We start from the raw sequence: 69,921 nt of genomic DNA, 5'->3' as shown, positions 1-69,921 counted from the left end.
CACACCATTTGGGTCTTCTTTTCAGGCTGGTTCTGCCCCCTCAACAAGGGACGGGCAGGTCCTCCCAGCACCCCAGCCTTTGTCATTGCTGAGCCCACATGTGGAGGTGCCGCAGTTGACAAAGTGTAGGATAGGGACGGCAGGAGGCGAGGTCGTTCATTGCCTGGCTGACCAACTGGCTGATTGCAAATACTGGCCACTCATTGTCTTGGCCTCATTTGGGGGAGGGGTTGTTTTGTTTTCTAACTAGCTTCACTAAAGATTCAGATTCCTGCTCACACACCCCCAGCCGATGCCCAAACAGAACAGCCAGCAGGCTGTGGAGAGGCCATGAGCCAGGTAAGGAGGAGGACAGGGGCCCCTTCCCCTCCAAAACCCTTATTCTGAGCATGAGGCCACAAAACAAACGAGGGGCTGCCATGTGGCCCACCAGCAGCCTTTCCGAAGGGGCCCCAGAAACATTGTGAAATGCAGAGAGCATCTTTCCTGTAAGTGCAAGGCCGCCGTTGGAGGCGGCCGACTGTGCAGGCACGGGTGTGGAAAGCCACCGCACGTTGTGCCTCCAACTGGAGCTTGTCACAACCTTAAAAACAGTCCAGAAACGGCTGGTTCCCCGCTTTAGGGAGCAGTAGCTCAGAGGCGGGAGGGGGTGCACAGGTGGAAGGGATCTGACGTGAGGGTCAGGGGGGAGAGCAGCTGCAGAAGGTGGAGCGCATGGATTCCCAAAGTCCACGTTACACTCCCTTTCCACACCTCCTACCTGCTGAATTTCCTTTTCTCCCCGAGAAATCGGTGACCTGCTTGAAAACGGCTCTGTATTTCTTTCTGCACATCTCCATGTCTCCAGTCTCTGGAGTCTTAAGAGCGGCAAAGCACTCTGCAGGTGCAGCTGGGGAATCTGGAGTCCTTCCTGTATGACCCCTACTTTGTACACATTGGGCTGCCTTTTCTAATTCCTAGGAGACCATACGTTTGTAATGTTTTCTGAAGATTTCCAAGTGTGGGGAAGGGGCAAGGCGTTAGTTTTGTTCTGGAACTCCTTTCTGCTTCCAACTAATGTTCTCTGTGAAAATCCAAGTAGTAATAATTTAATTCCCATTTGATCTTGAGCCAAGGCCCCCTTCCTCCCTCGGGGTGGGTGTTGGACCTACGTTTCAATGCACAAGGTCCTTGTTAACATCTGCTCCCAAAGTGGCTCCGATCCTGCCGTTCTAGACAACAGGGGCAGGCTCCTGCTCTGTTTGGGCACACGGACGGGTCCCAGGGGCACTACAGGCAGCAGGTATTTGAGAAGTCAGATGGGGACTCCATAGAGAAAGCTCGAGACCGCCAGCCTCTCTTCTCCTGCCTGGAAGAGTAAGCCGCTGTGAAGAACTGACGTACGTGTATATTTGTGATTGTTGTTGAGTAAACCTCCAGACTTTCTTTAACGTGGTCTCTGGTTTGTTCCCGTCACGCGCCGTTCTCCATTCCGTCATTCCCACTCGGTGCCCAGGCTCTCTGCTGGGTACCAAACAAACTCCCAATAGCCATCCTTCCAGAGAGGAAGGCAGGCTTAAAACAACTAACCAAGACGCTTTCGGGTGTGAATCCTCTCTGGATGTGAAGCAAGGTATTTTAGAGACTGGAGTGGCATACTTCTTCAGAAACAGATTTAGAAAACTTGGCAATTTGGTCAACATTAGGAAGGGTGGGCAGGGAATGCCCCTCTGCAAGGGCTGAAAAATGTGAGGGCATGTGAGCTGAGAGGCAATATGGTGGGCGGGGGCAGTTCTAGGCAGAGAACAGTGAATGCAAAGGCCCTGAGGCAGCAAGGCCTTCCCACACTGGAAGCTCACAGAAGTTAGGCAGCTCTGACAGAGTACAGCCAGTGTGGAGGGGTTTGGGGGGACAATGGGAATAAGCTGAGCTCGTTTCTAATGTGCACCCCCCTGCCACAAGTCCCTGTTTACCAAAACATTTTGATGCCTTTGAGCATTAGATTTGAGTAATAACACATGGTGGGAAGAGCCCTGGCTAGCCTACCTCTGCAACAGACTCCATGAGACCTTATGCAAAATCTGCCCCCTTTCAGGACTCAGTCTTCCTCAGTAAAAAAAAAAAAAAATGAGAAGTGTTTGCATGATGCTTCCAGCTCCACCAAGTTCCCGTGGTTTAATCTTGGTGTGGGGCTGCCGGCGACCAGGAGCAGAAGCTGCCTGCTGTGCTGTCACTCAGGGCCCACCAGAGGGTGCTGTGGACCACAGTCTGGAGAAGGCCTCAAGACAGGAAAGGGGAGTGTTTGCGGGCCACTGTGGCCGGTTAGAGCCCTGAGAGGGTCTATATCTCTTTGTAGCTTCCGTTGTTTTCTGAAAAATCTTTTACCACCCACCGACGAGTTAGTTTTCTTCTAAAGAGTTGTAATGGTTTCTTTTAAAAGCTTAAACCCTCACTAGAAAAAGGAGAGAGAACATTCCAGATGTTGGGAGACAGCAGGTGGGAAGATGCTGGGGAGGGAGGTGGCAGGTATGAAGGTCCGTGAGGCTGGAGCCGAGCTGGCAAGAAAGACAGGAAGCAGGAAGTGGGCAGCACCCAGACCCTGTCTGGTGGTGGTAAGGAGTCTCTGATCTTTGTTCTAAAAGCAGTAGGAGCTATTAAAGGGTTTGTTGGTTTTTAAATATGCTGTGTATGTGTGGTTTTTTAAGAGAGGGAGAGCGAGATCGATGTGAGAGAAATCTCGATCAATTGCCTCTCACACTACACTCTCCGACTGGAGACTGAACCGGCACCCCCAGCATGTGCCCTGACCAAGAATCAAACCTGCGACCCTTCACCTTGCAGGATGAGGCCCAACCAACTGAGCCACACACGGTCAGGGCCATTAAAGGGCTTTCAACTGGGCAGAGTAAAAGCACATGCCCTCAGCTGATTCTAGAGCTGGAAATGCCCTGCTCGAGGAGCTGGGCACGAAAGCACTCAGGGCCTACAGGGTGAGAAACAAATCCAAGGCAGCTGGCCCATGGGGCCTCCTCAAATCCCTGACGGCTGGGAAGAAAGGCCCGAGGACAGGGTGAGACCCCATTTCTCGTCCTCCCAGAGCTACAGCTGAGAGTAGCAGTTAGGCACCCATAGCACCCTGCTGCTCACAGAGGAGGAGCTCTGGTGTGCTTATTCAGAAACGGACTTTGAGAAGTGGCAATTTGCTCAAAGTTTTGAAATCTCTTTCTCTGTACTTAGTTGCAGTGAGGACTTTGAAGCTCCTAGCAAGAGCTCAATAAGTAGTTAATGAATGGACAGACACAATAATACCGTCTCAGATTTCACTTTAGGCCTTTTCTCCCTCCACTCCCAGCCCCCAGATCCTCTCTAGATAGAGAGCCCGCCCACGTTTGTTCTATGTGCCCTTGAGAAAGTCCCTTCCTGTCCCCAGGCCTCAAATTCTCCATAGGACAATGGGAAAAGGGAAGCAAATTAGATCAAGGTCAGCCCAGCCTACTCAGTGCTACAAATCTTGCGTCTCTGGCAGTGGCTCTGATCTTGTTAGGGATTATTTCTCAAGTTCATCCAGGGGATGGGAGTGGGACCTTCAGGCCTTTTGCTGAATTGGGTCCAGGATTCAGCATCCAAAATGTCCTTCCTGCTCGTGGCTCTGCTGACCTCTGGCCTCAGGCAGCTGCCTCCTGTTTTGTTCCCACAGGAGGCCTGGGCTGCCTGACCTGGCAGTACCTGGGCTCCACAATGGTGCCCCAGGGCAGCCTGCAGTTCTTACCCTCAAGACTGGCCTGACTCATCCGGGGCTGGTGGGGTGGCGGCCCGGGTGCACTCACATACTGACATGCCAGTGCCAGCAAAACCAAAGACCACTCCGGGAACCCTTAGAAAAGGCAGGTTTCTTGGCAACTTGACAGCTTTTGTTCATGAGCTACTTTGAATTGCAGTGTCTGATCTCCTGCCAGCTCCTGCCTGAGGATGGGGAGAAGGGGGTGGCGGAGCTGCCTTCGCTGGAGCTGAGAGCTAAGTGCCTGCACCGTTGTTCTGTACTGAGTACAGGTCAGTAACTTGTAAACACTGAACTCGGGGCCAACGGTGCCATAACCGGAGACTCGATGAAACCTGCCCAGCATGTGTGTCTTCTCCATGAGTCACACCTTAGTGCTGATGAGCATGCGGCGGCACCTCAGCCCTGCACGTGAGGGGCCCCTGAAACCAAAATCACCAGCCGAAAGCACAAGAATGTGAAAAACATGGCACCAGACAGACCACAACAAGGATGTGTGTTTACAGCACGAGAGCGGAATGGGCCTCGGCTGGCAGCATGCGTTTTCGGTGACTCGGACACTGCCCCACACTGCACATCTCGGACATGCGTGTGTCGGCAAGTGACATCGCAGGTGCCACCAGGATCCGTTTTGAGGCTACAAATACACTGCCTTTTCCTAACCCAGCTCACAAAAGACTGATAAATAAATGAAAAGGGGTTCATTTTTTCACGGGCATGAGAATTTTCCAGTGACCCACATAATGATGTGTGGGCTCCGAGTACCCGTTGAATTGTAACTGGGAAGCTTGCGTGGTGATTTAGCATTAGAGGGGTTTTGCCTTCCTGTGACAGTCGGCACAGGCCCCTACTGCCACACAGAACTGGCTTCTGAAAATGAGCCTAATGTCAAAAGAAAAGTCAAACAAATCTCCTGTCAACAGGGCACATCTATCCCTAGGGAATAGAAAGTGGTATATAGCATTTTCAATTACAACTGCATTTTGATACAATCTTTGATGATATAGTTCTTTCCTATTGTATCTTCAATGTGATTTTCCTTCACTGATCAAAAAACAGGCTTATGAACATCAAATGGAGGCTAAAGATTCTTTCTTCAAATCTAGTGATTTCTCCTTACATCAATTATAAAGAGTTAAGGATACACATACTTCCTTTATTGAGATATAATTCACCTATTTAGAGGGTATAGTGTTCTTAGTATATTCACAAGGCTGTACAACCATCACCACTTCCTAATTCCAGAACGTTTTTTAAAGATTTTATTTCTTTATCTTTAGAGGGGAAGGGAAGGAGAGAGGGAGAGAAATATCAATCTATGGTTGCCTCTTGTATGTCCCCTGATGGGAACTGGCCGGCAACCCAGGCATGTGCCCTGACTAGGAATTGAACCGTGGTTGTTTGGTTCCCAGGCCCGTGCTCAATCCACTGAGCTACACCAGCCAGGGACTAATTCCATAACATTTTTATTGCCCCAGAAAGAAACCTGCACTTCAGCATCACTAAAAGCATCACTCCCACCACCGTGCCCCATTCCTCAGCCGCCGGTCACTGCCAGTCAGTTCACTATGGATTCGCCCCTTCTGGACAGTTCACACAATATGTGGTCTTTGGTTCTGGCGTTCACTTAGCATATTTTCAAGATTCACGCATATCATTGCAGGTGTTGGCACTTCATTCCTTCCTCCTGCACGATACTATTCCATTGTCTTCATGTACCACGTTTTGTTTATCTGCTCAACAGCTGGTAGACGTTTGGGTTATGGAACTTTTGGCTACTATAAATGCTTCTGCTACTATGGGCGCTCACTTGCAGGTTTTTGTTGGAGGCGTTTCCATTTCCCTTGGGCAGATGCCGAATTGCTAGGTCATATGGCAACTCTGTTTCACATTTTGAGAAACTGCTAAGACTGTTTTCCAAAATGGCTACACCATTTTTGCACTCCCGGTGGCACTGTGCGGGTTTCATTTTTCCTGCACATTCTCCCCAATACTTGCTGTTCCCTAACCTGTTGACTACGGCCATCCTAGTAGGTGCCATCCTAGTAGGTGCGAAGTAATAGCTCATTGTGGTTTTGATTTACATTTCCCTGATGACTAGTGATGTTGAACATCTTTTCACATGCCAATTGGCCATTTGCATATCTTCTTTAGAGAAATGTCCATGAAGTCCCTTGCCCACTTTTTCATCGACTTATCATTTTACTATCAAAGTATAAGAGTTCCATTATATATCCTGAATACAAGTCCCTTATCAGGTATGATTTGCAAACATTTTTTCCCATTCCGTAGTTTCAATCTCTTGATATACACATACTTCTTATCACTACTATTGGTACTTTCATTTTTTTAATCACACAACTTTATAAGGTTAAGATGCAATAAAACAATCAATTTATCACTGCTGTGAAGACAAAAATAGAGATTGCCTGTGTGGAAATTGAACAACTGGCAGAAAAACAGTGCCATCCCATGACCTCAAGATATGAGGTCTTCCTCCCTAGATACGCAGAAATCTGAACTTGGGTACAGTGGCAACTGTGGGGTGTCAGCAAGTAAAGGATGGAACAACTGCACGCAGGACACGGTGCTAAGTGCTTTACATGACCACGTTTGATGCTTGCAATAGCCCTACAAGGGAAGTACTATTATCATCCCATTTTGAAGATGAAGAAAACTGAGGCTCACATAGTTTAAGAATGTTGTCAATGGTCCCACAGCTAGTAAAGAGGCAGAGACGGGATTCAAACCAAGTGCTTCAGAGTCAGAGCCTTTGCTCTTATCCACAATGCCAATAACTACAACACCTCTCAGGTGCCAGGTGCGGCCAGGCCCAGGCCCAGAGGAAGCATCCCCAGCTCCTCAGTGACATGAGGAAAAGAAGTGCAATGCGGCCTTTTCATAAAACTAAATGCATTCCACTTACATGACTGTCTTGGTTCTGAGGTTCTTCCTGCTTTTGGCATTCCATGTTTCCTACTTAATAACAGCACCAAAAGATGGCATTTTTCTCATTACTACAAAGGCAATGTAGGCATATAGTAAAATACCCAAATAGGAAGAAAGGTTATAAAATTCAGGTTCTTCGTGCCTTTCCTCCCTTGACCTGCCCTCTCCTCCAGAGGCAACCACAGCTACTAATGTTTAATGTGTGTATGAAATGTTTAAGAAACACAAGTGGAATTTACACTCTACATGCTGCTTTGTATCTTTTTTTAACTTAATAAATATCTTGGGATAATTGGGTATATTTAAGTTAATTACTGGGGCAGTGGCAGCAGTGGGGGCGGGGGGGGGGGGGGGACGGGACTCTACTGAGTCTCTACTCAGAGAGCTACCAGAACCGGAGAACTAGTGGGTGTGCCCTGGACCGGCGCCTGTATTCATGGACCTCATATTGTAATGGGAGAGGCAGTCACTCAGCAACAATAAAACAAAATAATTGCATATTGTGATGAGTGCTGATTTTTTTTTTTTAAAGACGCTTATAGAGATAGTGAGGGGCAGCGGGGGTGGGGGAGACTCTCTGGGGAGGTGATATTTAAATTAAGACTTAGCCCTGGCTGGTTTGGCTCAGTGGATGGAGGGCTGGCCTGCAAACCAAAGGGTCCCTGTTGAATTCCCCAATCAGGGCACCAGCCTGGGTTGAGGGCCAGGTCCCCAGTAGGGGGCGCGCGAGAGGCAGCCATGCTTGATGTTTCTCTCCCTTTCTCCTCTCCCTCCCCTCTTTAAAAATAAGTAAATAAATAAAAACTTTTTTAAAAAGTTTTTTTAAAACTCAGCCATAGGAAGAACAGGAAGAACTGCATTTCAAGTAGAAGAAACTGCAAACACGAAGACCTCAAGGAAGGGAGGCACTTGGCTCATTTGAGGAACTCCAGGAAGAATGAGGGCGGTGAGGAGAAGGCAGAGGCGCTGTCAGAACGCCCTGGGAAACTGCCGAGGGGCCCCCGGCGGGGGGGAGGGCGGGGGGGGGGGGCTGCTCTGGGGGGTGTAGACGCTCCCTAACGAGTGCTTTAGGGACCCGCCCAGAGGCCAGTGCAGCACTCAGGACAAAAGAATGTGGTCTGGGCTGGGCTGCTGACTGATGACTCTAAGAGAGAAGACGATCTATTGGAAGTAGAAGAAAGTGCTTCAGTGATGATGGGTCAGCCCGGAGTGGGGTGAGAGGCAGGGAGAGTCCAGGTGGTGCCGGTTGCGCAATTTGTGGGTGCAGCTGTCAGAGAAGATTTTCACTTGCTCACCTGGTCAGCCATGCCTCTGGCCAGGTGAAGAGCTAGCTGAATGCTGCTCTCTGGAGAACAGAGGAGCGAGCGATCTCAGCTACAATGTCAAGTTAGGAGTTATAGACCTGCAATTTCAAATATCTGGGGGTAGGTTTGTGTGTGGAAAAGAATGTTACAGTTACTGACTTAATATGCCCATTTTAAAACCTAGCTTTTAAAAAAAGCTTTAAGTTCAACTTATAAATCGTATTATTCCATAAATCTAGTAATTGTTCATATAAAAACATTTACTTTTACTTGTTCTTTGATTACAGTTGAATTAATTCTTAAGTTTACTAGAATTAAATGTTTAAGATCCAGTTTTCAAACATTTAAGACTTACACACCTTAACCAAATTTCCTTAGACATTTGAGACCACAGTAAGAAAAGTTAATGTCCCTGATTTTCTCAAACACTTTAAATGCCTGATAGGGCAGACTTACAAATCTAAAAAGCAACAACTTTCTAAGCACTGTAAGCAGCTATTTTACATCAATTATCTAGACTTATAAACGTAGCAAATCATATTCTCTTGGCCATTTCAATAATCTTAAATCCAACACAAAGCAGAATAAAAGCCACAAAAGCTTCCTTCCTGTATTCATTTCTTCTTTATCTGAATATTTATATTTTCTTTCTGGAGTTACAGATTTACTCTGTAACCACAAAGGGATCAGATTTTTTCCCAAATATTACTATTTGGAACCAATCTACTTAATAATCTGAGGACAATTTAGGATAAAATATTCCTTGAAGACTACAAAATTGCAGGTAAAGGATAGCAAAAAAGCATGTGTCCCTGCGCCCTCCAAACCATATAAAGGCTGGGAGTATCCGACTGGGTCCAGTTAGGAGAAACCACATAATAATTTGGACGAGGAAAGATTAATATAGAGCCATTCTAACTGTAACAGGAGGCTGTCGTAAGAAGTGAAGACAACTCTAAAGAATACTGGCATAGCATAGAGAAGCCAGGACCCTCAAGGCTGAGATAGAGCGAGCACCAGAGGAACGGTCCCCACCCCCTCCCCCATCTGCCCCAGGAGTGTGTTATCAAAGGAAACTAAGGCTAGAAGCAGCAGGCAGCGCAGCTGTCTGGCGCTGGGTACCAATGCTGTTTGAAAAAATATCTAAATGCAAAACTAACGTGGAAAATGTAGACCTCTTACCCATTCCAGTCAACTTTGGAACCAAGATCACACACTGACTTGTACAGATCCCCAGCTGTTTTCTGTGTATATGTCTGAGCTTCCCTGCTAGAAACTATCCTCTTCAAGGACAAGGATGGTTTCATCCTCCTCCTGTGGCCAGCCCTGGAATGAATATGCACAGTATGGTCAATGATTTACTTTTCTGAGGAAAAGGATCTCTGAGGAAGGAGTGCTGTTAAACTGTGGCTTTTTCCCCATTAATTTTATTCTATTTTTCCTGCTATAAAAGCAATAAATATTTATTGGGGGCAATGCAAACACAGAACAAAAGGAAAAAAATTATCAACTCTATTTCTACTACCCAGAAATAATTTCTCTTAGTACTTTGATATATTTCTTATGTACAAAGTTTTTTTTATTTTTTAAAACATAGATGTACATATATCATACCTCATAAGCAATTTTATATCCTGCATTTTTGACAACAGAAAGCATTTCTCCAAATCGTCGACTCTTTGTTGAAGAGTCAGTGCTGAATCATTATACATAGAAAATGTTTACACTGATGTGGAAACTGCCACAAATGTTGAAAACACCTTAAGTGACTGCAGAATATCTCATTTTGAAGATGTTAGGTAGTTTACTTAACCACTTCCCTTGAGGAGGTTTTAGGTTATTTTTCCTATTATAAATAATCCCTTTGGGGTTTAAAATTTTCTCTGGTAGGCCAGTTTCCTAAAATGGCTGTCCCCACGTGAAATTGCTCCTCGATGGCACAAATACATTTAGGGTCACTGAGGAAAATTTAAAGTCACAGGGCATCTGCATCCAAACAGAGACTAGCAGCTTTCCCTTATTCAACACGACAGAACCAGAAGCCTCCCCAATGCCAACTAGTACCTAACATAATAGGTGCATGTGCTCACCTAACACTCTCTGATCCCTCTAAGTTCTCCCCCCCCCACCGAAAAAAAAAAAAAAAAAAAAGATACCCAGCCTTAAATGATTGCAAGACAATATGGCCCTGGCAAGTCCCTTTGGGCCTTCAGCCCTCACTTGTCCCCAGGCCGCCCAATGAAGAGGTGGCCTGACTGCAGAATTTCTCTATCAGCCCTTCTGCCTGTGTGTGACACCCTAGGCACCAAACCCCAAGCTCCGGGGCTTGGCAGGGCGCGGTCACCTTGCAGGCAGACCGAGAGGCTTAAAGCAATAGAAGCTGCAGCTTGCAGAGCTCCAGGGAGGTCCCAAGACATCGGCAAGCCCTCAGCCACGCCGAGATCAGCCCTTGGTCCTCCACCGCCCACGTTTTCTCCATCTGCTCCGCGGTCCGTCCTCTTCCCTGCGGCCCACTTAGTCCAACCTCCAGACTTTATCCCGACTTACGATTCTTCTCAGTAGAGGGGTCACCCAAGCCCCTGGGGGTCGCCTTCCTCCCACCCCTTCTCTGTCCGCGCGGACCAAGCCAATCCCGGTCGCCACAGACTGGGGTCTCCGCCACCCTCGAGCACAACTACCTTGCAAGACCCGCCATCAGACACTCATCATCTCCTCTACACGTCTTTCCATGTATCCCTACGAGTTTGTCCTCAATCTTTCTCACCACGACTGCCTTTCAGTCCTGTTTCACCCACCCTGCCTCCCACCGGTCTGCGGGTCCTCTGGCCCTAGTCTTTCCGTTTCACCCAGTCGGTCCTTCTCTTCACCGCACCTCGATCTCCTTTAGGTGCCCCTCATAGGCCCCTCCCCATGTCAGTTCTCTGCGCCCCCGCCCCCGTCTGTACTTCTGTCCGTCCCCTAAAGTGATCTTCTGTTCCTGGAGTCTGGCCTTCCACCCAGCTTGGTCTCTGGTCACCCTCTGTTCCTGGGCCACGACAGTCTGCGGCCCCGTTCCCCTCCCTCAGCCTGGGAACTCTTCCCTCTCCCACTTTCTCTACTTTGAATCCATCCCAGCAGAGTCCAGGAAGTAGCCAGGCACCTGGGACTGGCGGCTATAGGGCCCAATGAGAAGCGCCAGCGGCGGCGGCGGCCCCGCCCAGACAGCAAATCTTACCAATGGCCGGGTGGAGGCGGGACTTCCGCTGTAGAGGGGAGGGCGGGGGCAGTGAACTGTTGTGGTGCGGAGCATTGGGCTGGTGGCGGCCGGGTGGCCCAGGGGCTGCCGCTGGACTCGGGGCGCAACCGAGTGGCTGCAGGGGTGGGGCGGACCCGAGGCCCTGCGGGGCTCGGGCGCCACGGGTTCGAGGCCGGGCCCCGCGTGCGGGAGGCCGCGCCACCCCCGGGGAGCTGCCCGGCGGTGAGTTTGCCCAGCAGCCGAAAGAAGGCGGGAGCCGGCGGGGGCCCTCCAAACCTTCTGGCAACCCGGGCCCGGAGTCTCCGGGGAGCTGCCGCTTCCTGGGACGCCCTCCCGGACGTCCCCGCTGAAGGGTAACGGTTCTGGGCCCCCGGCAAAAGGAGCTTCAGGTGACCCCCGGCGGGGCCCTGCGAGCCACGGGAGCCAACCTCGGGGCCTGGAGCCGGGGAGGAAGGGGGCTTTCCGGAGACGCGCGGCCGAGGTCCGAGGAGCCGTAGCACGGCGGAACAGAGCCGGTCCCTCCGGGCCCGGGGCAGGGCGGCGCAGCGCGTGCTCTGGAGACAGACTCCGGGACCCTCGGGCGCGGGGGCCTCGGCGACTGCCCCGCGGGGATCGCGGCCGCGGAGTGGCCTACAGGGGAGCCCGCCCCCGAGAGGCCGGCCCGGGACGGGGAGATGAACGGCTTTAGCACCGAGGAGGACAGCCGGGAAGGGCCCCCCGCCGCCCCCGCCGCCGCCCCGGGCTATGGCCAGAGCTGCTGCCTCATCGAGGACGGCGAGCGCTGCGTCCGGCCGGCGGGCAACGCCTCCTTCAGCAAGAGGGTGCAGAAGAGCATCTCGCAGAAGAAACTCAAGCTGGACATCGACAAGAGCGTGAGTCTCCCCGTCCCCGACCGGGTCCCCGCGCCGGCCGCTGCGGGTCTCTGCTCGCCCAACTACGGGCGGGACTCCGGGGCCCTCCGCGCCCTGGGCCTCGCTGCCCTTTATCTGAAAACCGAGGAGTTGGACTCGCGATTTCAAAGGCCGCTTCAGCGCGAACCTGCTCGCTCTAGAATTCTGCCCAAATCCGGGAGGTTGGGGCGGGGGTGCTCCTAGGACCCTTCCTGCCGGGGAAGATTGACAAGTTTTTAGCTCGTTTTATTGGTTTAGATATCGAGCAGGGAGAGGAGGGTTCATTGCGTTGACCCACAGAGGAACAAGTATTGGGGAGGTGGTGAGAAAGGGAGCCGGCTCTTCTCCAACTTCTCAGAGCCCTGCTATTCCTTCGGAAAAGGAAAGGTGGCAGTTACTTCCCTTCCTGCCGCGGCCTCAGCTTCTGCAAAGGGCCACCGAGCTCACTGCTTCGCAGGCAGCTGTACGGAAATGGGGTTTTCAAGCATGTGGCAGAAATAGGGCCAAGACCAGGTCTCGAGAGCTGGCTCTTGCTGTCCAAGTGATTGCAAGGAAGAAAATCCATTTTCTTTGGGGTAACTTCTTTAGAAATGGCCAGTAGGAGGGGTTTACGTTCGAGTAGACTTGCCCTGTGTTTTGTGCCTAACTATAGGAAAACTTTTCCTGTGTGATCTCACCTCTTCTAGGTAATAATTCTATAGAGATACCTCTGGTCTACTGACTAGGGACTTTTTAGTTTTGATTAGGAATTGGAAATGAGTTACGGGGGTATTTAATACTCGGGGAGACTGACATTCACTTTTAGTGAAATTTCTCCACTGTTAGTGGAAATCAAAGAGTGCTTGTTAAACTGAAAGGGCTCCCGCTTTTCCATTTCTGATTTTATGGTTGAAACTTAGGCCCAGAGACAGGCGGTGACGGTGCCAAAGTCACACACCACCCAACAGGCTGGTTAATTTCTTAAACCCATTATCTGATTTATTTTCAAGCCCCATGCATAAGTCTTTAATAAATAAAAAATTGCCCCAGGGCTTTCTTCCAGGCTCTTCCCTCCCACCCCAATTGTTTAAGTTAATTATAATACTACATCTACGACTCTCTTTTAAAATGGTTGGGGGTGAGTTAATGGCTTTCTTATTACAAACCTCTACGAATGAATGAATGAATGAAATTCATCTGAGCACAAACAACTGGCTAGACACTAAGGTGGCTCAGGTGTCACTGGTTTAAGTGAAACGCTTAATACTAAGATAATAGTGAACTCAGCCTACCTTCTGTATAGGTTGATGGGAGCCTTTACTTAAGTAGCTTACAATGATAATATTTTTCAGTACTTAAAATAAAGGAAGAAGTTTACCATTCTTTTCAGCCCTTGGATGCTGTCACAGCTGAGTGATTGTGCTGTGGCAGTTGGGGTTCCGCCGACCCGGTGATCCCACTGGAGACCCTGCGCTGTGCCACGATGACTGTTTCACACACACGCTGCCTGGAAGAGACCAGCCTGAGACAGGCCCTGGAGTTCTCACCAGGCAGTGCTTCTGGAGGAGTAGGATTTCGAGGTGGAATCGCTCACAATTTGTGTCAAGGCAGTGTTGTAGAGTCATTATTTCTGAAGGGGATTCTATTTCATTCTCACAGGCTTGGGCAGGAATTCAGTTCTAAGGAACTGCTGTGTTACAAGAATTTTTCACCCCCCTCCCTCCACGCTGCCCCCATCAAAAGCCACTGAGCTCTGAAATTTCTGAAAACCAGTGCATGCTTGAAAATGGTTAAGTAAAAATCATGACTTCTTAGTGCATAAAAAGAGTCTAGCAGAGAGCCTTTTTAAACAATAGCATGAAATATCCCACTTGGGCAGTTTAGCTCATTTCGTACAGGCATTGGCAGTGTTCTATGATTTATCAAGATTATAACATTCCTTCAAAGAGCCCTCCAATGGACATATTTCAGCTTTCTTTTTTTTTTCTGGGAAAAGTGGACATTGAGAATAGTGTAAGAAAAATGTTGGGATAGGAAAGGACACGTGCTGGGGTTCAAAAGTCCTGAGTGACCTTGGCCAGGTCATTTCCCTGCTCTGGGTGGCTTCAGTTTATCCCTCTAGAAAATGAGATTGGGGCCAATGAGATTTGGGCAGGTGGTTGCTAAGTTTTCATCCATCTAGCATTCCATGATTCTGGAGTCTTAACCCGAAATCTCCCAGCCCCAGCTTTAGGAACTCACCTCTTCTGCCTCTTCTCCTACCAAGTTTGTCACTCTGTGAATTGGGGGAGCAGCTTACTGGGTTGACAAGTGGGACTGGCTGACACGAGGGCCAGCTTCCTCGCAGGGAAGTGGAGTGTGCTGCTAGCGTGCCGCTCCCCTGATAAAAGGATGTCCGGCAGTGTATGCATCAGACAGGTGGGACTCTGGGACAGTGACCCATGCTGGGCCTGACAGTCCTTTGACAGAGTTGCATCTGGCAAAGCTGTCCCAGTTTGTAACCATATGGAAATGATGACTTTTACTGGCCTAAACTGCTTTTAGATGTAAGGGATGCTTATGTTGATGCCACAGCATTTATTGAGCACCTGCTGTCTGCAAGGCACTATCATAGTATAAAAACTACTCCTGACTCACTCACTACTCGAACCACATGAAAGTGATAGTTCATCTGAATAAAAAGGAGTTTTCATTATTTTCTCCATGAAAGGCCTGAATTAATGGATGCTGGTTTTCTGTCAGCTTATTTTTTTCTTTAAGAATTTAAGGAATAAACTCAAATTCGGAAGCCTCTCAAGAACAGTTGTGCAACAGCTGTTTCAGTGTCAACAGCCTCAGGCCATTTACATAGGCGTTCAGTTTCTCTGTTAGGTTCCTTGAATGGCTCCTCTAGTCAGCCCTGGTACCAACACTCCTAAACAAAAACCTGTTCTTTACATCTCAGCTGCTATTGCCACCTTCACTTACTGTTCTGCCTCCAACCTGTATTAGAAAATCAGCAGGACTTCCACTAAGATGGAGGTGTAGGTGGAAGCACTGTGCCTTCTCACACAACCAAGTTTAAAAACAACAAAGTTTTAGCAACAAAAACGTAGCCAAACCACAGAAAATTGAACTACATGGAAGTCTGACAGCAATGAACCCTTCAGCCAAACCCGTAAGAGGGGCAGAGCCAGCAGCAGAGCGGGGTTGGGCAGGAAAGATCCACCAGACTGACCTGGGCACACGACCCAGGCACACCAGCAGCCATGGACGGATCCCAGGTGTGGAGAAGCGGGTGGACCCACTGAGGGTGCAAGGCAGTGAACTCACTGAGGGCTGACCAAAGTCACATATTTGCATGCAGATAAACCGGTGAAGGAGCGAAGCAGTGAGACAGACCATGCAGGCCCCAGTGGCAGAAAGTGGCAGAGGGGACCACCATTGTCCCTCTCTGCCCCTGCCCCCACATACAGTGTCACAAACCAGCAACCTGGGTGGCCTCTTTCTGACCCGCCCCCACATAAGCGTCACAAACCAGCAATTCAAAATCAAATTCAAGGAGTTCATCATCACCAAGCCCTTATTATATGAAATGTAAATGGACTTACCTAAGCAAAAGAAGATAAAAAAGATGAACAGTGAAAGGACAGCAAACTCACAGTTATTAACAACCACACCTAAAACAAAAGCAAATTAAGAGGACAGCTAGATCACAAGTGAACCATAGAAATGAAGATCACATGGAGGGTTAGCAACAGGGGAGTGGGAGGAGGAGAAGGGGGGGAGAAGGTACAGAAAAAAACTAGCATAGACGGTAGGTAGAAAATAGATAGGGGGGCAAGAATAGTATGGAAAATATAGAATCTAAAGAACTTGAGACACGTGTTCATGAACTAAAGGGGGGAGGGCTGTGCAGGGTGGAGGGGAATGAAGGGGGGAAATAGATCTGTAATGGCATAATCAATAAAATATATTTAAAAAAGAAAAAGAAAATCAGCAGTAGTGTGCCGCTGCTTCTCTGCGGTTCCACCTTGTGAGAATGTCCGCTTCTGTCTCCACGTCTCTCTGTGGGGCAGATGCGAGGCGGTGCACTAATTAGACGTGGATGCTCAGAAACCAAGTCTTTCAGAGAAGGGTCATCCTCCTACAGTACCTGTTACCAGCGTCAAAACCGGGTGCCCTGTATATCAATCAGTCCCTTTCCTGCTCTCGTCTAAGCTCATGACTCCGGCAGGTCTCCAATGTCACGTCACTCCCAGCCTCAAAAACCTTGGGGGACTATGTCTTGTCTGGAGGAAAGCAAAGCTCTTCCCATGTGCAGCTCAAGCCCTAAATTTCTCCTCATGCTCTTACACGGGCAGTCGCCTCTGCCCAGCACCGTCTGCCCGGGGTGTCCTCACTCACGCCTTCTGCGCCTGCGTCTGAGGCTCCAAGTCGCAGCTCTTCTTTCTACACAGAAGGCTTCCCCTCCACCCTGACTGTCTGCCTGCCGCTCTCTCGCGCCGAATCTGGACTGTTGTTTTTCCACGAGGACTTGGTTTATACCCCACTCCCAGCGTGATGGCAGTGTCTCTCTGTGGGTTTCTTGTCCACAAACCAGTGGTAAACTTCTGGGAACCATGGCCCGTACTTTGCTGCTCCTTCTCTCCCTCCAATGCCTTGAAGAGGAAAGTAGCCCACTAACTGGACAGATGCTGTGTCCCTGGAATTGGCAAGTCTGACTTTAATTTGCTTCCCCTCAGGTAAGGCACCTGTACATCTGTGATTTCCACAAGAATTTCATCCAGAGCGTACGGAATAAAAGGAAGAGGAAGACGAGTGACGATGGCGGAGATTCTCCTGAGCACGACACTGACATTCCTGAGGTAAGGGCCACAGAAGGCCACCTGCGAACGCTGGAAGAGGGGCTCTAATCTGGTCCTTCCCTCTGGCCTGGCCTTCTCTTCATGCCAAGAGGAAATTTCAGTCCCTTTGTTTTCCGTGGTGTGTTTGAACAGTGCATCATAGAATCAGAGTAATATAGAATTTGAGATCTAAAAGCCTAGAAATTGATGACTCTACTGCCCCATCGTTTTACATATGGGTGCTGGGACCCGAGTCACACGTATGGTTTGGGGCCCCAGTGCCTTTTCTTCCAGAAACCCCGACAGATGTGAAATACAACCACGGGGTCCAGTGTGTTAAAACTTTGTTTTTGCCTTTACAGTTGGAGACTGAGTTGGTATGGTTTGGGGGAAGTCACTTCCCTCTTGTTTTCTCATCTGCAACTTGAAGGTATAAGTTGTCAGTTCATACCAGCTCTGATTTTCTATCACTCTGATTCCTGTTCCAGGCTTGTTCCAAGTCCATTATACTGGACCCCAGGGGCTCTCACCCCTGGCAGTCGTGACATTGATGGCCAGATAATTCTTCGTTGTGGGGCTGTCCTGCGAACTGTAGGATGTTGCCAGCATCCTTGTATTCTTCCCACTGGGTGCCAGTCATACCACTCCCTGAGTCATGATCTTCAAACAATGTCTGCAGACACTGTTGGGTGTCCTGGGGTTGGGGGGGTGACAAAACCCTCCCACATTGAGAACCACTGCACCAGAGCAGGAGACCGAGGCTTCTCACACCAGAAGGCCACCTATCCTTCAGAGAGCCTGTGTCTATTAAGCAAGGCTACAGGAAGGAGCACTGGATTTTTTTCTATTTAAATTGTTTTCATTTAAGACTCAGCAAAGAAGAACCGTTTATAGTGTACACTGAATATTTGATGCATGGACATTTCATAAGGCAACTGCCTGTTAGCACTCAGGGAAAATGACTTTAGGAAGAGAGAGAGTAGGCGGGCCTTTGTCTGCAGATGAGGGAACCTTTGGAAATGCAGCCCTTTCCCCCCAGCCTGCCCTGTGCCCCTTTTTAAGCATTGGTTTAATGTATCTTTCAATTGCCTTTAGCATTATTATATTTTATAAAGAAATGGATTATTAAATTTCTAAATGCTTTTCCAAAAAATAAAAGGTTTGAGGAATGTTTTGAAAAGAAGGAAGGACTTTGGTCCCTCATATTGATCATTCATTTTGTTTTTAAGTGCTCTCCACCTGCCTGAAGCAAGAACATCTCTTTTAGAGGCAGGTAAAGGCAGCCCAACTTTCCGGGCCTTCAATGTTTCATGACTGTGCAGCTTTCCTCTCTTCCTGTGTTAGAAGAAAAAGGGGGGGTCCTTTCCCCTCTCTTATCCAGCCACCTGCAGAGACCCTGACCCTAACCTGCCGACTTGTACACTCGCCACAGTAGCTTTCGAGCTTTCTCTGGAGGGTTGTTAAGGATTCTAATGCCTGAAGGCTGAGCCTAGGAAAGAACTATTGGAGAATAACAGCACTTCTCACTGTTCCTCACGCCCCTCTGTCCAGTCTGCTGCCAAGCTTGGGCCCGTCTTCCTCCAGGATGTCTGTCTGGTTCTACCTCTGCTCGCTCTCCATGCCTGGTGTACCCCTCTGGCATCTCCACCCCTCCCAAACTTCACTTCATCGCCTCACTCTAGATTGTTGCTATAGCATCTCCCTCTGCCTGCTCTCCCCACCCCACCCATCAAGCCACCACTAGACCCATCTTCCTGGAACAGTGCCCGACATACTACCATCCAGGCTCACTGTTTAACCCATCAGGATTACCTGTGACCCCCTAACCCGTCTATTCATCTCCTGGCTTTCTGTGCTCATGATCTTCCCCCTCACGCCCTACTCTCGCTCTGTTCCTCACTGCCTTCCTGGATCCTGCCTCTCCTTCGCTTAAGCTTCACCGCCTCCATCAGCCTTCTGGGACCACCCTCCCCAGCCAGAACTCTTCTTCCACTATTATTTTTGTCCTCCCAGCTAGTTATTAGTCCTCAGTGGACCATGTCTAAGACTTCTTTGTAGTCCTCCCCATCCCCACCCCTACCTAGGGTAGTGCCAGGCACATGGTGGGCTCTCACTGAGTGGTGGTTGGGCAGGTGACGGATAACGTGTTTCTCCTCTTCTCTCTAGGTTGATCTGTTCCAGCTGCAGGTGAACACTCTACGACGCTATAAACGACACTACAAACTGCAGACCCGACCAGGCTTCAATAAGGCCCAGTTAGCAGAAGTAGGTAGACAAAATTGCACTCTAAGAAGAGAGCCAGTATTGTGCTTCTGATGGTGACCTTGAGCCTCTCCACTGCTCTGGGCCTGGTGATCATGATCCCCTCCATGGCTCTGCAGGCAACTTTCCGTTCCCTCTTTTCAACAACTTAGAGTCCCACAGTGTTAGATCTGGAAAGGCTCTGATGCTCATAAAAGAAACCACGCCTTAGAGAGAGGACAAGGCTTGCAAACCAGTGTGATTCCAGAATGCAGCCTGGAACCTCAGGACTCCCGATTCTAAGTCCTGAGTGCTCTTTTGTTTGTTTGAGTCTTGTTTTTGCAAGATTCTTTATAGATAGGTTCCTTCCTGCACATCAGGTTTGTCCAATTAATCATTCCAAAACCTTCCCTCATGTTCTATAGGAGCTATTTTCCTTCGGTTTTCTTTGGCTTTTGTTTTTACTTGATTTATTCTACTCTGATGTTGGTAACGGAAATAGTCATGGCGATGAATGGGGCCCAGGGGAGTCTCCTCCTGCCCGGAGTCCTCAGCTTAGTGCGGAGGACGGGGGCTACCCTGGCGGCCGTTGCTTGAACACACGGACAGCCTGGCCTGATGTTTCTCTCCTGCTGGCGCTTGTGTGGATGCCCTTTCACCCATCTTTTCTGACTATCATAGAAAGTTTGGAAAAAGGAGAAAAGAAAAATATAAGCCTACCATCCAGAGATAACCACGCTGTAGTTCTTTCTCTGACTCTTTTCTGTCATAGCCACTTGGCTCATTCAGACTTTTTTTTTTTTAAGAGTTTAGTCTTTTTATTCCTTTTTTTTTTTTTAAGGTTATATTTTCTTGTTTTTAGAGAGGGGGAAGGGAGGGAAAAAGAGAAACATCAATGTGTGGTTGCCTCTCGTGCGCCCTTTACCGGGGGACCTGGCCTGCAACCCAGGCATGTGCCCTGACTGGGAATTGAACCAGCAACCCTTCGGTTCGCAGGCTGGCGCTCAGTCCACTGAGCCATACCAACCAGGGCCAGAGATTTCTTCAAAGGCTCGCAGCCCCACTGATTTTTGGTCTTTACCTCAGAGGTATATTGCTGAACCATCATTTTTTCTTAAACCTCTCCTTCACCACCATCCCAGTCAAACACAGAAGCACACAGGCTTTCCCACTTTCAGACTGCACTCCGTGAGCCAGCATTCACCCTGGTGGAAGAGACAGGATGAGGTCGGGCGGGAGCAGATGTGTCTTCCTACATGATGGAGTTTTCTTCAACTTTGTGTGTCTTTCAAAATGAACTCCATCTAAGAATTCAGTTGGCTGTTCGTTTAACATATTTATTTTTATTTTTATTTATTTACTTACTTATTTAGAGACATGGGAAGGGAGAGAGAAAGAGGGGGAGAGAAACATGGATTGGTGGCACACACGCCCTGACTGGGGACCAAACCTGCAACCCAGGCATGTGCCCTGACCAAGAATCAAACTGGCGACCTTTCGCTTTGTGGAACAATACCCAGGCAACTGAGCCACCAGTCAGGGCTCATGTGACATAATTTTTACAAAGACACTTTGCTGTCAAGTTTCAGTGCCTGAGAGATTATGGTAGCAGCTGGCCAACCAGATTGGTCCCAATCTCTTCCACCATGGGGATGACCTGGAGATCATGCCATGATGGGCAATAGGACCAACTGCCAGTAACGCAGAACTACACCTTGGGAATGTTGAGGGGTGGAGTCCCGATTTCAGAAGCCTGGAAACCCAGTCACCTAAACTGCAGGGAGGGAGGGCAGCCTGGGCCCCGCAGCTCTGCACGGAGTTCTGTGGCGGCCGTGGCCTCCCCCACAGCTCTGGGAGCAGCTTCCTGGCTCCTCCTGTGCACAGTTGAGGATGCGTGGCCCTGACTTATGCCTGGTTTTTTTTTTTTGTGTGTGTGTGTGTGTGTGTGTGTGTTTGTTTTTTTTACCTCCATGTAGACTGTCAGTCGACACTTCAGGAACATACCTGTGAATGAAAAAGAGACCCTTGCCTACTTCATCTACATGGTGAAGAGTAACAAGAGCAGACTGGACCAGAAGTCAGAGGGCAGCAAGCAGCTGGAGTGAGGGTGCAGCACATCCTCCAGGAACGCAGTTGATGCTTGATGTGCAGGTGATATCTGCTACATTTAAGCCCATAAAGACTTTTAAGTTTTATTATAAATAAAAACGTTTGAATGATACATACTGTAACTCTTTTTGGTCAGGAGGATTATGTTCTCCTGATTCAGCATGTGTATACAAAGACTTTGTTTTAAGGCAACTACTGGGCTGAAAAAAAAAAAAAAAACAAGATCATAGAAAAAAATCAAAGAAAAACTATGTATTGCAGTATTCAAAAAAGCATTAAGTCAGTGCTACTGGAAATGAGGGGTAACATTTTTGGAGTCACCTGGTAATCCCATTCTGCCACCTGTGAGATCTAGCGCTGTGACGACAGCAGGGTACCGGTGATGGAGGAGGCGCGTGAGCAGACCCCTGGTATGCTGGGGCCGCGGAGGCCCCGCCTTGTCACAGGCTTTGTTGATCAGCAAATCAGCTTGACCCCCATCCCCTAACTGGCCCTGTGCCTTACGCACAGTAGGCGCTCCATCGGGATTTGTTGGCTAATCGAGCTGTCACTAAGGGTGCCAGCCTTGAACACGTGCTTCAAAACCTTAGTTAGTGAGACCTCTGCAACTTCTGTGGGTCACCACTTAACTTCTAGTGTGGAGGAAGTCCCGATGGACCGACAAGAGGTTTCACATCAAATGAGCACCTCAGGACAGCCACCTGTGCCAAGCTGTATTTGGGGGGGTTCCAGAAACACAGGTGCAGAGAGACCTGGAAGGAGATGTGGCCCTTTGCACACCCTTTTATGCTTCATTCTTTGGGGTGAAGTTATGCACTAAGACTTCAGCCACTCTCTGGGGCTGTAAATGCCTTGGCGAATGGAGATACTTAGAGGTTTGGGGCCCGTGTTCTCAGAAGTGCTAATCCCTAGGTCAGGACCACCGAGAAGGCTGCCAAGGACCATGTGATTCCTGCTCAGAAGCCCAGCTCTGGGACGGAAGTCTGGCTGGCCTCAATGCCCTGGGCCCAGGGGTCAGCAGTAAACCACGGTGTGAGCAACGAAGATCGGGGCCCTTCTGGTGCACTCGTTTTCATGAGCAGTGTGCCTCCCTTTTAGGGAGAAACCTCCCTTTTAGGGAGAAAGGTTATTAAAATGATTTTTTAAGTATTAATTACCCAATTTTTTTATGTTCAAAAACTCAGCTTCCTCTCTAATTATGTCATAACCAAAGTATCCTTTGAAAACAAAGCTTTATATCCAAATGTCTGCTTTTCCAAAATTTTCTAATCAGTGTGTTTGGGGCAGGGAATGGGAGAAAAAGAGAAGGATGTGGATGCTAATTTCTGACCATCTTGACATACACTGTGGTCAAAAATACTGTTTTTTTACTCGGTTCTAAATCTGAGTTCTTTCTTAAGCCTTAAGTACTAAAAGGAGCCGCGGACAGCCCGGCCTGGCAGAGCCACAGTGTCTCACACCGCACAGCTGGGTCTGAGTGCAACCCGGAGAAGTCAGCGTGGAAACCCCCGCTGAGCTGGGCGGTGGGTTCAGGTCTGTGGAGCCGAGTGCCACGCTTTCGGTGGCCTGAGGACAGGGCCACCACTCTCCCTAAAGCGCAGCATGTTCCATTGCAGCAAAGCTTCCTTCTGTGTCCAAAATGCATGGCTAGCAGATTGCATTTTCTAAATATGTATAAATGAATGTACATAGAACATACTCTAGACTCTGAGAGGGTCTTATTTTAATGCACCTGGCTGTGGATGGCACGTCAGGGTGCTCTCCGAGTGTTCAGTCATTCAGATCCAGTACGTATTTAGATGTTGTCTCACTGCTTATAGCTGAAAGGTGTTGATGTGTAGGCATCAAGAAGGCTCAAAGGTGTGTGGCTTATGTAGGTTTCATTTCTGAGAGGCTAAATTAGAAAGGTCATTGGCGTGTCACACCAAGACACCAAGTCCCCTCTTTCAGGGGCATGTTTACTCATCAGACTGGAGCCTGGGGGCGGCTGAGCCTACGGGCTAAGGCATCAGAAACCTGCTCTCTGGAAAAGTCCCTATCTTACTGAGAGAGACAGTGTGTCTTTCTGATGTTTAAACCAACATGATGAATGTGTAGGTCACGTCACTGTTTTTCTAGCAGCAAATCTGTTTTCCCAGTTGAGAGAGACAGTGGTGCATTTCTGTAAGAGAATACGGTATTAGGATCCCTCCGTGCAAGCGTGTCTGTAAGAATGCTTTTGTTCCGAAGGGAACCTGGGGAAACTTGCCGCCTTCAGCCAGATGCTGTGTACACTTGTCGCGTGCCGTCTTCCCTCTAAAGAGCTGCTTTTGGGAAGTGGAGATTGTGGGTATCTGTTTCACCTGTGGAAACACATAAGGTGAGAGAAAAGACAAAGCTTCCTGAACTCACTTTTGTCGTGTGTGCAGAAGTCTGTTCTTTCATCAAACCACTAAACCACTTGCCTTAGTCTCTTCTGCAGTTCCCCACAGCTTGGTCTGTGGGCAGGAGACCTCTGCCTGTTGGAAATGGCCAGGCCCCGCAGAGCAGCCGGGTCAGGCCTCAGGGAGCAGTGGGGCTTTGGGGAAGAGTGTCCATCTTGGCTGCCTGCATTTTTATGCCGCCTGTCAAGGACTCTCGTGCTTCTCTCCACCTGTAACATTGCAACATTGCCTTTTCTCCTCCTGGTGCTCCTGGGAAAAACTGGAATTTGAAATAGAACTGGTGTTGTCTTCTTAAAGATTACGGTCCCTGCCTCAGTTCTGGCCTGGTGTGGTTCTCCGTATGCCGTGAAGGTCGTCACGTGGACGTGCCAATATCCTGCTATCCATGTGGCTGCGTTTAAAGATTTTTAAAAAACCAATGGACAAACTTCTTATTTCAGTGAACAAACTTACGCTGGCAGCAATCATAACTGAATCTCATGCAAGACTGAAACGAAGGATTCAAGACTGGCAGTGCAAAACGAAGAGGAATTTCAGTACGTGTTACAGCCGCTGCGTTGCTGGATGGTCCTGTCATAGCTAAATACTCACTGCTAGCCTTCCTGAGAACAGATACTAATAACTGTCTGTGGTCGTAATGTTGCATCCAACCTTGGCATTTCAGCTGTTTGTTTTCTGGGGGCTTTTGTGTTAATATCCTACAGGACAACTGCCTGGTGGAAGGCAGGAGGTAGGAAGAGCAGCTTACTCTGGGGGCCTTGCCTATTATAACAGGCTCTCCCGAGCCAGAGTAGTGGCTTCACGGAAACCACCTGAGGGCCCTCGGTCAGTACAATGACAAGATCTAGAAGTCGGGAAAGGGGCTTTAAATCACACAGTCCAGTCTCCCCATAGGTGCTGACATTCTTCCTACAACTGTCCCACCAAGGGTTTGAGCAGTCTGGGCTTAAACACCTCTGAGGACAGAGAACTCACTACCTCCCAGGAGTGTGTTTCTATCTTTGTAAACCTCTGGCTTTTCTATGTTCTCTGTGACTTCCATATGATTCTCTGCCCAATACAGGCCACGTGGAATAAGTTGCTCATCTTGGCCAAGGACCTAGTTGCTTGCTGACACTGTCCCAGGGCATAACAGGTGATTTGTTAAAAGAAGTAGCTAGCAGAGACACGTTGGTGTTCTGACTTTCCAGCCTCTGAGTATTGGTGCACATAGCTCCTTGTGGAGAATGCTGGGGAAACCCCGTCGGCCTGGTTGCGCTCACCTGTGCTTGCTGAAGCTGACGTCAGCAGAGGCTGGGATGCTATTGGCCTGATGGGAAAAAAGCCAGCACAGAGGAGGCCCAGTGCTGTGTTTGTCCCACAGAAACTGATGCTCGCATCACTTAGGAAAAATTTTAGCTAGAAAACTTTAAAATGTTGCTCTATGTGGTATTTGAAGTTTCCATGGCTGCTGAAGGCTTACGCCGCAAGATTCGTAAAAGTACAGCACGTACTGTTTTTACTGAGGAGACAGAGCTTAGGAACTTGGGCAAGTCGGGGAACCACAGGCCTCAGTGTCAGAGAAGCACCATGTTTTCAAGCTAGAAAGTCCTGTAAGGTTGCTGTAGTCCAGTTCATTTTTAGAGATGGGGAAACTAAAATTCAAAAAGAACTTCCCTGAGTCCTGCAATGTTTTCTGGACTCGCCTCTGTCCTCCCGGCCCGCTCACTTTCTGACCTGCATTGTGACTTAATTCAGTCTAAAGTGGCCTGCCTCTGTTTCTCAAGACCTTGAAACTGGCCTGAGGTTTCCAAGACCAACCTGCAAACTCAAGGCTGAGTGAGTGATTAAAAAAGCAATCAGTTTTGCAAACAAATGAAAGAAGCAAGCAGAGCTCACTTACAACTTAAGACCAGCACTCAAAAGTGCAGGCGGGATACTCAGTGTTGTCCTAGAATCTAAATTCCCATGAAATGGACTTGCCCATGAGACCTGTCCGTCAGATCCCAGCGTTTCAGGTAATCCTCGGAGCATGTGTGACTGTCGCTCCTCACTGGACAGACGCAGCTCTGTAGCCTTGAGATTCGCAGCCTTCCAGCCCCTGTTACTAAGCCAAGCAGTTGAACAGGAGGACAGGTGAGCTCAAGGTCATGATGCCCTGGGAAGCACAGTGCTTTAGGGGCCTTTTTATTCCTTTCCTTTTATTACTGACTGTTGCCACATTTATGGTTAGGAACAGTAGAGGTGATCTGGTGTTTTCAGGTAGAATGCAGACTGGGGCCAGGTGGGACCTTTTCTTAAGGTAGAAATGTCTACGATCAGTTCTTTCATCTAGCTTGCATCTTAAAACACACATGCCTCAGTTGCTTTCACTTAACGAACACATCTTTGCCAATGACAGGGCTGTACAGGACCCTGTTGTACATTTGTGCCCATCAGAGTGTTTGGGGGGTGTGGGTTTTTCCATTTTGTAACTGCCTTATTGAAAAGCAAGTGCCCTTCCATTCCAGGCCTCCTCATATTGTACGTTTCCTGCCAAACTTGGGCGATCATTTGTATTTTAATTTTGTAATCTATGGCTCTGTACTGTTGAAAGGCTCTCAATTCTGTGGGGTCTCCTTAGTAATGTATGTGACTTTTCATGTTGCAATACCACACAGATGGGACGGCCCGACTTCCGCTTTTAATAAACGATCTGAATGGGTAACGAGAGACACACTCTGTTCTCTTTGAATGTCCACGTGGAATTCGGTGCTTTTCTTTCTCACTCAGCCCCTGGCAGCGACGTAGTGCAGTGATTGATGACAGCGGTCTCTGCTCTGGCCCCCCCACTCCCCCGTTCAGTCCCTGCGCACAGTCCCAGGCATGGGGCCCTGGCTCTAGACTTGCTTGCATGCTCACTCGTGTGGATGGAGACTGTGGCCCCACAGCCTGAGTCTGAAGCCCGAATGCTGCACAGCACACCAGACACCCAGGGCAGAGAGCTGCGCTCTCTGGGTCTTCAGTTGGCCGTCTAGAAAGCGTCTAGAAAGCGAGAGTCCTAAGTCAACCAGGCCAACAATTGCAAAGTGAAATCGTGGGCGCGCAGCAGACTGGAGCGCTGGCCCCTCCTGAGGGCAGCCATGCTCAGCTCCAGCAGGCTGACGCCACCTGGGAATGCTTGTCCTGTGTGGCCAGGTCTTACGGTTTGACGAGAGGAGCTGGAAATATAGACCTTTATGTGAATATCCCAATGTTTAAATATCTCAAAAAGTTATGTAACAGTTGGCACATCAGCCGAGTGCTCGTTAGAAACCTCTGCCTCCCTCCCCGCCCCCCCCCCCCCCCCCCAGCCATCTACTGCATCAGAACCTGCCTTTCAGCCAGGTCCCCAGAAATGATGGGCTCTCTGACTGAGCTTCACTGGTGGAGGGCCCGGGGCTCGGGGATGAAGCCCCTTGCGCAGCCAAACCTGGGACTGAGGTTTTCACCTCGGCTCTGTCACTGATGCCACTCCAGCACACTTTGTCCTCAGCCGAATGAAAGGAAAGAAACGCAATAAATGTTTTTGTCAGATTAGCCCGAAGCGGCACCAAAACTTACAACATGCTCTTCCTCCTCCCCTCCCTCGCCCTCCGGTTCTCCTCCCCTCTCAGGAGTGTGGAGGGTGACCTCCCAGGAGGTGAGTAGGAATGAGGAGGGCGGGAGTCTTGGTGGTCCCTGGGATTAATTTTGGGTTGTTTCTAAAAGCTGCCATCACTTAGTCGTCAGGGCGCCCTAGGCTGACTGCCTTCAGAAAGCAGAGGAAGTTCCAACTTCCAGAGCACAAGGCCTCCTCCTCTAGGTGTAACAGAAGTCATCCCTCCACTCCTCTGCCCGCTGCCCTTCCATCCTTTCACGTCCAGTCACTGAGGACTGCCCCGTCCTCTAGCCCACCCCACGGGACCTCGAAGACGTGCTTGTCCCCTGCGCTTCCCCAACAGGCTGATCCCTGCGGGAACCGACCTCCTTTGAGGATCCACAGACATCCACTGTCATGGACAGATGAACCCACATCTTAAAGGGCCATTAGAACAGAAGTTCCACTGGGAACCACACACCCTTTTTTCGAAAAGAGACCTTCAGAATATAGAATATCAGATCATTTGAGGTTCATTGTTTCTTTAAGTGTGGTACTTGCCAAACCCCTGCAGTCAGAATCTCCAAAGAACCCAGTTCCAGTGCCCCCCCCCCCCAGATTCTTATAATGGGAAGCTGGGAGGTTGAACTGCAGGAATACAAATGTGATTTCCCCAAGTAAGACTCCAGTCCAAAAAGTTGAGAAGCGCTAATCGGGTCCAGAGGCTTCCCAATCCAGCAACTTCCACCTCATCTGGAGTTTGGTCAACAAAGTTCCCATGAGACCTGCTGAGTGAGAATCTCCTCAAGTGGGGCCCAGGAAACTGTTTTGACAAACTCTGGGTTAGAAAGCACTGAGTCCAGCCCCCACAACCCAGGGAGAGAATATAGCTCTGTTCAAGCTCGAGCAGCTCAGAGTGCCAGAGCCTGAGCAAGTACAGTGCCACGCACAGCCACTCTGTGAAGATGAGCCATTCAGATGGATGGCCTTCCGTCTGCATAAAACCAGAGTGAAAATCACCCACCATTGCTAGCACGGTGCCTGGCGTGCAGGAGGACACGCTTAATGTCCAAACAGTTTTTTAGTTTGAACATCTCTTTCATACGCAGAAATACTAATAGGTACCAGTGCAGCATGCACTTCAGGCGTGTTACCAGTTTTACAGTTCGCATCGAGTCTTTCAGTTGCACTACAATCATATAAAGCAGGAACTATTATTAGCTCCAGTTCACAGAGGTGTACATGCAGAGAGGCTGAGGAACTGACCCAAGTTCATCTGGTCCTAGGGACACTTGTCAGGCCCACCATCAAAGAATGTAGGAATGTCATGCTTTTGAAGCAGTGCAGCCACAAGTTACCCTTGTCCCCATCAACTGGATTTACTAAACTTTAATGAGGGATTCCTAGAAGTCACAAAGACTATAGTTAAGAAATTTAATAGGGTTTAATGGAGGTTAACAAGGTACATCCAACTTCCCAGCCAGGTTTTAACTCACCGGAGCTGCACGGAGATTAACAAGCCCAGGAGGTGTAAAGGCACCTGCATGATTTAATGGGGTTAATGAAACTGTCAGATGTTGGCCGAAAGGGACAGAGCTGGAGCAGGCCGCTGTTCATGAGTCAGTCTGGCTGAAGCCAGCAGACGCTTATTAAACAGCTATAGCCTGCCCTGCCCTGCTCTGCCCGCCCTGCCTGCCCTGGGCACACAAGGGTAGCAAATAAGGAAAGGCCACAGCCAATATACCAACCACAGTTAGTCCTGGTTGGTGGGATGTGGAGTTTTACTTTCTCCTCTTTGCTTTTTTGATACTGTCTAAATTGTTTATCATGGGCCTGAACCGTTTCCACCAAACCTATAAAATAGCAAAGCAATTTTTTAATACTTTTTTAAAAATATTTTATTTATTTTTAGAGGGGGAAGGAGGGAGAAAAAGGGAGAGAAACATCAATGTGTGGTTGCCTCTCACATGGTCCCTACTGGGGACCTGGCCTGCAACCCAGGAACGTGCCCTGACTGGGAATTGAACCAGCGACCCTTTGCTTCACAGGCCAATACTCAGTCCACTGAGCCATACCAGCCAGGGCACAAAGCATTTTTTTAAGTGCCCTCAATACGTATACTCTTTGCTTGCATAGTTTAGGGTACATATTCCTAAAACCTGTAAGAAACAACAATACAATCTTAATTTTGAGCAGCACTTAAGTGTTGCAAAGGGCCATCGCTCATTATCTCCAGGGGCATGTCACACACTAGGAAAGAGTGATAATACAGGTCACACTGGAAAGTGGGGAAGCCAAAGCAAATCCCTGTCTTATGCCTCCCAGGTCGGTGCTGTTTCACTGAGCACTTACTATGTGATGGGTCCAATGTTGAGTGCTTCACAAGTCTTAGGGCCTTATGGATATAATGATTCTCTCTGTAGTATAGACAAAGAAACAGAAGTTTAGATGGTAAAACCGCTTGTCCAAGGTCACCAGAAAAAAGTGGTAGGTCAGAGTCAAACACAGGTCTATCTGACCCCGGAATCCACTGTGCCCTGCTGCGGCCTACTCCATGGATACGCTCATGTCTGCCAGGAGCCTTGTCTAGGGTGGGGAAGAACTGGAAACAACCTGTATGTCAAATAATAGGGGACTGGTTTTAAAAAGATCATACTTTTATATTGTATACTTACAATAATTATATATTAGCATAAATGTATGTAAAAATTGTAAAATAATATCTAATGACAACATTCATCAGTTTAGAAATACTATGCATACAAATTTTATTAACATGAATATATACATTGTGGGTGTGCATAGTTATATATCATATATATGCATACTACATAAGTGTGTATATATGTATACATACACATCCGTATTTGTGACTGTGGCCATATCTGTAGGCATATCAAAGCATCTATTTACCAACTCCAGGTATGACCATACTGTATCTGTATCTGCAGGCTGCAGAGTAAGGGTAAAATAAGATGGGACAAAGGCCTTCTGAAAATCAAGGGAGCTTCCTGGAAGAAGAGGCTCCTTAGAAGGCCCTTTGAGGAAATGGAAGGTTCGGCAGCAGACTGAGGGTGAGCGCTTGTCCAGTGAGGAGCAGAAAGCCCCAGGTGCCAGAGTGAGGAGCTTGAACTTAGAAGTCACCAAACTTGGTATTATTAAAACCCAAGCCAAATAACCAAATGTGGTCAGAAAAATGCGTTTCTGCTGTGGAAAAAATCTGTAAATGGATTCTGTCATCCAGGATCCCGGAACTCCAGAAGAGTTCATACCCCGACAGGGCTGGAAATTGACGTTCCCACCACTAAAAATGCTACAATCCCAAGGAAGTCTCTCTAGGAGCCCAGCGTACAGAGGAACCCACACGTGCGCACTCGCGCGTGCGTGCGTGCGTGCGTGCAGGTGTACGTAGTGGGCTCTTGCTCTGTTAGGAAGGCCAAGGACTCCTAGCCCGTGTAATGAGCTTAATTAAGCTAAGGTGGCTAAGGAGGCTTCCTGAGGCCTGCTGGCCACCAGCAAGATTGGACTCTGCTAAGGGAGCCGTAGGGGCACACTTGTGCCCAACCAGACAGCTCTGACGCTGCTGTTTAAGAGATGTCCCAGGCTTCAGGGGCAGTAGGGTGGTCAGCTGGAGCAGGGCAGTCAGCTGGTCAGACTCAGCCATGCCAACAACAGCCTGAAAGTGGAACTGGGTCTGAAAAAGCTCAGCGAGTACTGACACACCCCCAGCCTGCCAGTAGGGTCTGTCTCAACTGGCCGAGGCTGGCCTCGGCTGAGCCCATTTCAGCAGCTCCACCAAGTTTCCATCATCTGCTATGGTAAGGTTTCTAATACCGTTGAGTTCTGGTTTCTAATACTGGTTTTAAATGCATTCTATTCATGTTGCCCTCTATGGATAGTTCCAAAGCTGAATGTGGAAAAGAGTGGTCAGGATGACATACCAGCAGAAATAATCACTATTATTTGTTAAACACCTACTCAGTGCTTGACATTGTGCTAGAATGTTTTTTCTACTCTGTTCTGTTTCTGGCTGTAATCCTCACCCAAACCTGCAAAGAAGCAATTATCCCTAATTTTCAGGTGGGAAAAATGAAGCTCAGAGAAGTTAGATGGCCTGCTTAGCGTCTTGTGGGAGCCAGGACTTAAACCCATGGCAGTCTGCGTCCTCTGTGTACCATGCAGCCTCCACCACAGAGAGCAGTGGAATGATGACAGAATGGGGGGAGGTGGGGTAGTATCAGTAAAAGCTGTTAGATCTCTGGATGCCAGCAGTGTGAGGTGTTTGGTGTAGGGGCAGTGGCTCTCTGCCTGCCATTAGCACAGCGCAACAGTGGAAGAAGGGTTCCGAGTTCCCAGGAGATTGTTTTGTTCAGTGGCTCCATCCAAAGCAATAGAAGAAAAGGTGTGGTGCGTGTTAGACTTTATATTGATAGGGAAACATGGGCCTCAACCCCAAGGTGCCTTTAGGGTCAAAAAGCCTCTGCAGAGCTTGGATTGTAAACCAACACCATCTCTCAAGAGTTAGCCGCCTGCCCAGGACTCCTGGCTCTGTGACCTCTCTGTCCTCCTGAACTGCCAAGGAAGTTAGAAGAAGCATGCCCTGGGCCTTCAGAGTCACCCCACATAGGGAAGGGAGTCCAGAGTCCTCCGTGGTTTCACCACACTGAACGGAGGAGGGAGTTCGGCCACCAGGTGGCACCCTCCTCTCAGTCAGTGGTAGCCCCAGGTGGCAGGGGAAGGAGGCTCAGGGCACGTTTCTTCCCTCTCCCAGATGCAGTGTTTGAGAGTCCATTGATTGACACTATTATAAAAATCTAGACAGTAAACGCAGAAAGGTACTTAGATCTCTGGTAACACCTCATTTTACAGATACCACCAATGTTCAGCCCGGGCAAGGAGATGCCCAAGGTCACACAAACATCTCCCACACCCTGCCACTGGACTGCCAGGAAACTCCCAGGGCAGGGTGGGTCCCAGGGGTCTGGGGAGGCCGTGTTCCCTTCCCCTTACCTGTTGTTCCCTGTTGCTTCCGACTCAGGCCCTGCGGCCCAGCCCCACAACAACGGCAGCAGTAATGACGCCTGCAACTCATGGGTACCACTGGGGCAGGCTAGGAGCTATTGGATCTTCACATCTCTGCGAGCCATCTTGCTTTCCCATTTACAGAAGAGGGCTCTGGGGCTCAGAGAGGTTAATAGTCCTGCCCAGTGCCACACAGCTCATCTAACGGGCTCATCCAGGTGCCAGTCTAGACCTCCCTGTTGATGTCGGCCCCTTCTCTTGTGCTGTATTCCCTATGTTTCAAAACACTTCCAAAAACTTTCCCACTTTAGCCAGACAGGAGTTCTGTGGGTTGAGGAAAGATATCGTTAGCCCGTCTTAGAGATTAGAAACCTGGGGCCCGAGAGGATGTTGGGCCTGAGGTCACCTCACGTGTGCTAGACTTGGATCTGGAATGCGGGGCCCCACCCACCGGTGGAAGCTCCAAAGGACCCTCAACATCTCACTGCCCAACTACAGTCCCCAGAGGTGCCTGGAAGTCATGGAACTCAGCAGCCGCCCTGGCAGGTTGGGGGGTGGATGGCTCTGAGTGTCCATGCCAGCAGCCCTGCCACGGAGTCCTTATGTGACCATGAATCAGTGGCCCTCCGTGGTGTTAAGAGGGGTCAGTGAGCCCGTGTATGGTGAACACTGCTGCCTGGTGCCCTGTGTTTAGTAACTATTGGCCACTTGTTGACATGATTAACTAAAGCTATGTGTTTAATATTCCTGCTACCTGAGCCTTAAGACCTGCGTCGTTCAATGTGGCAGCCGTCGGCCACATGTGACTGGCTGTTGAGTGCTCGCAGTGTGGTCCACACTGAGATGTGCTTCAAGCAGAAAACACACCCCCGATTGTGAAGGCTTAGTATGAAAAAAGGAGTAAAATATCTCGTCATTTTATATTGACTGCATGTTGAAATGATACTCTAGACATATAAAGTAAAAGATATAATATGTAAATAGCATAAAATATATTGTTAAGTTTAATTTCATCTGTTTCTCTTTACCTTCTTAACGTGGCTACTAACAAGTCGTAATTATGCACGTAGCTCACATTCGCGGCTTGTACCGCATTTCTGCTCTGTAGCACTACCTCATGCAGCTTCGGAGCTCAGCCGCTGCTGCTGCCCACCCCTCAGTTTACCTGAATGACTTGGAACACACGGGCTCTGGACCAGGAAGCCACCACTCATGGCTGTGTGCCCTTGGGTAGGTCGCTTCACCCTTCCGTGCCTCTCAGGAGTGTGTCCTACCTTTCCAAAACAGGTGAAGAAACAAACCGAAGTAAATCCTTTATGCTTCACAAGGTGATTGTGAGGATGAACTAAAGTAAGAAAAGGAGCTCTGCGGTGGACAGCGTGCTGAGTGCTTTGCACACCGTATCTCGTTCAATCTTCACAAACCCCAGGAAGTTGAGGCGGTGATCTCTCCCCTTCCGCAGATGAGAAAACTGAGGCTCCGTGACTTGTGCAGGGTCCCTCAGCCACTGCGATGTTCTTTGTCCTGCCCTGGAAGTCAAAGGGGTTAGGTAGACAAAGTGAAAAAAAGACAACCCCCCCACCCTGCGTGACCTTGGGCAAGGTCCTCCCGCTTTGGGCCTCAGTTTCCCCTTCTGTAAAGTGAGGGAAATGTTTGGGTGGTGAGTAAGGACCTTTGAAGCCCCAGTGTTATGGGGTGCCTTTAACATTTCAGTGAACATAAGAATTCTAGAACCCCTCGAAAGTCCGATGCCTTGCATTGTCCATTCTGTGGGGATAAATGTGTATCTCTGTTTGTTTTAATAACATTTGTAGGAGCTTTATATAGTGTCCATGTCCGCTTACATTAGACGCTGTGTATTATAGTTAAGAGTCTTTCACTATTTCCCATATAAACCTTGCTTTTATGGGTTTGGGAGAGCTCAGCTGTAAAAACTCTCTCAGCTAAAAAAAATTTTTTTTCCAAACAAATTAGGTTTAAATCAGGAGACTGGTTTCAGACACTTTAAAGCCTGCATATTTTTTTCTTCCCAGTCACTTTTCATTTAAAAATGAGATTGGCTGATTCCTTAGTTTCGTTTCTTTTATGAGGATTCAGTAAGGCCATAAGCTTAGCTGCTGGTTGCATTGGTTGCATGAAAAAGGGTGCACAGCCTTTTCCGACGGAGTCCTGGCCCCAAAGTCTCCGGGCCGCCTTCTTATCCCTCGACCGGCTGTGTGACCCTGAGTTGGTCACTGCATCTCTCTGGGTTTTCCTTTCTCCTTTTCGTCCATGAGGAGCCATCATCCCCTGCCCTTCTTCCTTGTAGTTTCTGGGAAGGAAAATGTGCTTAGAAAAGTGAAAGTACCGAGAAAAGGTGAATACGCTACATAGTCATCAGAGGCTGGCTCAGAGATGAACAGGCTGAGTTTTCCACTAGCAGAACATCGATCCCCTAGAGTCGGTGTTACAGCCAGGAAGGAACCGGAGGTGGAGGAGCAGATGGAGTCCACTCCACCTGGGGACCGGGGAAGTGGGCTACAGGTGAAGGCTAGAGGGAGAATTCCAGACGCCTCCACACCCCCTTGTTCCTGCCTCTGCCTTACTTCGCCGAGGAAGAGCAGACCAAGCCGCTGTGTTTGCACACACAGCCACACCCTGGAGGGGTGCTGAAATGTGGGGTAAGCCCGGTCTCCGGAGACCGCCAGACCCGCCCTTCAATCCAAGCTCCGTCAGCCTTTGGCATCTATGTGACCTTGAACACAGTCCTTCGCCTACTGAGCCTTGGATGCCTCGGTATTAACCTCATAGTACCGTCATCAGGTTTCAAAGAAAGAATCCTCATTAGGTGTGAATGAAATAATGCATGCCAAGGTTTTGCATAATTTCCTTAACAAATTTTAGCTGTTATTATTATGCATTATATAGATTTTCAGTGTGAGAAAAAGACCTATTTACAGTGTGGAAGGAATAGGTAACTCTTCAAGACAAACATTTACTATCGCATGTTAATTGGTGGTAATTATATGGATTCTTTCTTGCTCATTATATTGATGCCCACAGCTAGGCACTGTGGGTACAAATTAGGTGGGCACTCAGTTCATGTATATTCACTAAACAGTGTACTGAGAGTACGCTGGCTATGGGAGAAATTAGAAGGAAATTGCAGCTTAATTTTTTATCGTAAAAGTAATACTCGTTGTTGAAAAATGTAGAAAAATAGCTAAGCAGGAGGAAAAGTCAAAACTATCCGTATTCCTACAACTCAGAGGTAGAGGCGTAAACGTCTTGATGTATATTCTTCTACTTTTCTCCATGAGTGATATAGGCCCGTTCATTCGCTTATTTTTACAGAAAGCAGGTAGGTCGGGATGGACAGCCTTCGGTCGTGGCCTGGGAGGGGGTACCTCTCGCTTCCTGTACCGGGTCACCTCTCACATTTCCTTCCAGTGGCTGTGCAGTAACCCACAGTCCTGAAGGATTTCTCGAACCGGTTATAATTCCGTGATTATAGCACGTCTGGCCCTTTTCCTAGTTTTCACTCCTTAGCAGACAGGTCCTGCCGTTAAAGGTTTCCAACACCAATGAGGAGCAGTTCCTTACGAGAAATTCCTGGAATTTACTTTTAAGTTCGTGACCATTCCATTTCCCCCCTAGATTTAAAAAAAAAAAAAAAAAAAAAGGTAATGCTTTAAAAAATAATAATAACAACGGCACCGCTTCTGCCCCAGCGGGTTGAGGCAAGTTTTTGACACACTGCGCTGGAGCCTGGGAGAGAGAGGGAGTCAACGCCAGGCGCTAACGCCGGGTTCCGGCAAGGGACGACCGTGCGCCGCCGCCAAGCGGAGAGCCGGAGGCCCCGCGCAGCCGGGTGCGTGAACCCTGCAGCTGCTGGTCCCCTCCTGGGGGGCCGCTTTTCCAGTCGGACAGTGGGGGCTGGGAGGGTGGCCCCGGCGTTCTAAGCGCCCCCCCCTCCCCGTGAGGCTCGGGGAGAGTGGGACGACTTCCCGGCGGCCCCGTCACAGCTCCCAGGTCCTCAGTCTGAGATGGGGACGGGAGGTGCCTGGGCTGAATTCCAGCCTCCACCCGCTCAGCGGGGTCTGGGCCAGGCTGGGGGCGGGGGTCCTGAGCAGGCCTAGTTAGGCTGGACATGGCTCCGGCTGCGCAGGCGGTGCCCCTCCGTAGCCTCTCTCCTTTCGCTGGTGGGGGATACAAGAAAGCGAACCTGGCGCGCATTCTTCCCGTGCCTAGGATACTTCAGGTGCTAAAAATAGTCCCCACGCTCGGTGCGGACAGAGGATGGTCTGTAAACCAAGCTGTAGTCCTGGGTTCGAATCCCAGTGAGGCCCCCTCTGTGCCTGGGCACCTCAAGCAGCAGGCTTGCTCCCTGAGTCTCAGAGTCCCTGTTCGTACCAGGATTTCTAAGGGGCTTCCTAGCTCTTGGAAAGAAAGGGGCCAGGGGAACCCAAACAACTCGATTTTCCTTTTCTGCTCCTGCCCGAGGGGCCTTGGGGCCTGGGGCTGGGAACTGAGGGGGGGGGAGGGGTGTGCCAGGACGGCTCATTACCGCGAGGTGTTGCCCTAGTTAAATCACCGGCCTGTTTGATCTGGAGGCGGGTGGCGAGAGGGGAAAAAAGAAAAAAGTAGGGGGGTAGAAGTAGAGAGAAGCTCACACCTCCCCCACCGTTTCCTCGCGTCCATAAAACACCTTTTATTAACTCCTTCGTGTCCGGAAAGGCCCGAGCGGCTGCTCGGCCCCTGCCCCGGTGTTTACGGCCGACACTAATGGGGCCCCATATTCACCCCCGTGCCAGGACGGGGCACCTGGACTCGCCGGGCCCCGGAGCCGCCAGGGGTCTCGTTTCTGGGTCCCAAGTCGAGGGACCTCAGCGCCGGGTGTGCAGCTCGAAAGCCGCCGTGGGCCGCGCTCATCCTGGCGTTTCCCGTGGAGGGAGCGCCGCAGACCGCGAGACCCTCGGGCAGTCGTGGGGGCTGTTCAGAGGCGTCCAGCGCGTAGCCCAGTGCCGAGCACACAGTTGTGCGCAAGCCAAACTGGTTGTCTGTAGTCGATTATTCAGGGACACACAAGCGCCTTCTTTCGCCCGCCCCAGTTTAGTCCAGCACGCGCCACTGCTTGGCTAATGCACCGGCTTTTATTCACCCCCACGCCCAGCCACGGGTGCGCAAATGGGAGCGCCAAGACCCCTCCCCGGTACGAGTGGCAGAATTAGCGTGCACGCACCCCCACCCCTAAGCACAAGTCCGCGCGCCCTCACAACTGACTGTTGAGCGAGTCGTTGGTAGAACCCGACGGCTCGAGTCCTTTCTGCGAGCTGGGAGCCGTGCTGAGCAGACCCTCGCGGCCCCGGCGCCGGGCTCCGTCCGAGTTCCTGCGACCACGGCTGCGTGTTCACTGTTGCATAGGCATGAACAGAGAATTCTGGAGCACATCCCGCTCCTCCCAGCTACACTGCCCTCCGGGATGACGCCCTTTCCCGATAACCCCGGACCACTGCCTGCGGACTCGGTGTGCATATAGCCCGGAGATAGACCCGCCCAAACGCCGACCCACCTAAATTCTAGCGATAACCTGAGATGAACTGCTTTTCAGTTTTCCTTTCAGTGGGTTCACTCAAGTTATCCCGTCCCACCTTCATACTCCGAGAACTTACTCATTCCAGGAGTAAGTTTTTTATCTGCCTCCTCCCCTTGACCTGATTTGCAATTTGGTTTGGCATTTACCAAAAGAAAGGAGGAACCAGAGGCGCTCCACTCAGCAGAAACAATGAAGCCAAGGACAGATACCCATCAAGACATCACACGGGCTTCCTCCAATTTCAGAAAACGTTTTATTAGTCAAGAGCATAGATACTGCTTTGGCAAAGGGCAGGGCGGTGAGTGGTCACGTAGATTTGAGGTAGAAAAAGGGTGGGGTTGGGAGTATGAACAAACACCAAACACCTGAGCGCACCAGGCACTGTAGGTAGTTTAAATACATAAAAACTTCTCAGCATAGGGAAAAGCTTTCATTTAGAAAGGAAGCAAGAGAAAGGAAGGGAGGGAGGGGGAAGTGTTTCCTTCGGAACTAAGTAGGAAGTGCAGCGATGAAAAACGAAAACACCACTGTCTGCGGGCCTTCAACCACAAAGCGCTGCCCTCCGTCTTCCTGACCTGGTCCTCTGTCCTTGGCAGTAACCTGCCGATTCCTCTTATTGCATTTTAATTAGGGAATTGACGTCGGCCGGAGGGTTTTGACTGGAAGCAGGGAGGGGATGAGAGACAGCACAGCGGGGAAGGTGCCGGGGGTTCCAAGTTCGCCCCAGAAGGGTTGGAATTGGCGTCTCAGCCCACTCCGTCCTGCAGTACCTCCCTCCCACATCGTGCCGCCAAGAGCCGCCCTCTCCATTATGGGGGTGGATATATATATAAATTTCTATTTCTCTTAATGTATTACAAACAACTTCAAATGACATTGCACGTGTGATCCAAGTGTGTTGTTGCAGCCAGCGAGCGACCTGCCGGCTCACAGCCGACGCTCGGCAAGTTGCGCCCCATGCGTCCCTGGCACCCAGAGCCTGGCACTCGCGGCCACCTTCCTCTCCTCCCGGGCCTCGGGGCCAGCCGCGGTGGCGGGGTCCTCGGCGCGGGCCTCGGCTCACTGGTTTAACTCCAGCGCCCAGACTTGCTGTGGCCAGCCTGTGCGCCCTTTAATCCTCTTCTCGCCTGGGCCCAGGGCAGGAGGAAAGCCTTCATGTTGCTGCTGCCAGAGGACACAGACAAGAAAAGAGGCGAGAGAGACAGGTTTAAATCTTTCCGCTCCAGTCACTGGGGCGTAGAGTGGGCTGTGGGGGAGCAGTGGCTAGGAACCTTTAAACAAGTGACAGATTTCTGTTTGTGAAATAGGCAAACAAGCTCATAAAATTTGCCTTTATGTGCCGAGTTCCTGGGGGCAGGATGGGCTGGGCAACTGCTAGAGTTTCGGTAATGAGAATTTTTTACATCTCGTGAAATTGATGTGCCTGGGTTTGGCCTGGTGGCGCCCGAGAGAGAACGCGGGGGTTGGAAGGGAAGGGGTGGAAATCGGCGGTTTTCCCCATTGCCCGGGCCCTGCTCTCCCCCACACATCTTACAGGCTTTCCAACCCGGTATAGCTCTTGGGCTTGAGTCTCCTCCAGCCTGCACTGAAAAGCTGCAGACGGCTAAGCGAAGGGCAACCGGCCTGGCCTGGCATCCCCCTTCCCGGCTCTCGAGAAACCACACGGTGCTACTTGAAGGAGGCTGGGATGCGTAGAAAGTGGGAATATGCCCAGTAACAACTTCCACCCAGGCATCGTCCTGGGCCTGCCTCTCCCCTGGCCCAAAGCGGTGGTTCAAAGACTTGATCTGTCTTTCCCAGTCTCCCCAGGTGAGCTGACAGCAGACCCCGTGGGTCCAATCAAACCGGAGGGGCTCTCTCGTTAGCTTCCACAGGCAGCGCGCCGCAGCGCACCAACCGAGAGAAAGTAGTTCTCTCCGACCGGAAAACCTCTGCCCTCGGAGGCTCCACAGCCCTGGGCCAGGTGAGCCGGGCTTTATAAAGTGTCGCCTTCACTGGAGAGATCGAGAAAGAACCACTAGAGACTTATCTCCAAAGCCAAAGAAGCGGGTGAGACCCGGACTCTCGCTTGCTGGTGTCGACACACCAAACCATCAAGGTCGCCCTTGGAACCAGACCATACGAAGAGGCGCCCCGCACTCTGGACTAGAAGCCCCGACTTGTTTTACCCCAGTTGCACCTCTGGGGCAGAGACGCTCCGGGTTGGTGGACTTCATGTCCCGGCCAGCTCTGGGCCTCAGTTTTCCTATCCGTGCGACCTCAGAAGTAGACGAGCCTCTCGAGCAAAGACCATTTGAAAACCGTAACGAAATCCGTATGCATAAAGCCACAGGGGCACCGTAAAGTCAGGATTCCCGCAGCATCCTTAAGCCGGATTCTAGGAGAGGCCAGGCATGGCTAAGGAGCCCTTGAAATTGGAAGTGAAACATGGGGTGTGTGCATTTTCTAGGGTTTCAAGATTCCAGTGGATTCTTATAAGGGACCCTATGCCCCCCCCTTCCGAAAAGGTTAAAACGCCGTCTTCCCTCACAGCTTCACAAACACTATCCCACATTACAAATTAAGTTCAAATATGAATCTCCCTCGTGCACACAATCCCGCATTTTGACCTCTCGGAACTCTCCACAGCCTCTCAAAGCCTCGCGCACGGCAACACAGCAACACAGATTCCGTCCGTGGTGCACTGGCCCCGGGTGCTCGCCGCTCGCGCCCTTGGCTGGAGCTTACAGGCCCCGCGAACTTACCAGCTCCCTTTTCCGCTTGCTCTCGCGACTGCCATCGACCTTCTTGATTTCTGCCTTGAAGGCCTCGGGGTCGCCGGCCTGTGCGTCCTTGGCCAGCACGTCCATCAGATAGGCGATGTAGCTGGTGGCCAGGCGCAGAGTCTTGATCTTGGAGAGCTTGGTGTCAGCCGGCACGTTGGGGATACACTCGCGCAGCTCCGCGAACGCGCTGTTGATGCTCTCTGTGCGCTTCCGCTCTTTCTTGGGTCCCGATCCTTTCCGCCGCCCCAGGCGTCCGCTAAGAGCCTCCAGGTGCCCGGGGCCCTGGCCGGAGGTGGAGTCTTGACCGTAAGCGGCAGAAGTTGAAGCCACTGGTGCTGCGGGCGGTGGCCCAGCGACCGGGAAGTCTGGAGCGGCGTCAGGGGGACTCAGCAGCCAGCTCTGGAAGTAGGGCCGCTCCGGGTAACAGCGCGAGGCCGGACTGAAGAGGAAGGGATCGTGGTGCGCGGAGTGCATGTGGTGGTGGTGGTGGTGGTGGTGGTGGTGGTGTGCGTAGCTGCCAACGATGTTCATGTTGGAGCAGTACTTGGCTTGTACCGCCAGCCCAGTTAGTGCTGCCCCATGCGGGGCCCCGGGGCACCCGTGGGCAGCGCTCCGATGAGCGCAGACACTGGGAGAGTCCGGGGCAAGGCTAATGAGGAGACGTGCAGCCCGCCACTTTCTGTCGCTCTGTTGCGGGCTCGGTCGAGATGCTGCGGAGGACGATTACCGATTCCCGATTCCCGATTCCGGTCCGGCAGACGTAGGGAAACCTGGTTAACCCTTCTGCGGCCTCTGATTGGGGTCTGGCTTATATAAGGCCACGGCTTTGATGTCAACCTCTCCCTGGAGCCAATGGCAGGGGGGTGGGGAGGAGAGAAGGCGGTGGCCGTCCCTGTTTTTTAAACTCAGCTTGCGCCACCCGCCTCCAGGCAGCCTGCAGGGATAGGGCGGCGGCCCCGCCTCCTCCTCCCCACAGGCAGTTCGCGGCTGGGGAGGGGAGAGGCGGGGGCTACGCACCGCTCACCTCCCCCTTGCCCCCCTCCCCCGGCACCCAAGGGGAAAAATAGAGACACCTAATTTCATACAGGGAAACTGAGAAAGAAAGGTTCTTGTTCTAGACCCCCAGAACTTAAAATAGGAGTTGCCGCGGCCCCCAGTCCCGAAGTCCATTGCTCCCACTAGGCGTCCGAGGCTCTCCGACGTTCTGCCCCAGCCTCCGTCGCCCTGGGTCGTTGGCCCCATCCCGCTGGGCTGGGGGCTGTCCCTGCAACTCCGACCAAGGCGTGCGTACTACCGGGATGACTGCGGTGGCCAGGGCGAGGCAGCCTCTGCTCCGAGGGCCTCGGACCATGGGCCCGCGGTGCGGCGCGCGTGGGTCTGCTCCCCCAAGTCCTTGCCGCTTGAGAAGGCTCGATTCTGTGGAAGTAAAGTCACTAGTACCGAAGCTCACCCCGCGAAAAGCCAGCGGTCGGTGGTAAACACATACGGATGGTATCGCGACCTCCACACTAGTCACCGGCGTCGCTTAGTGGGGGAAAAAAGGACCCGCTGGGTGACAAGCGCCGCGGGGCACGTCACCAGCGCTGGCGCAGAGACCAAACTGAGAACTCGTCCGGGCTTCCTGGACCTCGCTGTTTCCCCTCCCACCAGGGCCCGTCCCTGCTTGTCGGAATCTCTCCACCGGGAGCTTTCCCTGGACTTCTCTTGGGACCTGAAATTCCCAGGACGACTGCGCCTCAGGCTGGGGTTCCCTGTCTTACCTCCCACTGCAGTAACTCCCTAGCTGGTGTCCCCATACCCGGGTCCCTCCATCTCACCAGCCTTTCCCAGCGCCCTTCCCCGGGTGGGGGAGAGGGTGTGTGGCTGCTCTTTTTAGAGGCCAATTAGTTCCTTTATTCATTTGTTTAATGATTTACTGATGCCACTATGTGCCTAGCACACTTTATTCCAAAGGCAGAGGGAGAAAGGCCAACTTTTTCCTTGTACCGACCCAAGAGAAGGGGTCTGCAGAAGACGCATGGTTTTCCTTGGGTCCCCCAACCAGTGGATACTGTGTGATTTTCTCTCCTGAGCAAGGGAGTAAATGGGAAGAGTGGGGTGACACCACAGGAGAGAAGAGACAAACGCCTAGTCCTGGGGTGGCCTGTCCCCCACAGGGGACTTGGGCTGGGCTGTGGGCCCTAGAGGTGCATGGGGGGGGGAGGAAGGTCCTGGTTTCCTGCCTGAGGCAAACTGGAAACCCGCCGCTGTCCGGGCGCCTGGCGCCAGAGCGCTGGGGTTGGGCCCAGCAGAGCGGGAGGTTCAAGGGGAGGGAGCGCCTGGCGCCCAGTTCCCCCCTCCCCCCCCACCCTGGCTCTGCAGGGTCCCGCACCCCCCCAGCCTGGAGGCTCTCCCGAGTGTCGGATGGGAAAGTAATTGCTACGTTGAGAAGGATCTCAATCCCCAACACACACCCAGCCTTTGCCCTAATGGGGGCCCAGTCCTCACCCGCAGGCTCTGAGTGGCCATGCTCACACATGCACAGAAGCTCCACAAACACGCCACATACACTGAGTCCACAGATCCACACGCCTGAAGTGTGTGTGTTCTCAGGGTCCCACATGTACAACCACACGAGACAGCATTCGAACACTCACGCGTTCCTGGGATTCTACACCCCGTCCCTCTGCCGCCCATGGGGCCCGCATCCCAACACAGATGTGTTACCACGAAGCCACCCCAAAGCCTGCGTGTGGGCCGCAGAAGGCAGCACCGTCCACTAGAGTAGAGGCACACACGTCCTACATAGATAGCACACCACCTCCGAGCTCGACACTCATCTCCTGCCACAGCCGTGCACGGCTACAACCAGTTCGTGTTTCCTTACAACTCCCCACAACTGCATTCACAGCACACACATTCGAAAACTGCATCATGCACTTTGTGTGTTCTCAGTGTCACAACTAAGCCTGCTGTCCCACAAACGCCACGATTACTACTGTGTATGCACAGGTGCTCAGAAGTAGACGTTTCCATGTGTTTGCACACTACACACGGGCACACCAACCCACAGACAGTGTGACACATCTTCTGCCTTACCTCTGGGGTCACATTCCCACGTGGGTGAAATGAATTGAACAGTAGCTTGTGCGTGATCACAGCACCCGTCTGAATAAGGAGCACTCACACAGGCACACACAATTATCCACATACTCACAAATTCATGCTCCAGCACCCACCCACGTGTCCCGATCTTTTCCCCATGGTTACACATCACCCCCGCCCCCACACCCATAGCCAGCCTGCTTAGTGTGGTGGGGAACGCATTATCAGTACTGGGTGGTGGGTCCCAGCTCCACCAGATCCCTTGACGGCCTGAAATTGCCCGGCTTCCTCACCCCACCCCCACATCTGTGGGTGGTTAGAGAGCAGGGTGCTCCCCTGCCCCCACTTCCCACAAAGATCGTGAAGGATGGGAGTCTTCAGATGAGTGGCGCCTGCTCTGAAAGTGAGGCCCTAGGGAACCCGCTGGGACTCCCAGCTGGGCGGTCTGCGGCTGGACTGACGCCAGGAAGCTCTCAGGTGCCTGCATAGACCCCGGGGCGCCGAGGCTCCAGACCCGGCCTTCTGGGAGACCCCCAAGGTGACTTTTTCTTCACCTAGAGATGATAATTTATTGTTTTACCATGACCCAGAGAGAAACAGCATAAAGAGAATATTTATTACAAATCCCCACAATTTTCCCCCAAGCTCACTACTCTAATTTCTTTGTCAGATACCACCAGCCTCCTAGCATTGACTATAAATGTGTGTACGTTTTACTTTGCTGCCATTTCTCTCAATTGTAATGTCAGTAAATTAGAGTTTAAAATTATGTTTAGTGGAGTTCCCTAACTTAAAAAAAAACACTCCTTTTAAGACTTCTTTTAAGAAGTCTTTCTAGAAATGTTTATGAGGATACTAAAAGAACAAATTCAATTTTTAAGTAATTCATTGAACGTCTACCAAGCATCTGGACTCTTCAAAGACTAGTGAAATGAAAAGGCCAGGTTTTAGCAGCAATAACTTAATTCTGCAGGTATACTCAAGGCGCTTTTGACTCTAGCCTGGCTCGGGTGCATTTTGACCTGTGAGGGTGTCCTGTCTGCCCCAGGTTACTCAGTGTGTTTGTGTGTGGTTGGGGGTGGTGGTGGTGAGGGTGGAGATCTGGAAACCAGGAGTTTGACAGACAAGGCTTTAAGGCTGAGAGCAAGAGAGTTCTGGCCCTGACTGGCCTCTCACTGTGTTCCTCTCCCTCTCAGAGCCTCCACTTCTCCATTTTCAGGAGATAGGATCAATAGTCTGGAGTTCTGTAATTCCTCCACACACACACACACTCGAATTTAGCTCTTGGCTCAGGGAGGACTGCATTCCCCCTGGGCCCACTTCTGCAGACCAAGGACCAGGAACCAGGAACTCCAGGGTTCAACCCACCAGTCTCATACTCCCCAGACCTGCCTCTCCCGGGAACCCCTTGGTGTTCACCCAGATAGCACTTTTAGAAGTTCTGGCACTCAGAGCACCTTCAAAGGCACGCTTCCTCCTCCCACTGTGCTGGAGAGGTTGGGTGGGTAGGAATCTTCTCCCGTTTGACCTGTTAGTGGGCTTAAGCACACAGAGGTGGAAAGGTGTGTGGAAGGAGTGCTTAAGAAAGCCCAGCGGTGGACTGGGGCCCACCTGTTGAAACGCAAAAGAATCGTGGTTCCTCTCGTGTGAACTTCCCCATCCTCAGTTTCCTCCTCTGTAAACTGTGGGGTGGGAAGATGATTCCCATCCATAGGGCTGACTTAACACGGGAGGAAATAGTATAAATGAAGCCCTTAGCACAGGAACAGAGTAAGCTGATATGTGGCGGCTGTTTTTAGGAATAATATCCATTTCACAGGGAAAGCAATGGCGTTAGGCCTCCACACAAAGATGACGACCTAGCCCTGGCAGCCATGGTGCAGGGCTCTGTTCTGACCCCAGCGGGCCTTTTATGGATGGCCCCCTCTTTCCCCTTGACGCCACAGAACCCCACCCTCACAGGCTGGCGGTGGAGGAGACCAAGCATCGCCAGGTGTGGGGATGATGTTGCCAGGGACCTGGCTTGCAGTTCCAGATCCCATCCACTTCCATTTCATTCGCTGTGGGTTTGGGGGGGGGGGGGCCGCAGTTCCTGCCTCCTCCCTCACTCAGTGCCCCCATTTGTAGAGTGGGCCGGCCTTTCTCAAGTCTCAGCCCTCCCGAGTGACAGAGGCCTCGGCTTCAGGGTCCATCTCCTGCCCTTGCGCCTCTGCTCCCCTCACTCCGGCCCAAGGAAGGGACTGGCAGGCCTCGGAGAGCCCGCTCCTCCGGGGCGCCTACCGCAAACCTTCTCCCCGCCGCGTCTTATGACCTTGACGCCACCGGCAATCCCCGCACCGGACCCCTTATCTAAATAGGGCTGTAAATCAAGGACCTGTCAGGGCGCGGGTAATTACAGGAACTCCATAAAAAGGACCCGGCCGGCCGCCTGTTTATATTAGCGCGGTGTAAAATATTCTCGCTGTCTTGGGGAATCGCGTCGCGCAGTAACGCGCCATAAATCAGCCTGCGGGCCATTTACCCCGCAGCTTGAGCGCGCAAATCCTTTAAACATTTCTCTGCCGCATCTAAAGGGTGTCTAGGACTTTTCAATCTGACCCAGCCTGCTCCCCGAAGCTGAGGCCAGGGAGCAGTCCTGGCGGCGAAGAGAGAGTAAGCGGCTCGACGTCTCCTCTTCGAAGCTCCTTGAGCGAGGCCTGGTTGCCTTGGCCGAGTGCGGTAGTCGCAAGTCTACTAAGCGATCTTGCCAGGACCACCGGGAATCGTGCCCAGAAAGGGGAAGGAGCTTCCCTAAGGGCTCACGGCCAATGTCCAGACCTCTAGGGGCCCCGTATTCGATGGTGACCTCTGTCTTTCTCTTACTCCCTCCTCTTCTGGGACGAAAGGTGATCTTGCCAGAGAAGATCCGAGCTACAAGTTGACACTGTCTACCTTCCACCTCCGGGGGTTGCTGAGCTCCTTCGGGGGAATTGTGCACAGGGTTGTGCATGAGTGCTCTTGTGTGCAACAGGGGCCTCTGACCTAGTCCGGTGCCCTTGTTTTGCAGGTGGCACAGGACAAGCCCAGAGCCCAGAGCACACAGCCAGAAATCAAAGACCCTCCACTGCTAAAATAATCTATTCTGGCTTATCTCCCTCACACTCTTTCCTAAAGGAAAACTAAGGGGGGACGGGACTCTATCCATTCTTAGGTTTGCATCAGCCACAAAAATACAAAATCTATTTAAGGGAGACCTAATGCTGCCCATCGCCTAACGGGTAGCATAAAAGAAGCTTATGGAAAAAGAATGTTAAATTTTCCGAGTCTTCCCAGGGGGCGGGGACCCAAGGACTCAGGGGAGAGTTAAACACGTCTCTCCGCCATCCCTTTCTCTTCCGAAGTCCGTGAATGACGACGTGTTTACACCAGCTTTCATGTCGTCTGAGCCTCGTCCCGGCTCGGCTTCCTCCTCTGTGTATTTTCCGCGGGGAGAGATGTCTGCTTCGGGGCACGTTCAACCTAAACAGAGCCCGTCTGATTGGAAAATGTATTTATTTGAAAAATCGTAACTCACAGTTTTGGTGAAAACGGCCCCCAAATTTATGGGATCGCTCTTGGCGCGGCCCTCGTAAATCAAAAAGCACTGGACAGCCCCTCCCCCGCCGCTCCACTACAGCAGCTGGGGGGGGGGGGCGGGGAACCGGGGACCAGCCCCTCCCTGGCCACCCGAGGCTTTCTGCGGCGCTCCCTGCTTTAATCCCTGGCAGTGCTTAGTCGCCTGCTGGCTGGCAGGTGGATTTCATTCTGCTGCTCTCACGCAGTCCCCTGGCTTTCCGCACAATTTCTTCTGGTCAGCCTCACGGCGATCGGTTTCAGGTGGTCAGTGTTCTGCTGCCTACCGGTCTGTTTTGGGCACGTCTGGTTTTTCCGTTCATTGCCCACTGGCTAGTCGTGTGGCACTCGGTTGGTTGCACCACGGGTCACTTGCTGTTGGGCGCTAACCAACTGATCAGTTGTGTGACGCACTGTTTTATGCCAAGGGGTTTATCTCTGGTCAGTGTCACAAAGGTCAGTTTCACCACCTGCCTCTTGCTTCCCTGGTCAGGGATTTTTTTTCCCCCTTTCCTTAGTGCAGTCTGGATTCTGGGGAGGACGGGATCAACCGACCCCTCTATCTCCCGGATCCTCCTGTCATCTGACCCCAGCTGAGGGCTGGGGAAGGCCAGGGTTAGGGACTGTCCCCAAAGACCGCTGCCACCAGCCTCACAGGCTGGGAAGCCCTGCAGTCCCTGCAGGGCTGCATGCGCTGGGCCTTCATGAGGAACCACGGAGTCATCTTGGTGAACACAAGGGCCGGACCACCTCCCGCCCCTCGCGGTTCAAGGATCATGCACTTCCCGGCAGCGTCCCTCTGGGGACCAGGGCAGGCTGCCTGCTCCGGGCTGGCCGTGTGAGTGCGCTCTCAGGAAGAGGGTTTAAGGACTCACTCAAAACTCTGTGCTCCTTTTTTCCAACTTGGGCAAAGGGGCGCACCGGCCCTGTGCGGTTCTGCGAGAGAAGGGCAGCAAGGTAGCGCCGGGATCCAGGCTGCGCAGGATTCCCAGGTGGTGCGGCGGCGGCTCATCCCAACCTTCCTTCTCTGCTCCGACTGGGTCGCCGCCGGGCACACAAAAATCTGCACCCGTTCAGCCACTGCAGCGGGGAGTGACCTCTATGTGGTAGCATTTGGTTCCAAGAAATGCAGTCAGTTTCGATGGAGAAAATGCAGTTGGATCCACCTAGTCCTGTTGTGAGATTAAGAACCGGTGTGAGGTGGAGTGGGTCAGAATGGTTAGGGGACAGAGGGCTCCCCTCCCACTCTCCTCCCTTAAAACTTGGGCCTGGGAGTAGAGGAAAGAGTCCCTCCTTCTAGGACCTGGGTTCGCCCAGGTCCTGAAATGGCCCTGTTCTCATGGGCCCAGGGACCCACACCTTCATGCCTGAGGTAACGGGAGGAGGGCAAGATATGGAAGCAGAAGTATTACTCTTGGGGTATGTGTTCTTATCGGACCAGAAGCCAGCAGAAGCCTAAGCATTTGTGCACTAGGTTGGGGGGTGGTGGTCAGTAATCTGTGGCTGGCTACACCTACTGGTGAACATTCTGGGCTCCTCAACGCTTCCCGTCTGGGGAAAGACATTCCGAAACTGAGTAGGGGTAAGCATCGGTCTTAATAGTTTAAACAGGACCAGGCTACATCTGTCATCTTTCCCAGAATGGTCCATCGTAAACCCACTTTAAAATTGAAAAACAAAACAAAAAAAAAAGGATTTAATGTTGACACTGGGAAAATGCTTAGCTCCGGCGTTGCTGGGGAACTGGCAGGCTCTGCTGTCTGTCCTCTGGGAGAGACGTTAAGTGCCTCGTGTTTTCTGCTTTTTTCCATTGAACTTCCAAATCTCTCAGGGGTCTTCTTTGTCTCTTTATGTCAAGGAGTGAAGGCCTTCTTACAAAGTCAGGGATGGCTGAAAGGGCCTTGGCCGGGGACGGGGAAGCGCCAGAACACAGAAAACTTGGCAGGCGGAATCTCAGTCCTTCCATCGTTGCCTCAACCTTTTTACCAGCACCTTCCTCTCAATGTCAGCCTCCTGCTGCCCTCTGGCCCCCTTTCTGAAGCCGAATTTTGCTCTGGAGGGGAGAGACAAGAAGACACATCACTGATGGAAAAAGCCAGAAATGAGGAAGAAAAGGTGCGGGCCTGAACGGTAGCCTTCAGAAAGGGAAAGTACACTCTGGCTTTACTTCACTGTCGAATATCAGAGCGGGTTCCCTTCCAGAAAGCCTGGGTTCCACTGCCTCTCCCTGGTGTGAACTCCGCTCCCCAGCCACAAGGACACCTCTGCCACTGCACCCACACCGCAGGACGCGAGAAAGACCATTCTATCAGCTTCCCCAAACCATCCAGAGCATGGAGGGAAAAAACAAGAAAGAAAGTCAGAGTGGAACCCAGCCCCAAACTCAAACCTACTGCCGACAACTATTAAATTCATTTTCATTCATGCAAGCAAGGTTCCTAAAAAGTCTGTAAAAAAACAACAAAGGTGGCAGAAGAGAGAACAGAAAAGGAGAGCCTAGAAACCAGAGCAGAAATTAATGCAATTACCTCTTCTCCCCGACCATAAATTCCGCAGAGGAAATCAAATCTTTCTGTGCATGTGTGTGAAAACCAATCAGTGTACCGAGCTCGCCAAAACCCATTATGTCTCAAACTGGGTATCCTAATTGAATGAATCTGAAAGTACCAGGCGACCAGGCATCCACTAAGCCAGGTTTTTCCAAGGGCATTTGCCACGGAGCCAGAGAGGATAAACATTGGTTGGAACCACACGCTAATCAGCCTGCTTGCGGAGAAGGGGAGCCTTTCTGAGCTGGGCGCAGGCAGATTCGTCCTAATATTTTGTATCAGATTGTAATGGAATATTTCTCAGAAACAGTCAAGTGTCTCTCCCAGCCCCTCACCTGACATGTTTCTTGTTGTTTAACTTCAGATCTGACAGATGACGATAACCTGGAAAAGAGAGAGGTTACAAATGCTGAGGCTGGGCAGTGTAAAAGGCGCGTAATCAAGAACTGGGACAGGGCTGTGATTTGTAGGGCCCGGAAGAGGCTGTTATGCAAACCTCCGGCAAGCAGGGCGGCTGGGAATGGGGACCAGCTTGTGGGGAGGGAGGAGTCCTCAGAGTGCAGAGCTCTGGGCTGCTCGCTCTCAGGCAGCATTTTTTGACTTTTTCAATTCATGACACACATAGACTAATTACTAAAATTCTGTGGCACACAAAAAAAATTATTATATATATATATGTGTGTGTGTGTGTGTATATCTATATTTGCCAATCTGAAAAAAAAAGGTGTAATTTTGGCTGTTGTTGTGTTGGCTGTTGTCATTTTTTTATTTGTCAGTCTCCAGGAAAAGAGGTCAGAGCCCCTGTCCGAGTAGTCAGGTACTGTGGCGCGGTGTGCCACAGCACACCTGCTGGAAATCGCTGCTCTGAGGAAGTGTGCCACGTGGTGTGTCGGATCTCACGTGCGAGCTGGAAGAGGCCCCCTCCCTGCACCGCGCTCCCCACGCTCGCTCGCCCCACGCACTCCTGATCCCAGGGGCACCCCGATTTACAGCACCTGTTACAAACATGGAATGGCTGCAATTAGCTGTGGCACCAGAGAACAAAAGGGAGGCGTTGATTTGATTCCAATAAAAGATGGCTGTGTTTGTTTTCAGGAAGGTAGTGCAGTAATTTAAATTTCTGGGGCCATTTTTTAAAAATCGTCGCTGCAGTTCTCTGCTACGTGGGCATCACTGTAGTAGGCATTCATTCTCGAATCTCAGCGGGTATTGCCATCCCCTCGTTGAACGTGTTTCCAGTGCAGGGAGGGGAACATGAACATGTCTGTGGGAGGGGGCGGGCATGGGACCTGCATAGTCAATGAAGATCACTAGCAGATTCTGATGCAGGAGTCATGCTTTGAGACTATGACTTACATGGACATAATAGAGACTCAAGAGTAACCTATTTGCTGATATAAGTCTTTGTCTTGTTATCTATGTGGCTCCAGTGTGTGTGTGTGTGTCTGTGCGCACACACACAGAGACACAGAGTTAAATGCGATACATGTCTACTGCAGAAAACATAGAAAAGCATAGGAAGAAAAATTACAAATTCTTTGATCCTACCTAGGCTGTCTGGCCTGCAGCTTTCCCCCGCTGAATCCTGTCACTCCAAAGGGAGGCAAGGCTCTCGTTCCCATGAGTCCTACCCTTAGAACCCAGCACACCTCTGGCACATAGGAGGGTCTCCAAAAAATACTCACTGAAAAAAACAATCGGCTAAATGGAACCCTGGGTTTAGGTGGTCTCTGAAGTCACCTTCAACCTTCACATTCCAGTTTTCGTTCTTAGCCCCAGGGAGAAAAGAAATGCAATTGCATAAAATCAGATATACTTGTTCCTGGAACCCTTGACATTTAAGCACAGGTATGTTTCTTCTCCGTGTCTTGTCACTTGGTCTGACAGATTTCTGCTTGTCCTATCTGATATTAGTTCAGGGTTGCTTTTGCCTGAGGCAGCCCGGCCACCCCCACGAGCTGGCCCTGAGTGGGGCGGACCCCACCTTGTACGAAAGCGAATCATCAGAGCCGATTTTTGAAGGCTCCAGCAGAGCTGCACACGGCCCCAGAAAGGGGCTGGCGGGGTGTTTGCAGTTCACAAATGTGCGATTCTTTCCTGAAACTGTGAGGTGGACCCGCACCCCTGCTGTCACCACACACAAGCCACAATGACAGCCGTGCTGAGCTCTTACTGTATGCCACACACTGTACACATGTCCCGTTTAGCCCTTGTAGTGACACTGTCAACTCCGGTTTATACCGACAGGGCTCATGCCCCAGGTCACTCAGCTAGGACATTGCAGAAGTGGGATTCAAACCTACATCTCCCTGACTCCAAAGTCTTTGCTATAACCACTATAGTGATTTGTGTGCTGGGGAGGAAAGGCAGTTCAAATGCTGAAAACATTTTTATTTCTCCAACAGTATTTATTAATAATGTACTCTCTTTAACAGGAAACTATGAATAATGCAGTTTTGGTTCACTTCCTCACCCCAGACACTGTATACTATGACTTCTTTCTTCCTGGTACATGGAGGTCATGTTCATCGTTTTAATTGTAGTGTCAGGTGCTCTTCAGTGTGCATGTAAATTGCATGTAAATTGATGACTTGTCATAATGAGGCAGTAAACCCTGTGAGGGAAGGAGTTGAATCTGCTCTATTCACTGATGTATCCTCAGCACTTAGCTCGGTACCTACATATAGAAATTACTCAACAAATATTTGTTGAACAAATGAATCATAACTTGCTTAATATAGACAATTCAGGGGCAGCGCCTCTGGCAATGGGATTGTCCAGAAGCTGATCTTGCACTCCAGCCCTGTCACTCGTTGGGTGCTTAGGAAGACGTGGCTGAAGGAGCAATTGTTTAGGAGGAAAGGTAGCATGAGGAATTTTTTAAATAAAGCCTCACCCAAATTAGGAAAATGGGACAAAATACATTCTCCACATCAGTGAAGTCCCTTGCTGCCTCCTCCATCAGGAGACGGTGGTTTGTGCTCTTAGCTCTGTGTCCCCTCATTGTAGGACCCCAGACCCCATGTCCCTCCCTACGGACCACCCAGTCCCAAAGGTTTGTGTGTCTGTATGGCCCTAAGCTGTGTGTTCAGTGCCAGGGCTAGGCTGCACTTGGCCCAGAGTCAGACCTCAGCCAAGTTCATTGGAAGGATTTGAGGTGTGCATTCAGTCCTTGGTTCCAGAGTTATACCTCACACCTACCTCTGTTGATGCTGTTAAAATGAGCTTCTAGGGAAAAAGTGAATATGATTTAATGTTGAGTAAAAAATGCTGGACACAAAAATAAATACATTAGGGTTTTGTTTTTTTTTTCAAAATAAGAGTTTTTCTTTTTAAGACAAAGCAATAATATGAACCCACATCCAAATGCAAGTGAGAGATTTCACTGGGTTTCCTACAAGCTGCACTCAGGAGGCTGTGAAAAACTGAAACCTGTGAATAGGCACGTGATGGAAGACATCCCAAAATGCCCATTGCTGGTGGAATCATCGGTGGGATTATGCCCGATCTTTTTTGCCAACTTCAGCAATAAAGATAATAGTATGGACATTTATTTGGCACTGACAAAGTGGCAGGCAATGTATTAAGTACTTTGCAGGGATTATCTCTTTCACCTCAAAAGTACTTCATCAGAAAAGGACAAGTATTATTTTCCATGGAGACACCCCAGCTCCGGAGAGGTAGAGCTGTGATTTGTTTCCCACTGATTCTCTTAGCACATCTGCGAAGGGCGGGGGAAAGAGGGGGAGAAGGGAAGGGAAGATGCGGGTGGAATGTGTCCTTGGTACAACAGTTGGACAGAAGGAATGGAATGTCTGAGTTACCTGTTGTCTAACCTGGCGCTGGAATGACCCGGAGCCTACTTAGAAATGCGAATCTTGGCTCCATCTCGGAATTACTGAACCAGAATCTGCATTTTTAGAACATTTCAAGGAATTTTTATGGGCATGCAAGTTTCAGAAGTGTCGCAATGGAAAATAGTTGACATAGCATTCATTTGAAAAAAATAGAATCCATTTGTTCTTCTCTGGGCTAGTACTACCTTATCAGAAATAGGGGCACAGTGGTATCGGTCAGTGTTGTTCAAAGTGTAAAAGTGCCTGTTTCATGGGCTGGGAAAATATCTTAATGCAATGCAATCAGAAAAAAATTATTTATTATTATTGTTCTATTACATTTGTCCCGATTTTCCCACGTTGCTCTCCCTGTCCCACCCACCCCCGCTCCCACATTCAATCCCCACCCTGTGGTTTGTGTCCATGGGTCATTTTTACTTGTTCTTTAACTGGGCCCTTCCCCTTCAGAAAAATTTTAAATCAACGCAACAGAAAATATCAGAGTACGTGTAATAAAGGAAGGGTATTAATGTGTGAAACTTTTATTTATAGTGTGTGGGCGTGTGTTCTGGGTCTTGAGGTACAATGTCAGTCTTATGTAGACTCTGCCAAAAAAAAGAAAAAATAGTTTTAGCAACTGGCCTTCACGCTGGGGCTGGAGCAGCCGTGAAATTCCAGGCTGACGTTCAGAGGTGTGTTGAGTCGACTTTCTACTTCTGATAAATGTAGGTGCCCCGAACAAAATCAGAGTTGGGTGGGTGTGGGGGGAGGAATGTCTCAGAAATTACCTATTTGCTGTCCACCTGTCAGAAACGCAGACCCAGAGAGGGAAAGCCTTACCCAAGGTCACACAGCGACACTGAGACTTTTGCCTTTGGAAAGAGGAACTGCACAACGTCAGGCCCCTCTTTCCCTTTTCGTCCCCACCATGAAGGACTTGGGAGACTGGGGGCAGGGGTCTGGTCAGGAGGCCACGCAGTCCGGGGGACATGACTCTGGAATGTGTCCGGGAAACAAGATGCCTTCTCTTCCAGGCCCGACAAGCCAACAGGCCTACGTGTGGCCAGAAAGGACTCTGGTTATCTGCCGTCCGCCTCTGTTTCGTTTGGTCTGTCAACTCCACCAACAAAGTGCCCAAAACGTGTGAGGCTTGATAAAGGTGGGAAGGCAGGAGGGCGGAGGTGGTGGGACACCGGGGACCAGAGCCTGAGAGGTGTCCCAGAACCTCGGCTCCCACCTTTCCTCTCCAGCGGCTGGGACAGCCAGTGGGACCGCCTGTCTCGCTCCACAGCCTCACCTTCCTGGGGGCTGTGGCTGAGCCCCTACCTTCCCTGGGGGCCAGGTCTTCTCCATCTAAGAAGGACCAGGATAAACTCTTGAAACTTGGATGCGGACTCAGAGGATTTCGACCTGAAAAGAAGTTTTACCCTTCTCCCTTCCGTATTATTTTTAGTGCAAAAAGCGATATGACAGAGAACTTGGGAAAGAGAAAGCGCTTATACCCCTGTCACCCATACTGCGTTCCCGTGGTGACATGAATGTTTTCCGGAATGAGGCTGGAGAGACTGTCCTGTTTCATTTCCCTCACTTTGCACTGGGTTATGACAGTGACGTTGTACCTATTCTTTTTTAAGAAAGGAGACCCTTTGAGATACATTCTAAGCAATTTCGGAGTCAAACGCTGTCTGGGGTCCCTTCAGAATAATACAGGCAGGGGGTCGGTTGGGAAGGGACAAGGCTGGCGGATGCAAGGTGGTAGTTGTCGAAACTCCTCCATCTACATTTTTAAATAAATTTCATTGTTTGCTTTTTTAATTTAAAACGTTCTCTTCACTTACAGTTGACAGTCAGTATTATTTTGCATTAGTTTCGGGTGTACAGCATAGTGGTTAGAAAAATCCAGTACTTTACGAAGTGTTGCCCTGGTATTTCTAGAGGATACTAGAAACCTACCATCGAACAGAGTTATTACAATGTTCTTGACTATATTCCCTATGCTGTACTTTTTAAATAAAAAGGTTTTTCCATATTTTTCTGAAAGAGTAGTTTTCCCCTCCCCTACAAATTCATCTCCTCCTAGAGCCCTCCGGAGGGAAGTCCATGTTGAAGCCCACTCGTCCCTGAGTCCAGGCTGAGTGAGCTTGGCGGCCCTGGCCGTACACGGGTCTCAGGACCGGGGGAGACTCAGTGATGTCTCTGGGCCCCCCAGCTCTTGACAGCTCGCTGGTTTCGGAGTAAGCCCTGGAATCTGGTTTCCGTGGCTTCTCCTTTCGCTCACACACACTTCGCATCTACCCCCTGAAGTGCCGTGTGTCACCCCAGCACCCCGCCCGCACACCAAACCCACACACGGCACACGGAGCCTCCCACGTCAGGGCAGTGCCACTGGCAGCCATCATGTCGTGGCTGGAAGGTGAGGATCTGGGGTCAGGAGCCTGTGGGGCCCCAAACATCTGCCACGCAGCCAGAGACAGTCTGACCGAGACACACGGTGTCCTCTTCAGTCAGCGTCCCCTCTCTTACCTGGGTGTGGGTCACGCATCATAAGCGCTGAGCCCTTGGAAATGGCAATTCTGCAGATCTGTGGCTGTTTAGCCCAAGTTGGACCCCAAGTCTCATGATACAGGGCGACCTGGGGTTCAGACTCACTGAACCCCAAAGTGATGGGGTCCGGCTTTCCTAAGAGACCTTCAGGTCTAACATTGAGGCCCCAATCCACCAAGGCCACGTGCTTGAAATGTGATTTCCAATGCCTGTCCTCACGCAACCAATTATGGGGACACACAGAACACATACATTTAAGGAGAAAGATTTATATGATTTGAAGAGAAACCAGAGTCTAGAACACGTACATTTAAATGTGAGAGGAACTTGAGTGTTGCCCCTTCTGTCTCTTTATTCTGGGGTATCCTGCCCCTCGAATGAAAACTTGAGCAAGGCCACGAGTTTTCTGGTCATTTCAGGTAGTGAAACATCCCACCACCACTTCTAGTCACCAGGTGCAGCCTCAGTCCAGTCTCCCCAAATCGTCACACTTTCAGACGGGACTGAGAGCTGAGCCGTCTGCCTGTGGCCCCTCCACCTGCCAGCTCGTGTTTGTCACAGGTCTGTATGAAGTCACATTTGGGAAGGGGACGTAGTTGACTTCTCTCTTTGTCCTCTGCCTTGTGCATGTACTGGAAGAACTTGTCACACAGTGGTGACCTGGAACATATTTTAGCCAGGGAAGGGCCCGACGGGGCCCCGGGCTCCCAGTGTTCTTTCCAGCCTCTGTCCTCACCCCAGGGGCCACAGAGCAGAGCAGGCCTGCGGAGGCCGGAGAGGTACCTGGGGTAGGCCAGGTAGGGGCTGGGTCTCACTGGGGGGCAGTCGGTTGTGGCCGTTCTGGAATTTGGGCCCAGAGTGGCCAAATCGTGGAGTTTTCAAGACAAGCAGGGAAATCTAGGTTATTATGTAAAATTACCCAGTTCGAAAATGTTTTAAGTTAAAAAACATTTTTTATGATGATTGGGCCAAACCAAACCCTTCTGGGCTGGAGGAGGCCTCAGTTTGTTGCTCTGGGTTAAAGGACTCGGTCGGTCGTGGTTCAAAAGCAAAGCCGCCCTCCAGCCCACAGTTGGCAGATTCCACCTTCAGAGCCTGAAGATGGGGCTGGTTCAGGAGCTGCTTCTGTCCTTGGCCGTGGCTGGTTTCAGATGCTCCCTTAGAAGGAGGGTGTGACCTTATACCGAGAGGTGAGCCCAGGTGACTAAGATCTGCTCACTGCTCTTGAAGGAGGTAAGGGTTCATGGGTGAGATTTGTGTTCGCCAACAGCACAAGAAGAGGGAAGAAGGCGGAGCGTGCATGTATTACACGAACACACACGCCTTTTGTGTGCATGCGTGTGTGCGTGTGCAGGTATTGGAAGGGTGTGACTATGGAGTGGTTCCGCTCAAAGCTCAAAACTGGAACCCAGAAGTTTCAGAGTTGCTTTCATCTTCATTTATTTCCATGTGAAGAGCTGAATATGTTAAATATGAGAAGTGTAAAGAGAAGTGAAATGGAGGTAGTTTTGTCTCCTAAGGATGCCCATGATGTTGTCAAGAGAGACGGACAAGTTGCAGGGTCCTGTGCAGGACGGTTTCTGTGAAGGCAACAGCGAAGACAGCAGACCCCGAAGGGCCGCGACCCGGGCGTCGGCCTCTGCGTGTGAGCCAGGGGACCGCCGTGTGGCCCCCAGGGCAGCCGCCTCGCTCCCCTCATTCTCCGTGCACTGTCCTACTTGTGTGACTTGTTTTGAGAAGCCTGCGCTCCTGCTGTCATCTGACAGTAATAATTATGGAAAAAACTTAAATACAGTCACACAAGTGCCTGCCAAGAAGACTGATAACAATCCAAACTATGGAGCCATTTCATTCCCCCCCCAAATTATATTTGTCAATTACACAGCTATAAATGTTCACTCTAGAAAAATCAGCAAGTGCTCAAAGGTAAAAAAAATAAAAAAGAAAGAGGGAAAAATGGAAATCACTAGCTCCGTATCTAGCATTCACATTCTGGCCATCTCAGCCCCTAAGGACAGCTAGCCCTCCCCACGGGCCAGACCTCTGCCGACAGTGGGAGGCTTCAGCTCTGATTCTCACCCAGGTCGGCACACAGTGATTCACAGGCCTCTTTCCTCCAACACGCTGGGTCGGTGGGGCTGAATGGGGCCTGGGACTCGGGATCAAATGGGCTCCCTGGGAAATCCTCATGTGGGTGCTTTTTGGACCAGGCTCGGCGTCAGCAAGCTGTAGGCCATGCACAGAGAAGGGCCTGGCCCAGCGTCACCCAGCCCGAGAGGCAGAGCCCAGACTGCAGACTGCCCCCACCGTCCTGAGGACTCTCGCCCCTGCAGCCGTCCTCATGCCGACAGATGTTATTATTTTCTTATGCCTCCAATTAAACACAAAATCCTGTCAGCAGGCGACAGGCCTAATGCACAGAGGCATTAACCAGACTCGCAACCCGACCCGGGCCTGCTCCTGTGGGTAGAGCACGCATTCCCTCCACAGGCCACCCTTGTGGGGGGCTCTCTCGTGAGAAAGGGCCCACCGAGTCAGCAGCACCCTGCGTGCTGAGCACCCTGGACTCTGCAGGGGCCTCTGGGAGCAGGAGCTGCTCAGTCTGTCACCATGGCAACCCTGCCTCAGCCCTTAGATGCACTGAGGGGGTACCAGGAAGGTCAGACCTGGGGAAACTGAGACCTGGAGAAGTAAAGGGCCCACCTGAAGTTACCCATCAGGTCTGGGCAGAGCCTTCTGCCAACTTCGTTTTGGCTTTGGCTGTTAGGAAAAGGAAGAGGATGGGCAGCCCTGGGTGAAGATTCTCTAGGAGCAGAGCCTGCGGGATATGGGGCCATTGCCAACATCAGGGCTGGGGTCCCCCCTGCATCCCTGCTCCGGTTTCAGGCAGGCGCAGAGGCACTGGGCGCTGTGGCAGGGGTGGCCTCCCCAGTCCTCCTGGTGCCAGTCCCAGAGGGGGACGCAAGGACAGGCATCTCAGCCCTGGGGAAGACTTAGTGAGCCCTCAGTGACACCTGATACACACCAGACTGGGCCTTGGTTGGACTGGACCCCTGGTCATGGGGAGTGTTCAGCCCAGCAGGGGAACAGACAGACAGAATGGCAAATACAAAAAGACAGTGGGTGTCCCTGAGTCTCTTGGAGGTGAGGGGGAGGTGAGGGAAAGGTAAGGCGAGCCCTGGAGGCACAGGGGACTGAACAAGTGTTCCAGGCGGAGAGAACAGAGTGTGCAGAGCACAGCAGGAGCAGGGAGGGCTCTGAGTTCAAAGACGTACGGGAGTTCACAAGGCCGGAGCTCAGCAGCCGAAAGGGAGCGTGTGTGTGTGTGGGGGGGGGGGGGTGGCTGCAGCCAGGCCACCACGGGCTCTGAGCGTTTATCCCGCAGGGAGCCCCTAAAGAGTCTCATGGGGGCTGCACAACTCCGAGCTGCCACTGCAGGAAGGTTACCCTGCTGTGGGGAGAGAAGAGGGAGTTTGGCTGGATGGGATCTTGTCTAAGTGGGGACACGGAGGGGCCCTTCTGCCCAGAGTCCCACAGGAGGCCTTCCTTCATGGGTCTGGGCAGGACGGCAGTGGTGGGGGGAATGAGAGGGAGGGAGGCAGATGGATTATAAAGTGAGAGATACCCCGAAATTTTGGCTCCAAAATTTTGGCTCCCACCTCATTTAGGCGGGATGCAACTGGTGGGCAACCTCACAAATGCCTGGGCTGGGTTGTGAGTCACCATCGTATTTTTTAGACACAAGAAGCAAGTTCATTTTTTATTTTACACTTTCCAGTGCATAATACATTCATTTTATAGAATGTAATAATAGCATGACTGACTCCCATACAGCATTTACCATGTGCCGGTTGAGCTGACGTGCGAAGGAACATGTGCCCAAGTCCACAGGCACTAACCACGCCCCATCCTGTCACGCTCTGCCTCACCTTTTTGCTTTAATTGTGGTAAGATACACGTAACATAAAACTTACCATCTGAGCCATCTTTAAGTACACGGTCCCCTAGTATTAAGTATATTCACGCTGGTGTACAACCAAACTCCAGAGCTCTTTTCACCTTGCAGGACCGACACTTCATACCCACCAAACCCTAACTCCCATTCCCACCTCCCTGCGCCCCCTGGCTCCCACCATTGTACTTTCTGTGTCTGTGAACCTGACTGCCCTGGGCACCTCATCTGAGTGGAATCATATAGTCTCTGTCATGTTGTGACAGGCTTATTTTACTTCTTATAATGTCCTTAAGGTTCATCCATGTTCTAGCATGTGTCAGAATGCCCTTCCTTTTCAAGGCAGAGTAATATTCCATGGTATGGATACACTCGGGTTGCTTTCGCTCATGGCTGCTGTGAGCAGTGCCCCCCGCTGTCTCCTTCCTGGTGGCTGCATGGTATTCCTCTAGGTTAGAGTGGCTGGGTTAGGGGCACAGGCTTTGGAGCCAGAGGGACCCAGGTTGGAGTCCTGCCTCCACCCTGGGGACGCACTGTGGGACCCGGAGCACACAGTGAGTGTTCAGTGAAGAAGTGTCGCCCTCACTGTGGCCATCTCTGGGAGAGTTCTCACCTGTTGGCTCATCCCACTCTCAGCGGCCCTAGGGCCCCCCACCATGTCCTGGACCTGGTGCTCCGTCTGCTACCCCACAACCTGCCTCGGTCTCTGTCGCCTTCACATGCTCACGGAACAGACTTTTCCCCATCATTCGTCTCTCAGCACAGACTGCCACATGTACGTGCCTGTCCGCCCTCTGCACTGAGGGCACATCAGGGCTGGGTCACCTGCAGAGTCACTTGCCTCCATAAGGGGTCATCCAAAGGCATCGGGGAGGGTGTGAGCCCCAGAACCTCCGGCAGCAAAAGCAGAGTTTTCTCAACGTGGCTATTCTCTTGTTTGCTTTTCACATTCCTTGGTTCAGAGCACTGGACCGGGAGTCCACACACCGGGTCTTTCACCTCTCACCCTGCGCCAGCCCGCTCTGTGGGTGCAGACAAGCCCGTCCCTCGGGAAAATGCAGGAGTTCGCCCGCTGGTCTCACAACGCTCCCTGGGCTCTGATTTTTATCCTGCTCCTCACTCCACATTCACTTACCCATCCATCCATTTATCCATCCATCCGTCCATCAGCCAATGACTTCATTTTTTCATCTTTATTAGTGTTTCTTCTCATTTCAATGTGCTGTGTTTGCTCCTGGCAAAATGCTCAGTGTGGGGCTTAGAAAGCGAATGTCCCTCTTCTAAGGTCCTCTAATTCAGTGGTTTTCACGGGGGGTGGGTGAGGGGACACCTTGGGAATGTCTGGAGACCTCGCACAGCCTGCCAGTGCTACACGGACAGCTGAAGGACCCAGGCCAGGGAGGCAACCTCCGACGACACACAGGACAGTCCCCGCCACAAAGAATGAGCCGGCCTGCGGTGCTGGGGTGGAGAGACTTGGCTCCAGATGTTAATGGGGTTAATGTCTGCATCTACGTATTTTCAAAAAATGTCTGTGAACATAGAAACATAAATGTATTTTTATAACCGAAATGGGCCCTAATTGCCCTTTGCTTTGTTCCTTTGATGAAACTGGCACTAGATGAAGAGGCCGCCACTAGAATCAGGTTGCCTACATTTGAACCACTTAGTAGCTGTATGACCTAACTGCTTGGTACCTCAGTTTCTTCATCTGTAAACTAGGGCTTAGAATGGTACCTACTTCACAGCAGGAGCACAGTGTTCGCTGTTTATTACTGTTGGTGTCCCTTGCATTTGCGGGAATGGAGGGAAAGGCACCCACACGCCCACTGCCCAGGTGAGGAAACTGAGTCGGGTCAGGCAGCGACCTGCTGCAGCTGCCCAGCACGCAGCGGCGGGGAGAGACCGGGCCCGGTGCCAGTCCAGGGCTGGATCCGGCTTACGCAGCACTTCCAAGTGTGGTTGGTTTGTTTGCTTGCTTTAGTCTGATGTGTTTTGGGGGAGGGGGTAGGTCCAGAAGAAGGGAGAGCACTAGCTCTGCCCTAAGGGGTGGCAGAGGGAGTGTGCTACCAGCCCCCCAGCCCTGAGTCACCCTGAGTTCCCTACCTCTCCGCCCCCTCCCCACCAAAGCTGGCCTGGCCCTCCACTAGGCTTCGAGCAGCCCCTGCCTTATCTCCAGACGTCTGTTATCTGCACACCCATCTGTGGACAAATGGCCAGCTGGCTGGCTCCTGGTCACCCCTGCCTGGAGGGGGGCCCTCCTCTCAGGCCTGTGTCTGGCAGTTTGTGCTGGAGCCCAAGGTGGGGGGTCTCACAGTGGAGGAAGCCCAGCCCGGTCCTACCCCATGGGGCTTTCAACCCCAGAACGATGCTGCTGGGACATTCCACTCACTGCACAGGAATCCAGGCCCAGCAACACGACATCCCAACAGCCCTCCGCTCACACGGTTTTAGAGCAGGCTTCATAATGCGGGCAAGGGCTGGAGTTGTCCTTCCAATTGAGCAGATGGAGCAACTGAGGCTCAGAGAGGGGTGTGACTAGTCACAGGCACACAGCAGCAAGGTGGTGGCATTGCTGCGGGGGCGGGGGGACCAGGTCCCATCTCCTTTTCTGGGCCTCTGGAAAGGACAGCCCCCAGGCCCCTTCCAGGACCCACTCTGCCTGGAAGCTGGGTCCTTGGACATAGTCCCGTCTCTCCTTGAGGCCTCAGTTTCTCCACATCTCACACAGAGACAAAGTGAGGGAGAGGAATGGGCCTGCTCTCTGCTCCCAGGAGGCCAGGAGAGCGGGGAGGCGTGTGGGGGAGTGCTGAGGCAGAGGGGCTCTGGGCTTGCCCTGCCTGGGGTCAGGTCCCGCCTTCCCCCTGACTCTGGACAAGACTTGAGGCAATCACTTGCCCTCTCTCTGTGCCTCGGCTTCTGTACATGAACAATGGGAAAATAAGAGCCTTATCTTATAGAGTCATTGTGGGGATTAAATGAGTTCTTCTACATAAAGCACTTAGAATAGTGCTTGGTACAAAGTGAGTACTCAAAACTAAATGCAGCTGAACTGTTATTAACAGTATAGTAGGAAAATCCAGTAATAGCGTCGCGTTGGCTGTGTGACCTTGGGCAACTGACTTAACATCTCTGAGTCTCTGTTTTCTTACCTATAAAGTGAGGTAGGGGAGAGTGTGTTTTTGAGGCTCTAGAGAAGGTCTGGGCACAGAGCATGGCCCAACGGCCTGGGTGGGGCAGGGGGCTGCCAGGGACCTGCAGGGAGAGGTGTCTGCCTGGAGCATGGAGACAGCCTGTGGGCCTTTGTTTACAGAGCCCATCTCTCCCCTGATGGATGCAGCCTGCAGAAGTCTGTTTGCAAGTTCCTCCTGGAAACATGAATCAAGGTCTGTTTGGAGAACACGTGCACTCCTCTGTCAAACACTCCGCCAGAGCTGGGGCCGCGGAGCCCTGGGGAGCAGAGAGCAGAGTGTGTCCCAGATTGTCCCCAGGGACACAGCACAGGCCAGAAGGCCACACCCGCAGCCAGGCCTGGGACCTTCAGCCTAGACTTGGTGACCTTCAAGACAGACACCCTCCCTAGCCTCAAGGAGCTCTCTAGAAAGCAAGATAAGATAGGACTCCACCCAAAAACTGGGTGGGTGAGATAAGGGCCCATCTGCTTCCGTGCTCTTCCCCTCTGATCTCCCGAAGCAGCACCAGGGATCCTTTAAACTCATAAACTTCATCAGCTCTCTCCTGTCTCAGCCCTCCGGTGGCTTCCTTTGCAGTTGAGCAAAGATGAGGTTCCTTGAAAATGGCCTCCAAGGCCCCGTGGGACCCAGACCCTGCCAGTCGCTGGCTGAGGCCTCAGCTGACAGTACCTCCATTCCCTAGAGGACTAGTTTTCCTCCAGCCCCACAAGTGAGCAACCTCACTCCCGTCCTGGCTCTGTCCACCCCGCTCCTGCTTCTCCAGAGGTCTCCCTGACCGCCCTGCCGTTCCTCCTTGATGGCCCCCATCAAATCTGCACGGTGTGTGTGCATTTCTCTGTTTTCACTGTGCAAGCATTCAATCGGGGGCTCCCCAGGGCGGGGACAGCATCTGTTTTATGCATGAGCTCACCCCCATCGAGCACCTGCATAATACTTGCCATATGGAAGGCTCTGGATGGATATTTCTTTAGTGAAGGGATGACTGACCGTGAGGGGAGTTGATCTCGGAAGACAGACAGTAGGACACTGGGCTGAGGGCGGCCGGGGGGGATGGTGGCACCGTGAGGCTGTGAGCCTGAGGGCTGCTGTTCAACCACCTTGGCTGAGTCATTTCAACCCTGTGAACCTCTGTTTCTCCATCTGAAAAGTGGGGCTGCTGCTGCCTGCTGCCTCACAGAGCATGTATGAAGTCAGTGGGGTGACATGGGAAAGCTCATCGCGCTCAGATTTCACTTTGCCTCCATTCCAATCTGAAGGGGGCGTTACTCTCTGCTTATTTTTTTTTGCTGCAATAAATTCATTTGATTTATTGTTTTATTTATTGATTTGAGAGAGAGGAAGGGACAGACAGAGAGAGAGAGAGAGAGAGAGACATTGATTTGTTGTTCCACTTATTTATGCATTCATTGGTTCATTATCGTTTGTGCCTTGACCAGGGATTGAACCCGCAACCTTTTGGTGTACAGGATGTCTCTCCAACCAGCTGAGCCACACGAGCGAGGGCCTACCTGAACACTCTTGTGTTTGTTTCCAACACACAGGGACAGTCTCCTACAAACCTCAGTACAGCCATCACCCTCAGAAAATTAACAGTGACACTTTCCTGCCACAGGCACCTCAGACCCCTTCGAGAGTCTGCGCTGGCTCCGAGAATCGCGTGTGGCCTTTAGTTACATCCCCTTGGTCTCCCTCAGCCTGGAACGGTCCTCGAGACTTTCTCTGACTCGCATGACCTTGACACTTTTGAAGATGACAGTTATTCTTTAGCACGTCCCTTCACCCCCATCTTGCCTGATGGTCAGGTTCATCAGGCACCTTCGGCAGGAAGGTCACAGAAGGGATGCTGTGTCTTCCTTCTGCGTCTTTTAAAAGTAAGGAAACCCAGTAGGAAGTGTGGAGGTGTGAGTGTCTGTGACATATTCTACTTTCACTAGATATTTTTTTGAAGCTGAGCTTGGCTAGAACCCTCCTGGCATCAGGTAAGAGACTGCAAGCGGGTAGGAGGGATCTTAGAAGTGGTGGGGTGGGCACTGCTCCCCTTGCCCCCCCTCCCCAGGGGATGAGGGTGCTGGGTCCCCACCCCCTCTAGGCAGCAAGGCAACCAAGTGTCTAAAGGAGGGGGACCCAGGACAGATTCATTCCAAGGGAAGGAGGGATGGCTTTAGAGGGGCTGAGCCTTGCCTCTCCAGGTGGGGTCCTTTGAGGGGTCAGCACCCTCATGCGTCCCCTAGAGGAGGGACAAGTATTCACTGATTCGTTCATCTCAAGACAAGTATTTCTCAGGGCCTCTTGTCTGCTGATAGCTCAGGCTCTTGCGCCCGAAGGTCACAGCACAAAGCAGGGGAGGGTCAGGTTGTTGCATTTGAAACTCAGGAGACCCAGGTTTTCCCCGGATTTACTGGGAAACTTGGAACATCTTATTGGGTTCCAACAATCTTGAAAATGAGGGTGCCAGTTTGGCTGGATTAGGGTTCTGTTTCAGTACCTTCTGCTGCAGTTGCTCCCCCTCTCCCAGGAGAAAGCAGTTAGGGTGGGGGTGGGGGGATTACAGTCATTCACAAGGCCCGGAGAATGAAGCTGGAAAGGGCCTGGGGCATGTGCATAGTTGGGGAGGGGCTGACAGCAAAGAAATCTCTGGCCCCTGAGAGGGGGTGGGGCGGAAGGAGCTGGAAGGCTGGTGAGGCCTCTCCTCCCCCACCCCACCCCCAGAGTAAAGCAGTACCTTGCCCCCAGTCTTCAAGTGCTGGCCTATGCTGCCCCAGCCACTTGGAGACTACATTGGGGGTGTCCAGGGACGGTCTGCTTTCAGGTTCCCCTCAACCACGAACTGTACCCCCGGGCAAATGACTTCCCTTACTGTGCCTCAGTTTCTTTGCTTGTTAAATGGGGGCCAACAACGCTTTTCTCTTAGGGAGGTGGTATCCACAGTGCTGGGTAGATTCTGCTGCTGAGGGCGGGGCAGCTGTAAGGGAGGCCTGGGGAGACTCAGCGCCCGACTCAAAGGAAGATCCCGGTGCAGGGGCTGAGAAGAGGCCCACAGAATTCTCATCACCGATGAGGAGCCCGTGGTCTTTCTGCATCCCCTGCACTACCAATCCTTTGGCCACAGGCAGCAGCTTGCAGTGTTCCCAGCACTCCCACATCCACGACTTTGTGTGAGCCTCATCCTCTACCTTGGTGGGTAGGGAAACTGAGGCTTGAAAGGGAAGTGTGACCTTCCTGAGGTCACACACCCAGCTAGCCACAGTGTCCAGCTGTAGGAGGGGAGAATCAGCCAGTCCTGCGTTTGAGTCCTGGCTCTGCCTCGTCTAAGCTGTGGGACCTTAGGTAAACCACTTCACCTCTCTGAGCCTCAATTTCTTCACTTATCTACTGGTGGTAACAGTTTTGTGAGTCAAACAAACTAGAGTGAAATACAGAGTCCCATCCTGGCTTTGGTCACTTTTAGAGCAAGAACACATCTTTCTTGGTTCTAAGCAACCATCTTTTTCTCACCTTCTCATCTTACTGGTGTTTTCTCTGTCCCCTCCTCCCCCCCTGCCATCTCATGGCATAGTCCATGCCCAGGGTCCTCCTGCCTCAGCCAGCAGCACTGTGAGGTCAGGGGCTGGGTGTGCCTCAGTCTCCGTCTGTTCTGCTCGGGCCCCTCTAACAAGTGCCTCCGAGTGGGTGGCTGGCAAGGAACAGAAATTCGTTCCTCACAGTTTGGAAGACCAGGAGTCCGAGGTCAGAGTGCCGCAAGGTCAGGCTCTGGTGAGAGCCCCCTCCCCAGTTGCAGATGGTGGCCTTTGCACCCTCACGTGACAGAGCTCACTATTGAGGGCCCTAGTCCTGTTCAGCAGGGCCTCACCCTGATGACCTAACCACCTCCCTCGCCCTGGGGATTAGGGTTTCATTATGCACGGTGTCTGCAGCATTTGCCCCCCCCCCCCGCCCCAAGCCCAGCCCCCCCCCCCCCCAGCACACTGTGCCTCACCCCGAGCAGCAGCGGCTGGCGTTGTCAGTGCTCACTGGGCACCGGCCCTGTGCTGACCACCTTTTCTGCCTCTTCATTTCCTCCTTACAGCCACTAAGGTCAAAGCCACTGTCCTCACCCCCACATTGGGGTGATGGACTTGGAATTCAGAAAGGAAAAGTAACCTGCCCAATTCGGCTGGATCCAGGGTGAGACAAGAGAGGCACCCAGGTGCAGAAATTTAGGGGACGCTCAGTCTCAGAGATGTGCCTCCCTCAGTTTTATATCCTGGGTGCCTCGCCTTAGTTCAGCCCTGCTGCCCAGGGTTACACAGCTAGGAAGCCATGACACTGGGACTTAACCCCACAGGCCTATGACTGCGGCACACTTAGCCACACAGGGGGCTCGGCCACTTTTTTTATGGCTCTGGGAACGCTGGCCACACTAAACCCACAGTGGCAATTCTGTGACTGTCATTACTGCCTTCTGACTCTCTGTCCCTCTCAACATCTAGCTTTGGATGGCCTCCACCTTTGTCCCATCAAGGCCAACCCTCGGGGCTTTCCCCGAACCAGGTGGAGGACTCTGGAAAACATTTTCCAAGCTCTGTGGTTCAGCTCTTATCTGCAGTGCCAGTGAGTCAGCAGCCACCTCCAGTGCGTCAGCAGGAAGCAGTCCCTACCTGTATTCACTCAGACCCATGCAACTGCTTATGGGAGGCGGGGTGTTTTTTTAAGTGCCATTTCTGTTACTATGGCCAACGTCTCGGCCAGCTTTGCATGAAAGCTGTAGAAACCTTCCGTCTTGCCCAGGAAGGCTTGAGAAATGTGTCTGTGTCCACAGATTTTTAAGAAAGCAAACAGCTTTTAGGGGAATGGTGAGGTTAAGCTTACCCCCACTTCTCTGCCCACCCCTCAGCCCTTGTCTGGATACCAACGGCTTCCATCTCCCTTCCTCTGCTTATTTCGGAGGCAAAGAGTGTTGGCCACAGGGCCAACTGAGCAGCTCTATGACCCTGGTCAGGTTAGGGAGCCTGTCTGTGCCTCGCTTTCCTCATCTGGAAAACGGGATGGTAGTAGTTGTATTATCTATTTACCTCACAAATGCTCCCATCGCTGAGAGCATTCCCACAGGCCCCAGTGAGCACCAAAATTGTACAGCAGGGTAGTAACTAGCCCGATAAGGGGATGAGCTCCCCCCTCCTCCCTCTGGCCAGAGCAGAGAGACCAGTCAGCTGGAGGCTGCCTCTGCAGGACCTCTTCTGGGGACCCTCCCTTGCTGGATTCAGAGTCAAAGACTCTAGTTCAAGGCCTTGAGCGAGTCTGTGTTCCTCTCTGGACCTCTGATTGCCTACCTGTGAGACAGCATGTTCTGACCTTCATGGGCTTTGTGGACGTGGCAGTGGGAGAATAAGTGAGCAATTGCTTTGGACTGCTGACCGCAGACAACCATAGAACTAGGTCTTTTCTGGAATATTCCTGAAGGAACAAAGAGAAGTAGTTCCTACTTATAAGGGAGCCGAGGGGCCTGGGGCCCTGAGTCCTGGCTCCCCTGTTGGCCAGCTATGTGTCCCCGGGCCAGTTGCCTGTTCCTCCCCCGTGAGGTGGGACAGTGTCTGTGCCTTGCCCTCCTGTGTGTAGTTATGAGGTTCGGGAACAAGTGAGGCAGGAAAGCCTGGTGGTTCAGATCACAGGCTTCAGATCAGGCAGACTGGTTCAAGTGCTACATCAGTCACTTCTAGCTGTATGCCCAAGGGCAAGTTACTTAACCTCTCTGAGCCTCTGGTTCCCGAGCTATAAAATGGGTGAATAGTGGTTCCTACTTAGAGGATTATTGTGAGGAAAACACAGCAGGTAAAGTGCTCAGCATAGCACTTGGCCAATGGTGAGGGGACTGGAGGACAGCTGTGCGATCTCAAGCATGTACATAGCCCTTCCTCCGCCGAGTTGGTCTCTCCCCTGAGAAGGGACACCAGGCAGCAGACACAAAGCTGGGAGCAGCTTAGGCTTCAGAACCTGCTGGGGAGGGACAGAAGGCACCAGCCATTCGGGGCTCAGAGGCATATGAAGAAAGGGGTCTTTCTGTCACCAGGCCTCTCCCCACTCTCCCTTCCTCTGCTTATTTCGGAGGCAAAGAGTGTTGGCCACAAAGCCAACTTTAGCAGCTCTGTGACCCTCGTCAGGTTAGGGAGCCTGTCTGTGTCTCGCTTTCCTCATCTGGAAAACGGGATGGTAGTAGTTGTATTATCTATTTACCTCATGAATTGTTAGCGGAGTTAAATGTGTTAATGTCCTGAAAGTGCCTCAGACAGCGGCTGACGTCCAGGGAGCGCTCCGTGTGCATGGGCCTCGCTTTGAATTATGTTGAACTACTTGTGTTCTCCACGCGTCGAGTCATCTTTGCAGCCGCCAGTGCTCGGCTGGTGCCCTGTGAGGCCTGGGGCATGTGCAGAGGGTCGGGAGACTCCTGAGGCTCTGCCACTCTCAAGTGCAGGGTCTCCAGCAAGTCCTCGCCCGGCTGGAACCTGTTTCTCCATGCGGACGGGCTAAGAGGGTAAGACTAGG

At 51.3% G+C, this 69,921-nt stretch overlaps 3 protein-coding genes across 4 annotated transcripts in view; 2 read left to right on the top strand and 1 right to left on the bottom strand.

Moving 5' to 3' along the window:
• Positions 1-1,430, top strand: part of GALNT10 (polypeptide N-acetylgalactosaminyltransferase 10) — a 179,491-nt gene extending 178,061 nt beyond the window's left edge. For both annotated transcript variants that reach the window (XM_037156908.2, XM_053665909.1), the window contains exon 12: positions 1-1,430. This exon is cut by the window's left edge and continues 2,498 nt beyond it. The gene's annotated coding sequence lies outside the window, so the exon portion shown is untranslated.
• Positions 1,431-11,270: 9,840 nt separating this feature from the next.
• On the top strand, positions 11,271-21,402 carry SAP30L (SAP30 like). The gene is made up of 4 exons (XM_037156910.2): positions 11,271-12,117; positions 16,839-16,961; positions 19,107-19,205; positions 21,158-21,402. The coding sequence occupies exons 1-4, from the start codon at positions 11,920-11,922 to the stop codon at positions 21,284-21,286; spliced, it is 549 nt and encodes a 182-aa protein (XP_037012805.1). The 5' UTR covers positions 11,271-11,919; the 3' UTR covers positions 21,287-21,402.
• A 16,769-nt stretch (positions 21,403-38,171) lies between these two features.
• On the bottom strand, positions 38,172-41,359 carry HAND1 (heart and neural crest derivatives expressed 1). Its single transcript, XM_037156900.2, has 2 exons — positions 40,632-41,359; positions 38,172-39,051 (listed from the first exon to the last, which is right to left on the bottom strand). The coding sequence occupies exons 1-2, from the start codon at positions 41,181-41,183 to the stop codon at positions 38,947-38,949; spliced, it is 657 nt and encodes a 218-aa protein (XP_037012795.2). The 5' UTR covers positions 41,184-41,359; the 3' UTR covers positions 38,172-38,946.
• Between the last annotated feature and the right edge of the window lie 28,562 nt (positions 41,360-69,921).

The sequence above is a fragment of the Artibeus jamaicensis genome, unplaced genomic scaffold (genome assembly GCF_021234435.1).
Source record: "Artibeus jamaicensis isolate MK-2021 breed Jamaican fruit bat unplaced genomic scaffold, CSHL_Jam_final contig_432, whole genome shotgun sequence".
Lineage (NCBI taxonomy): Eukaryota > Metazoa > Chordata > Mammalia > Chiroptera > Phyllostomidae > Artibeus > Artibeus jamaicensis.
The sequence above is the reverse complement of the archived record's forward strand: the minus strand, read 5'-3'. Positions and strand labels throughout refer to the sequence as shown.

Bases quoted from the DNA above. Each gene is read 5' to 3' on its own strand.
- SAP30L (XM_037156910.2), top strand. From the start codon at position 11,920: ATGAACGGCTTTAGCACCGAGGAGGACAGCCGGGAAGGGCCCCCCGCC. The intron at 12,118-16,838 runs GTGAGTCTCCCC...GCTTCCCCTCAG, and splicing joins AGCTGGACATCGACAAGAGC to GTAAGGCACCTGTACATCTG. The intron at 19,206-21,157 runs GTAGGTAGACAA...ACCTCCATGTAG, and splicing joins ATAAGGCCCAGTTAGCAGAA to ACTGTCAGTCGACACTTCAG.
- HAND1 (XM_037156900.2), bottom strand. From the start codon at position 41,183: ATGAACATCGTTGGCAGCTACGCACACCACCACCACCACCACCACCAC. The intron at 39,052-40,631 runs GTAAGTTCGCGG...GTCCTCTGGCAG, and splicing joins GCAAGCGGAAAAGGGAGCTG to CAGCAACATGAAGGCTTTCC.